At 51.5% G+C, this 70317-nt stretch overlaps 1 protein-coding gene across 5 annotated transcripts; it reads left to right on the top strand.

Annotated features, from left to right (window-relative positions):
• Nucleotides 1-29659: 29659 nt before the first annotated feature.
• FRMD6 (FERM domain containing 6) lies at nt 29660-69285 on the top strand. Of its 5 annotated transcripts, none has more exons than XM_031051974.2 (15): nt 29660-30022; nt 30255-30327; nt 56831-57013; nt 57772-57862; nt 58126-58268; nt 58925-59001; nt 59635-59821; nt 60801-60956; nt 61756-61821; nt 61918-61986; nt 62174-62348; nt 63061-63396; nt 63512-63637; nt 66184-66275; nt 66395-69285. In XM_031051974.2, exons 3-15 carry the CDS (start codon nt 56915-56917, stop codon nt 66677-66679), a joined length of 1902 nt encoding a protein of 633 aa, XP_030907834.1. In that variant the 5' UTR covers nt 29660-30022; nt 30255-30327; nt 56831-56914; the 3' UTR covers nt 66680-69285. The 5 variants fall into 5 exon arrangements, with proteins under 5 accessions (XP_030907834.1, XP_005152387.1, XP_012985320.1 ...); XM_005152330.3 differs by having other exon boundaries at nt 29662-30022; nt 58126-58205; XM_013129866.3 differs by lacking the exon at nt 29660-30022 and having other exon boundaries at nt 30099-30327.
• Nucleotides 69286-70317: the final 1032 nt, after the last annotated feature.

The following is a 70317-nucleotide window of genomic DNA, read 5'->3' as shown; positions in this document are numbered from 1 at the left end:
CGAGTTACTTGTTCTGCTTCGCTGAGAGCATAAGCAATATCAGAGGAGATGCGATTACTCACGGCTGCACTTCCAGTCAGTAGTGAGCTTAGAAACTATGCAAGCAGCACAGGCATGATCTGGAGTGTGGCTGCACGGTGAATTATTGATAAGGGAATAATAGCAATTGGAGATAATCGCTCTTGCAGAATATGGGGAGTAAATCTCTGCTGTACAGAGAAGTAGGTCTCCTGGTTAGAAGAACACTTCTCAGCCTGGGGAATAATGGCGGCAGGAGGTTTTTCTTGGATGAAGATCATAGAAAGAGGCCCTGGGAACTATGTGGAGCATTTTAGGGAAGGGACCTAGCTGTGAGAGAGGCTGTTTTACTCACAGACCTCACTCTTCATTTGGGAACTTCAATATACTTAGCTAAGAGCTGCAGGTCTTCCAGGAGAAGGAGGTAATTTGAACTTTGGAAACAAAACAAACAGGCACCCCCTTACCTGTCAGGGCAGGCAGAGAGGAATGGGTGCCCAAATTAAAACTGGATATATTGGAATTCCCTCGTCTGAGCTGGTGGGTCAGATGGCCCAGGGCTAGCCTGGTGTTATGCTCCCAGGAGCAACCATCAGCCATCCCAGAGACCTGGTGTGCCCAAAACCTGGTGCCTTGCATTGAGTGCTCTGCCACAGCAGATGGACAAAGAGCAGCAGATGTGTTTGGTGGCCCAGGCAGTGTCCCAACACTCCCACTTTGCTTCCAGCCCTGCTGCATAAAAGTGTGAAGGGGGAAACTGTCCACTGCCCTGTGCAGCCTCCAATGGCCAGGGACTTGTGATGGGGGATCACAGCACCCAAGTGTCTGCATCACTGCTGGGGCACATCTCGCCAGGAATTTCACTGAAATGAAACTCAGCTCTTCCTGGATGCATGGGAGAGGTGTCCACTGGCCCATTTTAGTGACCTTTTAAGATACAAGGAATACACATGTGGTGTCCATGCAGTTGGAACAGAGCTGCAATGCTGGTCCATCACCAGCTGGCCAGGGAAGCAGGAGGGCTGCAGTGCAAGCCTGGCTGGCAGGATACGGTTTTGCTGCCAACTCAACACAAGCACATCTGCTCGTTTCAGTCAGTTCTCCAAAACTGGGTGTCCTTATGCCCTGTAAAGGATGAGAGAAGTGCTTAGGAATCCACAGCTGGAGCTGCCATGTTTCAGGTACCCCATGGGCTGGAATGGGGCTTGTGGATGAGCAGACCAATCTGTCTGCAGGAAACACATGGGTAGGGCAAGGCTGGGCAAATAGTCTTGGCATAAGGACCATCTGCCAAAAACATGTGATTTGCACCATAGAATCATAGAATAGTTAGGGTTGGAAAGGACCTTAAGATCATCTAGTTCCAACCCCCCTGCCAGGGGCAGGGACACCTCACACTAAACCATATCACCCAAGGCTTCATCCAACCTCGCCTTAAACACTGCCGGGGATGGACCATTCACAACCTCCTGGGCAACCCATTCCAGCACCTCGCCACCCTAACAGTAAAGAATTTCTTCCTTATATCCAATCTAAACCTCTGCTGTTTAAGTTTCAACCTGTTACCCCTTGTCCTATCACTACAGTCCCTAATGAATAGTCCCTCACCAGCATCCCTGTAGTCCCCCTTCAGATACTGGAAGGCTGCTATGAGGTCTCCATGCAGCCTTCTCTTCTCCAGGCTGAACAGCCCCAACTTTCTCAGCCTATCCTCATACAGGAGGTGCTCCAGTCCCCTGATCATCCTCGTGGCCCTCCTCTGGACTTGTTCTAACAGTTCCATGTCCTTTTTATGTTGAGGACACCAGAACTGCACACAATACTCCAAGTGAGGTCTCATAAGAGCAGAGTAGAGGGGCAGGATCACCTCCTTTGACCTGCTGGTCATGCTTCTTTTGATGCAGCCCATAATACGGTTGGCTTTCTGGGCTGTAAGCACACACTGCAGCTGGCTCATGTTCATTTTCTCATCGACCAACACCCCCAAGTCCTGATGGTGTTTGGAGAAGCAGCCTAGCTTCACTGGTTAGCCATCTGGTTTTCATAGGCTGTTTCCAACCAAGTGGAGGGAGATTTTCCCCCTAACCCCAGGGTTTATGTTCTTCATGTTTGATATTGGAGAAGAAAACACAGGCTGTGATTTGGTGATGGTGCATTCATTTCCCCATTTCTGCACGGATCTCTAGCTCTCCCCATGGCAGACTACAGCTTGCCTGGTGGGCTTGTTCTGACCTCTAAGGGCAGCCAAGACTCAGCTGGAAGGGATGCAGGACTTCCCAGTGTCCCCATCATTTTAATTTCTTCAGCCTGAGAACAGGGAGGGTTACATTGGTCATGCTGTAGCTTCCAGCTCAGCTGCTCTGCTAGGAGTGAACCTGTTGCTAAGGTGCTGTGAACTGGTGCCTGGGGAAAACTGAGCAAGCAGGGGATGGCTGCCCCACCTGGGGAAGGGAAGAGATATCTGCTGGAATGATAGGACAAGGGGTAATGGTCTTAAACTAAAAGAGGACAGATTCAGAGAAGATATAAGGGGAAAAAAAATATGCTGAGGGTGGTGAAATACTGCACAGGCTGCCCAGAGAACAGGGTAGATACTGCATCCCTGGAAGTGTTCAAGGCCAGGTAGGACAGGGGTCTGTTGAAGATGTCCCTCATCATTGCAGAGGGGTTGGAACTAAATTACATTTAAAGGTCCTTTCCAACCCAGCCAATTTGATGATTCTAAGCTAACAAAGCGGCATGCCCGAGGTTTCACAAGGCACCTGTGACAGGGCTGAAAAGATAACTCAGATCTAACAGGCTTCGTGCTGGGAGTCATAACCAAAATACACTTCTCGCTTCTGCAGGCGGTGTTTTCTGCTTGGCTCTTCTCCCAGGGTAATCAAACAGCCCTGTGAGCTCCTCTGCTTGGTGAGCCTTTGCTCTCTGTGTTGGTGCCTGGGCTCCAGAGAGATGGGGTAGTTGCTTGTTGTATCTTGACATTGCACTCAATAGCTGGATTGGAAGATTGCAGCCCAATCGAAATGAGTGGAGTGGTTTGGGTGTTGTTTGGGTTTTTTTTAAGTCTTAAGCACTCTGCTACCCCATGGCAGACTGTTACTGCTTCTGAGCTTCTTGCTGCTGTCACCAGGAGCTGAGCGATCTCTGCAGACCCCCTGTGCCATTGCAACTACCCTAAAGGGTGTCAGGCACTGAGCTAGGTGGGCCACTGAACACTTCTAGTTAGTGTATGCTGAGTATTTGACCATAAATAAAATACAGCAATGATGTCCAAGTGTCCCAGCTGTGGTCTGTGCATCCCCAGACTCACTGGTACTCATTGCTGCCTTTACAAACATGATGGATGGGGAACAAGGTCTTGTATAAATGGATAGCCTGGAGAAAGGACAAAACATTCTGGCATGGAACAGCTGAAGACAGACTCGCTGGAGCCATTATTGACCCTCATATTGCTTTTAGCTGTGCTGGGCTTTCCCCATGCACATGCCAATGTATCCTCCTTTGCTGTATGCATGGCTGCTGTTGGTGTGTGCTCCCATCCCAGTGTCATGTGTGCAGTGTTGTCCCTCTCATGAAGTTTAACCATGCCAAGTGCAAGGTCCTACACCTGGGTCGGAGCAATCCCAGGCACAGCTACAGGTTGGGCAGAGAAGAGATTCAGAGCAGCCCTGCAGAGAAGGACTTGGGGGTGTTGGTTGATGAGAAAATGAACATGAGCCAGCTGCAGTGTGCACTCACAGCCCAGAAAGCAACCGTATTCTGGGCTGCATCAAAAAGAGTGTGACCAGCAGGTCAAAGGAGGTGATCCTGCCCCTCTGCTCTGCTCTCGTGAGACCTCACTTGGAGTATTGTGTGCAGCTCTGGTGTCCTCAACAGAAAAAGGACATGGAACTGTTAGAACAAGTCCAGAGGAGGCCACGAGGATGATCAGGGGACTGGAGCACCTCCCATATGAAGGCAGGCTGAGAAAGTTGGGGCTGTTCAGCGTGGAGAAGAGAAGGCTGCGTGGAGACCTCATAGCAGCCTTCCAGTATTTGAAGGGGGCCTACAGGGATACTGGTGAGGGACTATTCATTAGGGACTGTAGTGATAGGACAAGGGGTAACGGGTTGAAACTTAAACAGCAGAGATTTAGATTGGATATAAGGAAGAAATTCTTTACCGTTAGGGTGGCGAGGTGCTGGAATGGGTTGCCCAGGAGGTTGTGAATGGTCCATCCCCGGCAGTGTTTAAGGCCAGGTTGGATGAAGCCTTGGGTGATATGGTTTAGTGTGAGGTGTCCCTGCCCCTGGCAGGGGGGTTAGAACTAGATGATCTTAAGGTCCTTTCCAACCCTAACTATTCTATGATTCTATGATTCCCTAGCTATGTCCTGGGGAAGGACAGATGAGGATGGCCAGCCCTGAGAGCTGCTCCTGCAGTGGGGCAGGTTACAGTGGGGCTGAGCCAACATTCAGACCCTGACAATGAGTGCAGCAGAAGATTGCTGCAAAACCCATGTATATCCCCAGTTTCCCATTGTCTGCAGGCAGTCAGGACTTAAGTGAGCCATAGGAGATAATTTTCAAGCTTGGTCATATGCATAGGTAAGAAATCTGGGATTTGCGTGGATCAAATGAGTTTGCTTCCAGTATTCCTCCTGCAGACCTTCAATGTTAGAGACTCGTAGGGACCCTCCAAGCTCTGCTGTTAGCCCTGTGTTTTCTCATGTCTTTGGTCGGGTGTTGTTTGGGGCATCATCTCTTGCTGTGTGTGGCTGGAAGGGGGGGAGATGGAGAAGTTTCCCAGTCTTAGGGATAGTCATTCTGGGGGCTGTGGCTTGGCTGTGCCACTGTGGAGAGCCACATCTGGACCGTATTTCTGGGAAGCTATAGAGCTGAGCTCTGTGTTCTCACTCAATTACAGTGGGACACTTGTCAGCAATTTCTTGGTTTTATTTCCTGTGACTTTCCAAACTTGATTGCTTAAAAAAAAAATCCAAACATCAAATGAGGGAGGAGAGAAAATCCACAAAAACCCAACAAAAACTCCAAAGCACATGACACAAGTCCAAAGTGCACCAGGAAAGGACTTTTTTCTGGACAGGAATGACTGCACTTCTGCTGTAGCTGTGTGTGGGCAGGCACAGCAGGCTTCCTAGAGAGGTGATTGATGCCTCAAACCTAACATTGTGGAAGCAGCATTTGGACAAAGCCCTAATAATTTCCTGTAACTTTTGGTCAGCCCTAAAGTGAATGGTCATTCAGTTGGACTAGATGATGACAGTGGGTGCCTTCCAACCAAAGTACTCTATCCTATGCCTGCTGCAATTAAGAGATGCTCAGTGACATGTTTGTGGGGCACAGCCCAGGAGCATCTTCAGACCTTTCAGGGCCAAAGTGGCCATAGAGTGATGCAGAATCTGCTCCCCAATATTCTGGTCCCTGCCTGTGCAGCCCTGCATCACCCTCTGGTTATGGACACTGCGGATGGGAGAATCCTTTCACCAGACCTGTGCAACACAAAATCACTGTCCTCTTCCAGTAATCTCTGCCTAAAAGCACATAATTAATTCTGATACACTGAGATGAGAACTTTAAATTGATTTACTGGAGGGTGTAGAAGAAGGCTATTCAAGGGTTGCCAGGATCTGCAGTTTTCACCACCCTGATATGCATAGGAGCTTTTCAATAACTACATTTGTTATTAGCACTGTCAATAACATACGTTTGAGGCAGACTAGTGCTGAATTGCTCTTTTTTTTTCTAATTTATTTATTGGGTCAAAGAGATCACACTTGGAGATTTCCTTATTTTGGAAAGAAACTGTTGAACCAACTGAGCTTGTTCTCCTCTTACCTCTCACCTCATAAGGCTTTGTTTCATCACCTTCTCCAAAAAGAGACCTTGTACAGCATAGCATTAACAGACCTCATAAATGTTACAGAGCAATTGCTGTCAGTGTTGGACCTTAATTTTCCCCCAAATTCAACACTTGTTGATGCACTGTGTTGGAACAAGCACTGCAGAGTCATTGAATCTGGCTTTTGCCAGCGCATTATCTTTGTGTGTGGGCATTGGGTCAAACCCCATTTATCAATGCAATATCATGATCGCTTGGCTCCAAATGACAGAGAATCCCTCCTGGCCTGAAAACCTTGGCAGCAGGTTGGCACAGTGAGCAGCTGGGCAGCTTTCAGTCCTCCTCCTGCATTGAGGCTTGGCTCTGCTGCTGTCAGTCCTTCACTGGAAAGTTCTTGGCTGGTTGGTGGGGTTAGCCAAAACATCCACGTGCTCTGGTTTCTAGGGCTTTTTTCTAAGCATTTGGCACAAATGTGCATCCTGATGAAATCTCTCCAGTATCTTTTCTCTCTCTGTACAGAAATGAGCATCTTCAGTGCAGACCTGGATCGGTGATCCTCTTCCTCAGGAAGACTGGCAAGAGACCAAGGTGTTTCCCAGCCCCTCTGAGCAGGTACAAGGAATGTTTTTCTCTGTCTGGGAGGGAGGACAGCTGAGAGCAAACCTTGCTGGCAAGAAAAGTCCCATCTGCTGCTGTAACCAGATCATTAGGGAATCTTCCTTCGGGTGATGCAACTGAAGGCCATCTTAGGCTGGTCAAAGTCTGTGTCCTGCCAGCTGGTGGGATGGAGACAACTGCTGTTCTCCCTTTCTTATTGGGATAGCTGCAAATCAGCACATTCCAACCTTGTTCCCAAAGTTTTGTCTTCCTTAGAGCACCATCACCAACAGAGCTGTTTTTTTGTTTGAGGCTAACCATGTCATGCATCTGACAAAAAGCCTCTGTAAGTGACCATCTGCTCTCTGGCAACAAGAGATGTAGCAAACAGCTAAGAGACCCCCATGTTCACAGCCTGGCCATGGACAAGGTCAGTGGTATCAGGATCTCCCGAGCTGCAGAAGCTGCACCAGGAATCTCATGCTTGAAGACTACTGGTAGAGCAATCATTTGTGAGCCTGTCTATTCTATTTTTGACATTATGAACATTTTTGTTCTCCACAGTATCCTGCCCAGCAAATTCCAGTTCAGTGATGGGTCTGTCCTTCAGTCAGTTTTAAATCAGACACCTGATAACTGCTCCAGCTGCTTCTTAGTTCTTGCCCTGTGAGAAATCACAAATCACCTTCTCCACCCCTCCAGTGTCCCCTCGCTGGCCTCTGCTGGTGCTACTCAGGGTCTTTGAAGCATGCCCTGCCTTGGCCGTTTCCAAACCACATGTGGACTATTTCACCCTGAGCCCTGCTCCCAAGTTGTGGAGAGATATCTGCAACAGAAAATCCAGGCTCTCCTGCAATATTTATCACACAGGAAGGTTCAGCATCTGTTGCCTCCTCTGAAGCTCCCCAGGACCAGCATTCAGCTGCTTTTCCAGCTCACTTGTGTGACTTCAGAGCTGGTGCTCTGCTGAGCTCCAAAGCTGCCTGAACAGAGGGTGACATCAGCACCTCTGAGAGCTTCTCTGCATCCTGGGGCTGTCCCATGGTACAACATAGCATTGTGGTAGTGCAAAAAAGTGCTGATGGGGGTAGACTTCTGTACTGTGATTTATTATTCTTCATCTGACTCACAAAAATCCCCATCCAAACCCCTCACAAATTCTGGGGTTTGGAGCCTTCATTCTTGTCTCTTCTTTCCTGTTTGTGGTTTCTGCTCAAGACTAGCTTTTCGTTGCTCATATGGCTCTGGGGACCATAAGCTGTAGCAATCTCTGCTGTTACTTGGATGAAAACTTGCCTCACATCTCTCACTGGTGGGTCTGTCTGTCATTTCCCTCACACTCGAGGCAGTCAATACTTCTAACCTCCTTCTCACCTCATTAGAGATTGTGGCTTGTACTTCATCTCCCAGGTCAATTTGTCCTGTGTCATCTGCTCGCTCTTGCCAGGCAATTATTTTCTTCCCGGCTGAGGAGGAAGCACCTGATAGGAATCCTTTCCCATCTGGGTACCTGAAGACCTTCACCAGTAAACCCCAAAAAGTGCTGTCAGATGGAGCTTCTGGGCCCTTATTTAATCAGAAGGGTTTTCTGGGCTGCAATTGCTGTCACTAACCCCCACATCCACCCAAGTGGCCCATGGTACTGCTCCACAGGGCTGGAGCTTGATCTCAGAGGTGATCTCCCACCCTTGTGCATCCACCCAGCTCTGTAGCATCCCACAGGGCACCTGCACCCACCAGGGGGATGAGTGGGGTGCCCCATGGCTGGCTGAGGCTTTGACAGGGTACTCACAGCTTCCCATCCAATTGGTTGAGCACCCAAGGGTGTGTTCATTTTGGTGCTGACTGGGTGTGTCTCAGCTTTTGCCTTTTCTTGTTTGGTTATCTCAGATGTATCATTCAGACTCGGGGCTGCTCTGAATTGTAAATCCCTCTTTGAGTCCCTGATCCTGGCTTGTACATTGCTATAATTCATGGCCCTGAATGAGGGTTTCAAATAGAGCCTAGGAGGAGAGTCATGGCATGGGAAGAGCAGAGCAGCAAGCCTGTCTGGGAATGTAACACCCTGCTTTTAGCTGATAAACCATGGCCATGATTTGAGCTGTGTGTGATGCATCACCATCTCCCTCTACAGCTGGATGCAATTTAAGACAGCATTCTGCTTAAAAATGCAGTGCCAAGCAGGGGTCTCAGAGGCAGGAGGCACAGTCTGGCAGGGCAGTGTCCCATCTGCTGCAGCCAAAATAACCACTGCAGGCTCCTCACCAAAAAGTCTGGCACTGTCAGGCTTTGCGAGCAGTTTTCCAAGTCTGAGGATACTTAGATAGAAGGGACTGCTACCAGCCCTGGGGAAGCTGTCTTAGAAATGATGGATAAATGAAGGGGTAAGAGGAGATGGGTACTCCTCCATTCCCAGTTTGAGAGTGATGTGCACCGTGTGTGGGGTATGCTCTCCCGGGATACTCTCCTCACTGGCTGGGGAATGGATATCAGCAAGCACAACTCAGTGTCACCTCCAGGAGAGCGAAGGTGTGGGAGGAAACAGCTTTGAGCCTATAAATTTTCTTCCTGTTGGCAGTGCCACCTTGGGCTGGTGGGTAGCAGCAGCTGGAGAGCTGGGCTGTAAATCATTGCTGCACCATCAGTTTAGGCTGTCCCTCCTGTTCCAGGTCTGTCAGTGTTGTCAGAGTGGCGGCAGGTGATGTTGTTTCAGTTGTTAACCATCTGCATTGCCAGGATTGACAAGTGTATAGCTCAGAGGTAAAGGAAAGAGCTGAACAGTGACCAACTGCTCTGCTAACAGGGGAGGTTGCAGCTGTGGGAGGTGCTGGGGAGGACATGGCTTTGCTCTGAAGGAACCAAGTGAGATGGAGATGTGCCTTTGAAAAAAGAGGGGGAGAAAAGGACAATCCAGTCTTTGAGGAGATCCCGGAATAACACATTCTATCCTTTCGTCCTGTTCTCTTTGCCTCCTTGTACTCCCAGGCATGTGGGATGGGGAGGTCCCCTGGGCCTGAGCAGTCTTTGCTTTGAGAAAGAGGAGTTCATGGTAAGGGCAGGAGCCCAGCGAGGGGAGATCCCACTACAGACTCCAAGGGGATTCATTCAGCTGTCCTCTCTCTGCCTGTAAAACAGGCACAACAGGATGGTTTGGGTTTCCTGGTGTTTTGCAAGGATAAATTCTTTACACACAGTGAAGTTTTCAGTGACTTTACTAATATTTGTTGGTGCAGAGAGTTCATACTTGCTGCAGTGAACAGGGTGAGGAGCATCTCTGCCAGTGCTGGATCAGGTCCTGCATGTGGTCCTGGGGGTGGCTGGTGACCTTCTGAGCCTACAGACCTTGCCTGGGGACTCACAGCTCTTCCAGAATGCCACCTCTCCAAGGCTGCTAAATGCAGATGTGCTGGGCAGGAATGCAAAGGGGATTGGGAAAGCAGCCTCCCTGCAGGACAAAGGGGTTTGGCACTGACCAGGCTGTGCAGACCTGGGGGCGAGGAGGAGGCAGGCAACAGCAGACCCTGCATGCAGCCCACCCCTTCTCCAGGAGCAGCTCCCATGTTCCAAGCTGCTGCCCAGAAGGTTTGGGGCTGGGTGCCACTCGCCCTGCCAGACCCGGGGTTATCTGCAGGAAGGACTGGGGGTCATCCTAAGCCCATCTGATTTACCTGTATGGCCCAGGGAGGGAAGCAGGGCCAGGCCAGTCTGCAAGCAAGATGCAGCAAGTCTCACACCAGAGTCTTAAAAATCCTCTGATCTGTATCAGGGCAAGAATCCTGGAAGACAGCAGAGAAGGGCTGCTCCAGGCCAGGAGCAGTGAAAGCCTGTTGGTGCTGGGATGCTCTGCAGGAGCAAAGGTTGACCTGGGCTGGGAGGAGAGGAGATGTAAGATGGGGATGTGGGGGATTCCCATGCTGTTGTTCAGAAAAGCCCATAAGAGGCAGAGCTGAAATCCCATTTGAGGCTCTGCTTCAAGCCTTTTCTTTCCCCCTTTCCTCCCCCCCCCCAATTTTAACTGTTATGTATCTGCAGCATCAAATTCTTCCCTTGTCTCTTGTTTATGCCTCAGTTTGCAAGGCCCCAAGAGCACAAGGCAAGTCCCCACACTTTAGAGAGGCAGAGCCAGACTGGTGGGGCATGAAATGTACCACCCTTGGGTTCAGATGAAGGGGTCTCTGGCTCATCCTGGGATGGGGAGCTCTTGTAGCCCAGTGTGGGGCAGCGGTGAAGGGGATGTGTTTGTGTGTGGTGATGCCAGGCTGCTGTGTGTCCTCCCTAAATACATCAAGATCAATCCCCATGCCAGCTTGGCTCATCAATACTGCAGGGCTCTCTCTTCACCAGTCTCTTTGAAGGGATTCTTCTAACATGACATTGCTCCCCAGATGAGTGTGATGAGAGGTCAGGCCGGATCCTGCATGCTTTTTGTCTGTAAATAATCTGCCTGCAGCCATGCTTCTCCCTCCCTGTGGGTCTGGCAGATCTCTCTGTAGCTTCCCAGCTCCCGGACACCCATGGTGCATCCCTACCTCATGCTGTGTCAGCTGTTGTGGCTGGAAAAAAGCCATGCACTGAGAGCAGCAACAGTGTAATGGGGCCATGGGGCCAGTGGAGGCTCCAGACCACCTCCCCCGTAGATAAGTGCTCCATTTTGTAGTGAGTGGGATGCTCTCGGGGAAGGTGAGGATGAACTTTTCTGGTTTGGCCCAAGCCAGCTGTTGGAATCAATTCAGATTGGGATGACAGTGGATATTTGGACTTATGTTTTTGGAAACATTCTCTGCTGAGAAGCTTCCCCTTCCTCCATCTATTTCCATAGGGGACCCACCCATCCCGCTGCCAAACTGGAACTTGTCCCAAGCAGCCTGCTCACCCCATGCCAGCCCCACAGAACACCAGGCATGGGGAAGCAGATTTTGGGATGGGGTCCTATGGCAGCAAGGCCCCTGTGAGAGCTGGAGTTACTGGTGGTGTGCTGCACTTCAGCAGAGCTGGGTGTGGGCTCAAGGTGGGCCTGGGATGGTGGCCACAGGCCACAGCAAGTATCTGGTTCTATGACAACCTGGAGGGCTGGGGCTTGGTTTTGTTTGTTTTTCTCATCCTTGTTTAAAAACTCATTTACTGCAATAACAGCTCTGCTGAAGTTTGAAAGACAGGGTTCCGCTTTCTGAGTGACTGCTCCGTGCAAGAAGCAGACTCAATGGGTTAGGAAGAGGAGGGGACCCCATGTGATTTTATTTTATTATTTTATTTTATTTTATTTACTTTATTTTATATTCCCCCCCCCCCCCTTCAGCCTGTACCTGCTCGCTGCAGAGAGGCCAAAGCAGCCTGGCTGCAGAAAACCCTCCTGGCACCATCATTCAGTGGAAATGGCGATGTCTCTCCTGTACAATGCTTTGGGAAAAGACAGTATCCCACAGGGAGCTGATCACAGGTACTCCATGGCATGATGGGGAAGTGTGATCTGGCTTTGGTGCACGTGATGCAGTGAGCATTGGTGCACGGGAGCTGCAGAGAGCTGAGATCAAAGCTGCAGCCACGCCAAGCTTTCCTGGCCAGATGTGTTTTCTGATAAAGGAACTGGGCAATTATTGCTCCATGGCTCCACGGAGTGTGTGTATATCATTATTAAGCGATTAGCAAATCATTATTAAATGTGAAATCTAAGAAGGTGTAAGGAAGAAGTCACTCTAGCCCCAGCACCAAGGATGTTACACCTTGATGTGCAAGAGACTTAGGATTGTTCAGTCCACCTGAAGAGGGGCATCACAGACAGAAGGGCTGTTTGTGCTTCAGGGCACCCATTGCTTTTGGGTAAGACTATCTTTGCTAGTGTGCAAAATAGGCTGTGACGACTCACAGACCATCCTTATGTCCTTGACTACTGTTCCATTATTCCCAGCCCACTGGAGAAGCTGTGAGAAGGGTCTGGCACAGGAGCAGGTGACAACCCTCCGCAGTGGTGGCACTGCAGGGTGACAGCAAACCATGGCTGCCGCAGCCTTTGTCCAGGTTCTGTCCAATCCAATATACTAACCCCATAGTGAGGGTGTCAGTGGTAACCCCATCCTTCTTTCCTGTTTTTCTCCAAAACAGACTGCAATAGTAAGGTCAATAAACAAGCCACAATATCCTCGAGGAACTGTTGTACAGGCTGTGGAGTGGGGCATGTGCTTCAGTTTTCCCTCCTGGCTGTCCTCTTCACTTTGACCAGACTCTCTAAGGGTGCACAACCCACCAGTGGAGAATTAATTGGGCAAATAACAAATTGTTTTTGTTGCTTGGAGCAAATTATGGCTCAAGGAAAACTTTCCAGAAACTCCTTTCCCATAGGACTTCTGTAAGGGTGGTTGACGTGTGCCTGGGCTGTGTGCTGAGAGCTGGAGCATTATCTAAAGCATATTTTGGGGGTCCCTCCTATTGAAGATGGTTTTGAGGTCAGCCCTCCTGATGGGCTTATTGAAGTATGGACTGGGGCTCTTGTGACCCCTGGGGATGAGACCCAGTGGAGTGGATGTCCTCCGTGGAAGGGACCGCGGAGTGGGTCTGCAAGCCAAAGGACTCCCCCCACTCCAGCGCCGTGGGGCCGAGGAGCGCCGTCTGCGGGGCGGAGCGGCTGCGGGAAAGGAGCGGTGCCGCTGGCAGCAGGGCAGGGACAGGCAGAGCCGGCTGAGCCGCTTCCCACGCCCGCAGCCAGAGACGCCCTCCGCAGCGGCTGCGGGCCGGAGGCAGCGGTGAGGGGCTGTGGCGGCTTCCCTCTGGCTTCTTCCTCTGCGTTCACCCCGTGCTGAGGAGGCAGGGGTATGGGGCGGGCGTGTGGGTGTGTGTGTGTGTCTGGCTGCTCGCACACCCCCACGGCTGGCAGAGGATGCTGTGCTCTGTGGGTGTCTGCAGCTCCCCTCCAGCTCTTCTGCCAACGCTTTCTACTTCCCTCTCCCTCCTCCTTCCTCCTCACTCTCCTGTCTAATTTAAGGATAAAGAGAGGAAGCGCACAGACAGCCCTGTCTGCTGCTACCCACCTTCACAAAGACTTGGAGTCCTCCTTCCCTCTGTCTTTGTGCAGAGCCTGGCACATGGTCCCTGCTCCAAAGGAGGAGGGGGGGTCCCAGGACAAAGGGAGGTGGCACTGCCCATGAGATGGTATCTGCCAGGATGCTGGACTTAGTAGCATCATGGTCCTTTGGGCTGATCCAAAGGCAAAGGCATGATGGTGTCCACTCCAGCTTTTTTCTGACTTCACTCTGGCACTGCTCACTTTCAGTCCCTGCCATGGAGCTGCAGAGAAGGTGGCCAATGTCAGGCAATCACAGCTAACATGGTTCTTCCAGTGCCCCAAGCTCTCTTCCTCCACATGGACAAAATTAGCCCATTTTCTTGTAGAAGACAAAAAAAAAAAAAAAAAAAAAAAAAAGAGAGCAAAAAAAAGGGCAGAAGGCAAAGCAAACACCTCGGCCTTTGTTTGGGGAGACAGCGGCTGCAGCCTGCTCACATGGAATTTATTTTGTGCTCAGTAATTCAATCCATTCAGGCTCAGGATGTGGCCAGGGGAGTTGAGCCAAAAAATGCAAATTTAAAGCAACTAAATTTTATGCTGTGTATACAGTTAAGTTTGGGGTTGGCTGAGACAAGCAGTTTCCATGTTTTTTTGCAATTTCTGTTGTGGCAACGAACTCCTTTTGCAATGGAAGGGCTGGGAAGCGAGTGGTCCTCCTGTGAGCCCTGGTCAGAGAGAGGCAAGAGGGGAGCTAGGGCAGCCCGAATGGGGGACAAGGCTCCTCACAAGGTGGTTAATACTGGCCTGACTGTGTGACCCTCTCTGGGGACAGCATGCTTGGCAAGGGTGAGTACATCCCTGTGGTCTGGCTCAGAAAGGGCTTGATAGGGTTCATTCCCCCAACCTCTAAATGCCTCCAGTGCCATGCAGAGCTAATCCCAGTGCCAGGACACAGCTGCCGAGGTGTCCCTCTCCCTGCCATTAATGTTCAGCATCACTGTAAAGCGAGCTGGAAAAGCTGAGCAATGCTGAGCCATAGCCCAGCAGCTGGGCTGCAGATGTGCGGAGAAGTCCATGCCAGAATGCAGCATCAATGCATGTCCACATCCCCTCTGGCCCCATCTGCCCTCCACACACAGGGTACGATGCATCCTTGAACAGGGCTCATCCTTAACTTTTCAAAGCACCTTGCACCTCTGTGTCCCTCTGTGAGGCTGCAGAGCTGCTTTGTGATAAAAGCATGAGATCTAAACCAAACAAACCCCCAGTGCTCTTAGAAATAACACACATTCTTTTCCTCCTTGATCAGGGAATTATTTCAGCTTGCCAGCTTGCTGGGACCAGCTGTGCTCATCCTGTGGCCACACTTTTGGCAGCAAGAGCTTTGTGTGCTGACTGGTGGGTAAGAGACATACCCTTCCCCACAGCAGGGAGGATCACTCAGCACTGCACTGCCTGGAAGGTCATCAGGGCTTGGACAAAGCAAATATCTGCAAGGGTTTTCTTGTTAAATGGCATCAAGTGGCCCTTTTTGTTTGGCGGTCATTCCCATGAAATGCTGCTCTTTCAAGAAGCTAATCCCAGTGTCCCAACTGAGCCTAAAGCATGACCAGCACCTTGGCTGGGATTTATCCCCATTCCGATGGTGGGCTGGATGGGATTCCCCTCCAGTTACGCCCTGTGTCTTGTTTGTTACCGTAACCAGGGCCAATGTACAAAAAGTTATCAGTTCATCAGGCTAGCCACTTCTGCAACATGCCTGCCAGCACCCCACAGGCTTGAAAGCAGCTCTCCAAATGTTTCTCATAAGCTTTGTACTTTTGACTGCATTGTTCAGTTGAAATTAATCCTCCCAGCCCATCCTCACCCACTGACAATGGTTCATGAGAGCCATTCAGCACTGGATACATCATCTTACATGGCCAGTTCAAGAGCTTCCTGGTGGGGCTTTTATGAACTTAGCAATGCCATGGATTTCTATCCCATGAACTTCACCAGTACCCTCTTGAACTCCTGTAACCACTGGCATCTTCAGCATCCTGCGGTGGGGAGCTCAGCAAGTTACATACATACTGCTTGGGGAACCACCTTGTCCATCCCAATACCTGTCACTGGCATCGGGATGCTCCTCTAGGAAACAAGAGATCTGCAGATTTGCTTGGCCTCAAAAGATTCCCACTGTGTTGAAAGTGCCTGGTGTCACTTTGGAGGCTGTGGTTGGCCATATGTCATGAAACAATGTTAGGATGCTGGTGTGTCACTTCAGCCTCTGGTAAAACCTAGCCTGCCTCCTTCCCTCCCTGCTTTTCCACCTCAGAGGGCTGGCCCTCTGTACTGTCTTTCTCAGCCCCTTTGCTGGTCCCCATACCCTGATCACAAGAGTGTTTTGCATCCCCCTTTCTGCCCACAGGTTGGAGGTGGAGGGGAATATGCCCTGGACTCATCTGTGTGCCTGACCCATGCCTGCTTCCTCTTCCTCCTCCCCCATCACTTCCAGCAGAGATCTGAGATTAATGTCATCTTGAGAGATGCTTGGGTGTCCTGGTCCTGCAAGTGGTCAGTGCATGCCTGGAAGACCTACATCTATCCAACATCACCTCGAGGGTGCTTGTGTTCTTGCCAGGGAGGTATATGCCATGGCAGAGGTGACGCATGGGGTGTGTGAAGGCCTGCTTGAGATCACCATGTTTGGGACAGTATCTCCATTCATGTATATCTATGTGTGTGTCAGGGCTGTTTACACAAGGACAGCTTGTAGACCCACAGAGCTGCTGAATAACAGATTTCCAGAGGCTAGCCCATAAACTGTTAACAAATTAATTAGAAGAAGAAAAAGGAGTTGGTCCCATTAAGCTCACCATCTGTTTTAATTATCCACTAAAGCTCACAGAAAGCTTTGTACACACCGTAATTGCATAATTAAAATGAACTGTTGGGAGATAGATGGTACAGAGATGACTGGGGAGAGGAAAGAAGTTCTTGCTCTTACTCTGTTGTCACTCAGGAGCATCGTAATTAAGAGGGGGCAGCAGAACAACTCCTTCTGGAGCTGATCATAGTATTGCATAGGCCCCCTTGACTTCTCATAGCTTTCTGAGGATATTTGTGTAGTCTCCAGACTGAGCAGGAGCAACAGCATTGTTGAACCCTACTTTGCTGATAGCTGGGCTGAAAGCCCCATGTGCTGGTTGGATAGGTGATAATTTCTGCTCATTGAGAGCAAATTATGCTAATCCTCAATTTCCAGCCCAAATCGCCACCTGGATGCATCTCACCCATTTGCAAATACAACCCACTCTGTTGCTGCTTCTCTCCTGCCTTGTGCCCAGTAGAGCCAAGGGAGTTTTTTCAGCAGCTCCCAGAACAGAGTTGATGATTCATTCAAAAGGAGCATGTCCAAAGCCTGTCTGGTTGCTCCTGGGCATAGAGCACATTGACCTATTCTCATGGCAGGGGGGTTAAAGTCAAAATGTAGGTCTTAAAAAGATTTTAAAAACAGCAAAACAAATTTTGTGTGAGTAGCAGTGGGAATACTTCACATTTTCTGCTGTTTTGTTGGGTTTTTTTGTGGGTTTCTTTTAATGCTTGTGTTATTGAGCTGATATTCTCATGTCCCCTTATACCTTGTTTTCCCAGATCACTGCTTTTTCACATTCCCTGCAAACCTAATCTTTTGATTAACACTTCTTTTGTTTTATTTGCCATTAAACTTCTGATCTGCACTGAGAAAACACAATGAAGTCATAGCAAGTCCTGAAAACTGGAAAAAGTCCTTCTTGTCTGAAGCCCTCCTGGGGTAAGCCTCTGATAAGGAGGAGGTCCAATATTAAAGTGTTTGCGGACAAAATATGACACAATCTGCCCACACTGGATCAGGCTAGCAATGAGTTCATGACAAGCAACACACTGGAACGTAATTAGAGAAGAACTCTGCAGCCAGCCAGAATCTCCCAACATTCTAAATGTCAGCTCAGAAACACATGACTTGCTGGGAAGGTCTTTGAGAGCCAAGGTAAACTTTGGGGAATTGGGGTGATCTGCCAGCACGCCTTCAGAGCAGCGAGGTCCTGGTACCGGATGATCAGCTCGCTGCAGCAGCAGCTCTTTGCCATGGTTGTGAAGGATGATTTCTGCACACCCCATCTCCCGTGGGCTGGTATTTTGTTATAAAGCAATTTTCCTGGCAGAAAACGAGGGTTTCATCAAGACCGAGGTGTTTTGTGGGAACACGGCTGACCCTCCTCACACGGGTATGTTCTGACTTTTCCTGTAGGGACAAACTTTCCTCTCCATAACCAGATGGGTTATCTTTTTTAATCGGGTCTGGAAGAAAGACCCATTACAATGTCCAGCTCCTCTTTGGAAACGTGTTTCCTGGGAAATTTCAAAATGTTTTTGAAACAAGTTTGCAAACGTGAAGCACGCTCCAGGCAATCCTGGCAGGCAGCAGCTCTGAACACCCAACAGCAGAGCAACCAAAGGAGAGAGAAACCCCATCTGCAGCGTTCAGTCAAGCAAATGATGCTGAATTAAACGGGCTCCTACTAGAGGCCGACCCAAGCAAACCCTCCCTTGGAAGTGATGCTTTTCTGTCTTCACCCAGATTTTCCTTTCAGACAAAAGGCTGGCACTGGTTCCTCAGCTCTGCAAATAACCCTGGGGAATGGGAGATTAGAGTTGGGAAGCCTGTGGTTGTTTGAGGTTCCAAGACAGGATTTCAGTTAGGTTGAAAGGGTTGGGTGGATGTGGGTGACCGCTCATGCACAGATTTGAAGACCCAGCTGAGATTTACAGAAGTACACGATGGAGACAATGTTCTGTGAGCCAGCCCCAGAGCTGCTGCCTGCAGACACCCATTTCTGTTCCCACTTTCCCACCCTGGGATAGGAATCTGAGATTTAACAGCAGGAGTCTGAAAAGAAGTCCAAGCAGGTGCCATTGCCAGCCAGCACAACTGATTCAGCTGTGATCCTGAAGGCAAGAGCATCCTTTAACATACCCACTTGGGAGCACACAAGAGAACCAAAGACAGCAGCTTGTAACCCAAATTGTGCCAAAGGGAGTATTTTGACACTCACTGCATCACTGGCCCATGCAGCTCATCATTATGGGGTGCTGCTGGGACTGATAAAACAACCAGGCTCAGAAAGCACCAGAATGCTATGCTCGTGAGTGCCCCTTGCCCTGCTCCCAGTCCCAGGAGGTTGCAGTGGCTTTGGGGAGGCTGGACTGGTGCAGGGGCTTTACCTTCTCCCTCTCACACTGGCTGAGGTCCAGCTGCCTCTCGGTGTTTTATCAACATAAAACATTTTGCCTGTGAATTTCGGCTGAACAACACATCCTGTATTTTACCATCAGGCTCCAAGGCAGCTCAGCTGGGTGCCAGGAGACAGGTTATTAGGGGAGGCTGTAACAAGATCATTTCTTGCTGGAGTGATACACTGGATCATCAGTGCATAACAGCACCCACCCCTGCCCAGGATTTCCTTTATTTCTTGTCTGTAAAGAGATATAGAGAGCTCTATGGGCATTTTTAAGTCCTTCAAGTACAGATAGCATTGATACCTAGTGGAAGATGCAGGGATTTATATCTTCACAGGGTCAAGCAAAACAGGAAGAATTGAAGTAATGAAGTGGGGTCATAACAGAGCACAGTGACAACTGGGGAGTCAGAAATGCCCAGTCCTGCATGCAGTAACACACATTTCGAGATGGAGTCCTGAGCACCCAGAGAGCAGAAAAGCATGTAGTTGGCATTTTCTTGGAAATCCTACATGTGCGTCCCTGTCTGCCATGTCTGGACATTTGCATGGATTCATAGCGTGAACAGTAACCCTATTAGATGCCAGGTTTGGGGCCCCAGGGAAGTGCTCGGAAGGGGGTCAGAGACCATAACCATGGCAAGCACCAGGCTCTAGTGAGGGATGCTCACTGAAGCATCCAAACTGATGGATGCTGCAGATGAAACCCCCAAACCATCAGTTTAAACCCCAAACAGAAGACTCCAAATGATTTTGGAGCCACCCCGAATCCCAGTTATCTCCCCAGGCTGGGTTTATTTGCCCATGTGTCCCTTGGAAAACTCCCAGCCTGGCCTTGGGAAGGAAATCCCATGGATGTCTTAGCTCGGATGTGTTTTGGTATGCACCCAATACTATTGGAAATTGGTGTGCAGGTTTTGTCTTCTCTCCCTTCTCCTCTTAATTATATTCTAAAATAAATTGACTAATGTAAAAAAAAAAAATCCAGACAACTTTTTCATTGGAACATGCAGAAATCGGACTTTTCAGCTAGTCCAAAACTCTGAGACATTTTGAGTGTGCAGTTTGCCAAACCATGGCTCAGCTTTGACAGCTGTCGTAATGGGAAATCTGCTTGCAATTGCTCATGTCCTGGATCTCTCCCACCACTGATGAACTCCATGGTGGGCTTCCCCGGAGAGCAAAATGTGGCATTTCACCCTGCATTGACTGCTCATGGATCAGAATAGTAAAACATCTCCTGGGAAACATCTCCTCCTTCTGGAGAAGGTCTCACTGGGAAGGTCCATCAGCAGCCACCAGAATGCTATTGCTCCCCTGAGCGGTACATTTGTTTTTAATGTAATGACAATCCATTGGGGTCCTCCAGATGTGCATGCCTAACAGGCAGGCGGACTCCTGAAGTTCAGGACCCCTGCATTGGCAGAGGGGCCAAACCATCAGCCTTTGTACAGATCAGGTGAATCGGCTCTCTGCAATGAATGAAAACAGGAATATGTACTCCAATGGTATCCACAGCCAGGATGTGGAGGCAATAATGCAGGAAGAGGGATAAAACCAGACTAGTGCTCTGAGGGTTGTAGAGGCACTCAGGATTTCAGTGACTCTTGCAGGATTTATTAATTGTAGTGATGTTTTTCTATTCACATGAATGAGAAAAAGGATCTCAGAAAAGATGGAAGTAACAGGGCAGATGTGGATGCTTTTGGTGTTGGGACCAAACCAGAAAATGGGAACGGTGCTAGCACAGGGGTTCAGACCAACTGTGTTGTGGAGCTGTCAAAAAGATCAGATTTTTGAGGGCTATTTATTTCACTATTTTTAACAAAAGCTCTGAAAAACGCCTTGTCTGGACCCACCCAGTACTGCTCATGGGACCAGCACTGAGTTTCTGCTTCTGGCATCAGGCTCATTGTCCCTTTTGTGCAGCAGTTCTTCTTCCCACTGAGGTCAGCCACTGAACAGAAAACACCGGTTGTTTGGGAGCAGAGAGCTTTACATAGAAAAACATCCAAATGAAATGTTTTGACACTGTGAAACCTTCCCTCCCACCCTGATCTCGCTCGGTTCTCTGCATGGAGCAGCTCTGCTGTTCCCCAGCCCGCACCCACTGCAAACCAGCAGCTTACCCCTGTCCTCCTGCTCTGCTTGGGGCACAAGGCACCTTCTCATTGTGTATCCCTCTCACTGAGCATTTGTCATGCCCTGTTCCTGCCACCCAGGACTTTAGTGATGAGCACAGCCATGGAATGCCTTCCATCATGGAGATACTGTGTGTGTTCAGCCATGTGTCAGCTCACTGAGAAGCCCAATGAGTGTTTTGTTTGAAAGTGAAGTCAACACCTTGGTTTTCCTTCCCAAGCAGAAAGCAGGCAACTGTCATGCTTGGCAAGTGTTACAAAGGAAAACAAAGCTATAGGGCTGGAATTGCAATGGCTCAGGTAATGCTGCACAGAAATTGTCCATCCCCATGGAATTATACAGAGCAAACAATCTCCTCTTTCCTGGATGGAGGTGAGCGGTGAGGAGCATGGGCTGCCAGTGGGCTAACCGTGATGCTGGAGACATCCCACCAAGCCGTGTGCTCCTCATCCTCTGATTGGCAGTGTGCAGAGCCCCTCTCTGGACACCTCCTTGGTTTGGAGCCTGTTGCAGGTGCAGAGGGAGCTGGTTTCCCATCTTCACATTGCTCTGGAGTTGTTCTCCCTGGATTGCACTTGTAGGTCACTGCCCAGTCTGGCGCAATCCTCCTGAACTGGTCTTGCTCCTTTGTCTGCTGGACAGTCCCAGTTGATTGCAGGATTTCTCCTGGTGGAGTTGAGTGTAGCTGTTCCATTTCCATAAAAGACCTCCTGGCTTCCTCTCTCCAAATGCCAGCAAGCCATGGTCAGAACAAACTTGCAGTGCACTGGCAAGGGCAATCCTTTGTCCTCCCTTGATGCTCCCAAATCCAGGGAGGCTTTCTTGCCCCGCACCTGCTGCTTCACATCCCATATTCCTCTCTTCCATCCTTCTCCTTGTCCATTTTGTCCACATTGTCCACAAGAAAGCAAAGGGAGATGTCTCCTGGACACATTATCACCCTGCAGTGACTTGGACGTTCCAGGGCCATCAGCAGCCGAGATGGCTCAACTGCGATGTGTGGGAAAATGCCCATGGAAACAAGCATGCTGGCGGCTCTGAAGCCAGCACAGGTCACACCAAGAGCCAGAGGAGAGGCTGCAACATGAAAATTGGAGGCTGCCCTACACCTTCTGGGGTGCCCATGAGTCATGGCTCCTGGTGCAAACCCCACGTGGTGCAGGCTGCTGCTAGTGTGCTCCTGGCAGCACGAGGAAGTGAAAGAGATAAACACAGCATTAATGATGCTTTCCATGGAAATAGCAACTTTGATCCCAAACAGCAGCTCCAGCCTCCCACATAAAATCATAGAATCACAGATTGGTTTGGGTTGGAAGAGACCTTAAGGACCATCTGGTTCCAATCCCCCTGCCATGGGCAGGGACACCTTCCACTAGACCAGGTTGCTCAAACCATGGCATGGCCCAGCCCAGCCGTGTTTCCCAGGCCGCATGCTGCTTGGCATTTTTGTGGTCTTCTTTAGTTTGGTGTTTTGTTGTTGCTTGGTTTTGGTTTGCTTTTTTCTTTTTAGCTACTGCCTTTATCAGCCCATTTCAGTGTTGCAGCTGTCCCATGCTGAAGCCTTCTGTGCTGCCTCTGCTCCCCATCAGAGCTGGAACCACTGACCCTCTGTGAGAAGGATGGGTCCCTCTGTCCTATGTGCCTCTGCTCCATCACAAGCTGTCTGGCAGAGGCTGCTGGAGCTCTCAGGATGCTGGAACTCTTGTGAGTCTCTGCTGATCTCCTGAAGAAACACAAACAGGGAACTCATCCTTGTCCTAACCCTCCACATCCATCCTGTGGCATGTGCCACTTCCTGTAGTACATTTCTTCTTCAAAATACATGCCAAGATCTCCCAGGGAAACCTCTAAACCAAACAGAAAGTTGAGGGAAAAGCTACATTGGAATGATTTCCTTGATTGCATTTCCATAATCCTCCCATACCAGCTGCAACCCAAAGGAGGGGAGATGTAATAAATTGTTTAAGAAGTCATATTTCAAGTTAACAAACCTTTTCTGATGCTCCAGAACAGCCTGTGCTGGGCTGAGCTGGAGTCTTGGAAGAAAAGTGAAGGGTTGTTCTTGCTTGGTCTGAACTGGTTTGTTGAGTCATCCTCTTAGTTAATACCTGGCATCGGCACAGCGCACAGTCCTGCCGGCAGGAAAAACTCACTCAGGGAAAGTTCAAGCTGTTTGTGCTCCACTGAATGGGGGGAGCAGACAAAGACTTCTTGTTTGGCAGTCAGGGGACAGGAGTGAGGAAGAGGCAGGCAAAGGTTGGTGAGGTATGGTGGGAAGGGGCTGCTGTCCCAGGCGGGAGAAAAGGTGGATTTGGGATGCCTGCCTGTGCTGTGCTGTTTCCCAGCTGGGACACATTTTTGCAATGCTTGAGCTGTATCGGGAAGAGGCATTCCCCATGCCAGAGGGATGAGTGCCTTGAAGGAACAAGATGAGACAAAGCTCTGGTCTTGGTGGGATGGGAAGAGCAGGGGTTTGGTAGGGACATTGGGTCCCTGGAGAAGTGGTGCTGTAAGAGGGGAGAAGGTGGGATGGGAAGAGAGTGCCTGGTGCATTGGAAGTGGTCAGGCTATCCTGGGCAGCCAGGTTGATGGATGCTCCATTGGTAAAGTGACTCAGAGACAAGCAAAGGCTGGAGTGTGCCTGCAGAGCAGACGCAGAGCATCTCCCCTGGGACAATGCAGGGCCTTGTGTGCAAGGCTCCCACCATCCCTGCTTGCCTCAAGAGCCCCTTGCACCTGATCCAGCTGCTGTTCCCATGCAAGAAGAGGTGGTGGGAGAGGAGCAGTCAGTGAAGGACCCATTGTCCACAGTCACACAACACACATGAACACACTGATCCAAGCTCAGGCACCACAGGAGGTCTCAGCAGATTGGGATGTAATATGTATGGCAGAGCATCAGGCAAGCCAGCCTCTTCCTCCTCCTCCTCACCTCCACTCCTGTCACCAAAGTGTGGCAGTTATGTAAACGCCTCCTGCTCTGCTGGCTGACTTCTAGGGCCCAATTAGAAAGGCAAAACTGGTTTAATTAGGGATGTCTTCAAGCTTGCCATGGAGCAAGATGTTGGTGGGTCCCCAGGGAAGATTTATTAGCTCATACTGTGGAGTATCACAGAATCTATTAGCTAAATGTGATCCAATAAGCAAATAAATAATGTGCAAATCAGCTGCAGCACTGACAAGTTCCTGCATTTGCCCACTGCCATGGAAGTGCTCATGGCAGTGAAGTTGGGTAATTTCTCTTGCCTCAAAATCAAAGACATGTTCCTATATGAGGAGCAAATCTGCAAAAGTTCTGGAAGGAAGGTGAAGGGCTCTGTCAGCAGAGTGTCATGCCAGCAGTTCTCCTGATCACCCCGTGCTGCTGTCACACATGCTCCTGGATAAGGGCACAATGTTGACCAGTTCTTGTCCTTTGCTCCAACTCTTCCCCTTCAGCATTACTGTTGCCCATGGGATGAACTCTGACTGGGCAGGGACTAATATAACTTAGTCCATAAAATCATGCCACTGCATCTTATATTATCTTTACGTGTACATTGTCCCTCTCATCTCAATGTCACTGATCATCTGAGTCAAAGTCTACAATGACTTCTAGATCAGGTTGGAGACAGAGTGAATCATAGAAGTCATTTTGCATTGGCTTACTCCTTGCATATTACTAACCTTAAATCCTTATTCAGCTTTAAGCAAGATTTCCACATTTAAAGGGATGTTCCTTTTTTATCCCAGTATGCTTCCCTAGTAAGCCTTCCCCGGTTGCCTCTGTTGTGTAGCTGTGAGTGTGTACCCAAATTGTCTTCACAACAGATTTTGGATTTAACAGCTGATAGAAAAAGAAACAACAAAACAAAAACTGTTTTCTTGGAAAGTCAGTGCCAAGGCAATCCAGAGAGTGAATGATGTGGTGGGAAGGTAAAATGGCCATGAAGCCATCAGCGTTGCAAAGGGGCAGCCAGCTTTGATTGCTTGGCAGAAGCAGTGTGCCTGGTGCATCTTGGTGTGTCTGCTGCAGAGGGACAGGCAATAACAGGGATTTCCCCTGTGTTGAGATTAATTACAGCCTGAGCAGAGAGCCCTGCGTTTTGGAACGGGCATTGTCTTGGCAGAGAGGTTGTTATCCCTGAGGGAGGAAGGCTATGCTGGGAGGACGCGCAGTGATGTGCTGGGACTGTTATTCTACAATTAAGAAGTTAAGATTTTGCAAAGGACTATGTATGTGGAAGCTTGAAAATCCTGAGTTTAACTTGTATTCAGTGAGGGAAAACAATGTTTCCTTGCGAGCTCACAGGCCTTGAGGAGGAGACAGATAAATGAATGGTGTGGGTCAGAATAAGAGTTACATCTAACTTCAGAAAGATTTGGAAGACAGAAGGAATTCTGAAAAGCCTAGCAAAATAGAAGATAACTGTGTTCCTAAAGGAACTCAGTTCATTGTAATACTAAAAATCACACATCCTGAGAAGAGACACCCTTGCTCATGGAACATGGGTAGTGAAATATATATATACTGTGCCTTTAAATAGAGACAAGAGAATGTAAAGCCAGTGATTGTAGATACAAACTGTTACATGTACAGAAAACACTGTCCCCTGTTTGAAATGTATGAAAGTGGATTAGCTGGCTTTGTGGGGATACCACCTAGCACCCATCTCTGCGCAGACATGGCAAACAAGCATCTTGACTGTGTGTTGTCTCTCCAAACACCAGGTGAAGAACCGTAGTTTTGGGACAACAGGACCACCAGGTTTGACTTCCAGCTTTGGAACTGCTGTGGGGTTATGCTGGACTTGTCACTTAAGGCTCAACCAGTTGATATTATGTATAGGGCAAATGTTGCCCTACCAAACAACCCCTCTTTGCAGGGTTATTTATCTAAGCAGCCAGCTGGATGGATGAGAGATCTCCCATTTAATCCATTATTTTCTTTACATTTGTATTATTTCTAAGCTCCTTATAAAAGAAAACAAAACTCAAAGCGCTCCCTCTGGTTTGGGACAGTTTCTCCACGGTGATTTTACAGTGATCTCCGATTTCAGATGAAAACGCTGACTGGGGCTGGCTTGGTGCCCAGCAGAATGAAGCCCCCAGGAGCAAAACTCCACTTCATGGAGGCTTTTTAGTGGACAACTGTCTCCTGGGGTCTCCTCTGCAGTTTTTAATCCTTTAATGTGGGCTTTATTGATGCTCTGTAGAGCTTAGGTTTTAACGTCGTGTTGAGGACCATGCCCCTGCTTTTGTTAAGGCAATGTTACACCTGGTGCTGGCAGGTAGGATCACCGGTTGGCTTCTCCTTCCCTGACCACCAGACCTTATGTCCTTCTTGCTTATGCCCATTTTCTCTTTCCTTGTAGTCACTGCTGGCTCTGTGAAATGGTCCAGCTGTACAAAATCCCACTGAAAGGGGAAAACATTATCCGGCATCTCCCACCTGCAAGGCACTGGGTTTCTTGGGGCCTTTGGCATAGCTAAAGACAAGACTCCAACACTCTTTACAGCAAGGAGTGACATGAAGCAGGCTCCTCTGCTTAATTAAATGGGTGCTTTCCTGGGCTTTCTCTGAAGAGAAAACTGCAACCTGCCCCACTGCAACGCTCGGTCACCTACGGCGCAAGTCCCTGGCAGGCTGTGGTGGTGGTTGCAAGGATTTCCAGGGCTTCAGCTTCCTTCTGCCTTTTGGGACAGCCCTTCCTGAAAGGGTTGCCCGGGCTCTCCCTTGGCAATTTGGCAGTAAAATGAGTATAAGGAGCTCCTGACACATCTGTGTCCCCATCCTTGGCCTGGGTTCCTCTCCTGGTGTGCAAGAAGCTGGCAGTGAAGTGTGACCTGGTTGCAATGGAAGGTTTTGCTCTCTGATTTTTCGACAAGGGTCAGCACAAAGCAGGCACAATCCCCCTTGAGCTGTGGGACAGAAACCCATGCTGCAGCCACCAAAGCCTCTTGGGACCATGGCAGAGGACACCACCCTCAGTGAAGGAGTCAGGGAGAGAGATCAGCCAGCCCTGGGAGAAACTCTCTCCCTCTTGCCCCAGGGCGACTTAATTATAACCTCACTTTAGTAGCTATGTGGCTCTTTGATGTGGTGAGCGCCCAGACCTCATGCAGGTATCTCTGAGAGAGGTGTCTCTGCATCAGCCAGCCGTCTAGACTCCCTGTGTAGAGAGGACCAGCTGGGAGGGTGTGATTCAGCTGGGCTCGCAGCCCATGTCTGCATCCCACCCAAGGTGACTCTTAATAAAGTAAGTGGTAGTGAAATTGCAGCCCTGAACGGAAGCCACAGGGCTGCAAGACGCACCCAGGAACATGTCTGTGCCCCGGGCTCAGGGCAAGCTGCTCTGGGCAGGCAGGGCTGGCAGGTTGCTCAGCCTCCGATGGCTGCTCCTGCTCCATTAACTCTTCCACAGACTTCCAAATTTGCTGCATGTGCCATTTTCCCTATATCCCTTTGCATCATATGCAATGGTCAGTGATACCACCCCAGTGCTGGCCAAGGAGGCACTGGTCTCCCAGTTCCCCAGTCTGAACATGACCTTTGAGCTCTGCCAGCACTGCCTTTGTCATCTCTGCACCACCAGCCAGGGACAAGCCGTGCCTGGGTTCTGAACAATTTGGGGTGAAACCAAGACTTAATTGGAGCATGGGTGTCACCAGAATAGCTATTGGCAGGCAGTCAGGCTAATTAAAGTCCATTTAGGGGAAGGAGCTGCCTTTTCCATGGCAGGAGGCAGCAGCATCGTGCCTTCAAAGTCAGGGAAGAGGACGTGGACATGGTCACGGATATGGGGACACTGCTTGTTAGGCACCTTTTGGGAGACAAACCATTTTTTGTTCGATTAACTGGAAATGAAGGACCATTTCCTGCCTCACACTAGGGAAATGTGAGCTGATGGCATCACTGGTCTGTAAGGACATCAGCTGTACTGTCAGCAAAGCAGTGAGCAGAGCACTGCTGGCACCAGAGAGTGTACCCAACACAGGAACATGATAGCAAATACTAAACAAATGGATAAGCTCTGGCCTGGGTGAGCTCCCTGTAAGGACATACATTTTCTGTGCATGCTGCTGTGGCCCCAGGGCATTGCAGCCTTGCAAGGTCTCCCATGACCTGTGAGAGTGGTCCTGCACTTTCAGGTACCTCCTTTTCAGCCTTCCCAGTTCCCTAAACCCCTGGCTTTGAGCACCCCTGCTGGTGCCTGGCAGCCATGGTGTCCCTGGGCTGGGGATGTGCTGTGCAAATTCCCTGCCCATTTGGTTGCTGCTCCCCTGAAACAACCAACAGGCAGGATGGAGCACCCCAACAAGCACCTGGGTGGAGGGGGAGGGCTTGCAAACAGCACAGGGCTACCAAGGCTTAGCTGCTCTCTCGATATTCTACAGGCTCTCTGGATGAGTGTCCAGGAGCGTCTTCCAGACTGTGGTGATGTGGAGATCTGGTGTGTGGGTCAGCTGCAGACCTCACTGATACAAGCCTGGGTTTACTGGAGATAGGGTCCCTGGGGAGATCTTAGTATCCAGAAGATGAAGCTCAGTTTGGAGGGTCCAAAGACAAGGGAGGTGATCTTGCTCTGCTCTGTCTCACCATGCACCCAAACCCCCAGGCCTGTTCCTGGATATGAAAAATGCATCTGACTTAGGTCTCATGTTGATGGGGTCCTCGCCAGACTCTCAGACTGATGCAACAACCGCTGCATAGACACCACCATGCCAGGGGATGCTTTAGAGGTCCCCATTTCTCAGTGGAGCCTTCTGTAGGGTCTGTAGAGCCTTGTTTTCCTGGTGCTTTGCCAAGGTGCTGTGGTAGGAGGATGTAATACACAGGGGCTCTTCCACTCCGGCACTGTTTCTGCAACTATCTGGGGCCACTTGAGAAACTCCATGGATCCACAGGATGAAGTGATGTGGGACCGCAAGTTCTGCAAAACCAGGGAGAATAAGCAGAGGAAGGGTGGATAATTTGACCAGTGGCAAACAACATGCTTCCTAAATCCAGAAAAGTGGCAGACCAGGATCTCTCTACAGATAGCTCCTGCACTTGGCAGCACCTTCCCCACTTGCTTGGTGGTTTTCCCACTTTTGATCTTCAGAGACAAATAAAAACACCCAACAAACAAATGACACCATTCCCTCCCATCGGCAGCACAGCAGGGCCATGTCACTGCTCCCCTCCGGGTCCTGCACCCATGACCTCCAGGAACCAGCTGCGGCTGGAGGCAAAGACCAAGGCTGAGCAGCAATTTCTTTCCCCAGTCTTGGTATGCTTCATGTCTGATGTCCCTCAGCCACGCACCCTCTGCAGACCAGCCTTGCAGGTGAGACCAAACCAAAGCAAACTCTGGCTTTCCATGGTTGCCAGTCTCTTCCTGGGGAAGAGGCTCCGTTTTCCCCCCAGTGAGCCCTCAAAGGGTTGGCTTAACCCAGATCCTGATCTCTGTCTCCCACCACTCACCACTCCCCTGATAAAGAACCATGTGAAATTTATCTCGCCATCTTTCATTAAAATAAACCAATTAAGCAATGCGCAGGAACCTCTGATCTGGACCAGCTCGGTCAGCTGGCGTATCCGTGTTTCCAAAGCATCTTCTCGCTCTGCTAACCCTCACATCAAAGCAAGCCAGGGAGCAGCCCCATCCTTGGAGCACTTCGGCAAAGTGTGTCAAGAGATTTGGGAAACAGCTAATTTAATGCTGAGGAAATTAGTAACCAAATGAATTCTTAGCCAAATGGCTCCTCTTCTTGATCTTGGGAAAAGTGGTGTTTAAATTCTCTATCTCATGGTTTTAGACTCAGGAAATGTGATTACACATCTGTCATTATTTTACTCTTCTGTGTTGATGGCTCATATTAAACAAACCACATTCCTGCATTGCTTAGTAATCTCTGCTGTTCCCTTTCCTTGCCGAGGAGACAAGTCCCAGCTTGACATCAATATACCTGTTGATCAGAGCTCCACTGTTAACCAACCAGCAGAGCTGTGTAGACACCAGCTGCGGGGAGCATTCGCACCATCGGCCTCTTTTCTCCTGTTTGCTGCAACTTTGCACCCCTTTTCTTTCCTAACCATCGTTTGTCTGAAGAGCAGGAGGAGCTGAGCGAGATCCACACCCTGCTGAGATCCATGAGCTTCTCGGAAAGGTGGTCGAGCCTCCTCCTGTCTTCCACCGAGCAGGTAAGAACATGCACTTTGGGGTTGGACACCAGTCAAAAAGGGTAGGTCCCTCCAAGTGGAGCACAATTCCCAGGGATCCTGGTGCTTCACCAGCCCAGGAGGACGTGGAGAGCCCCACGATTCCACCAGCTCCCACGGATGGGCTCCCACCAGTCGTGCAGTTGGAGCCTGCCTTGAAGCATCCCACTCTGCAGGGACACTCAGCTTTTCTCTTGGTGGCTTTACCTTCCAGCTCTACTGAGATAACCCCAAGCTCACCATGGAGCTGCTGGAGGAGCCTGACTTGTAGATGTTCCCAGGACCAGGTAGGAACATGGGTGCCTATTTTAATGGCGTTGGGCTGCAGAACGGAAGGGAAGGGTGGTGCAGATGGTGCTGGAGGGGCCATCTTAGCTGGCCCCCGGCTGAGACATGGGACTGTGGTATTCACTGAGAAGTGTGTGTCCACATGTTACCTGTGGTCTATGAACAGATGTAGATACTTTCCTGCTGCTCGAAACTCAGCATAGGATCTTGGGGTGATTTCGGTGTTGCAAGCTTTGTCTTCCCCTGGTGAGGACACGGTTGGCCAAGCGTTGGCAGCCATGCTCCTTGGGAATGTGATTTCCTTTATCATAGCATTTTGGCACAAGAGCTGTGCAAGGAATAGTGGAGATCCCCAGAGATGCTTGTGGAGGACAGTACTGTCATGGGAAGATGCCAAGCTCCCAATGTGCTGTTGTTCGGCTGGATACACTCAGTTTTCCCTTGGTTTTGTTTGCATGTTGCCTGCACCAAGCTCCAAATTTCTCCTGTCCTAGCAGCTGCAGAGGGGAAAGGACTGGAGTGTAGGGAATGTGTTCCCCAGTCACAAGCCCACTGTGTTTCAGGGAGGACTGATTTCTGTGAGAGAAGCAAGGCTGGTCCAGCACTTCCCAAGGTGCTTCAGAGATGAATCCATTTGGCTTAAAATACCTCCTTTTGTTCTCTTCCATGTGAGATCCCAGAGCGTTTTTCACAATCAACCCCTACAGGACAACCAGAGAAGGTCCTGGTAAAGGGGGACTGGAACAAAATGGTGATGGGAGTGGGAGGGAAAGGCTTGGCGTGGGCAGTGAGACTATTCCTTGCTGTGGAGCCTGGGCAGAAGGCTTGGGGCCACTGGGGGATTGCCATTCCTGGGTTGCTATCCCTGGCAAACCTCTGCTCCCCCTGCTGCACCCCAGGAGGAAGCCTGTTCCCTTGGCACACAGCACTGAGGGTTCACTCTTAATCACCCACCCACCCAAGGGTGCTTTGGGGAGCGGGTGCAGCGCTCTGCCTTAAGGTGGGATCATTGGCAGGTCCTGGTGCCGGTTTCTGCAAACATGCATGTGCCATAGTAAACTGCCTGTAGCTTTGGGCTTTTTTGATATATATGGTAGCTGTGCCTTAAGTGGTTTTGACAGGCATCCCCTCTGGATTGCCCAGACCATCGTGACATGGAGAGCTGATGCTCAGACTTCCTTCTGGCCATGGGCATCAGCAGACTGGGTGTCTTGCTGATCATGCCATTGCTGTTTAAATCCTGCCTTGAAAGTCCAAAGTCAGATGTCAGTGGGGGATTTTCTCAACTACCCCATAGGGACTCTGTTTCCCTTGGCAGGGGGCTTGCCTGGACATGGTGCTGGGGCCAGGGCAAAGGATGGGGCACCCATGGCTATCCAGTGGTGGCAATGAGGGATGCCCACCATGCATACCTGTCCCACTCTCTGCTTCTGGCTGCCCAAGAGCTAATGCCACAACATGCTGCGTCCAGAGCAGGATGAGGTCTTCCTTGGGACATTTAGAGATAGTCTGCATGAGGGAGGTGTTATTTCTTCTACACTGGTTTCACCCAGGGCCCTCATGGATCCTCCTGCAGAGACCTGCTCACTCACTGGGGAGGCAGCAACATGGTTCTGGGTGCATCATGTCACCCAGTCTGGGGAGAGGGCCTTAGGAGCAGGGCTTGCTGCTGATTTTGGTTCTTTGAAAGCATCTGCAAGGTATGAGGTTGGCACCAAAGCCATCAAGCTCCTGCAGACTCAGAGAAACACCCAGACCGGGTGCTCTCAGCAGGCAGAGCAGCTTGGGAGGGATGCCTGTAGGATGGCTCTTTTTAAACAATTAAGAGCTTCTTCAGCTCACTTCCTTCCATGCCCTCACAGAGGAAATCAGCTTAATTAGCAGCCTTAGTGAATAATTAATTTTCTTGGATTTTTTTGATAACTCCTTTAAAGCAAGAGGAGGGCCTGAGCAGCTCCGGTGAGGCACAAGCTGCTGCCATGCATCACCAGCACTGCCAGGGCTCTGCCCTTTACCTGCAGACCCTGAGACCATTTTGCTCCATATGGGTGGTGCAAATGACCCAAAATTTGATGTGAGAAGGGACCAGTAGCATGAAGGTGTTTTCCAAGAGGTTTTCCATCCCCAGCATCCCATGGAGATAAACACAGCGTATTTCATGCCATAGCAAAGCACGGACATGTGTCCCTAAATCCTACCTCCCCTCTTGATTAGCCAACTTACAAGAAGGGTATGAGGCTCCCTACCCATAAAAATCAGGTGTATTTCAGCTTTGTCTCTCTGCTGTTCATAACAGGAGGGTCTGCTGTTGTTTAGACCTGAGCAGGCAGACTTTAATTACTACTTCTCTGCTGAGAAGGATGTAAATATGGACTCGGGGAAGCAGCGAGGGTTATTAAAGCAAAAAGGCTGTAATTGCTGTGCCCCTCCCTCTCCATCAGATTTTCCTCTCTCTCCAGTTTGGAGAGGACCTGCTCATCCAGTCGTGCTGTCTCTGGCCATGGGTTGCAGGCTCTCCCCAGGGAGCCCGTTGGCAGGGAGGGGATGTATCCAGCTAGCACCCACCCGAGTTAGGGCTTCATCAGCCCCAGCCCACAGCAAGGAGGGAATTGCCTTTATCCAAGCAGGAGAATGCTGTATGATCCCCATGTTTTGGCATGGTCACCCGGAGATGTTTGCAGTTTGAGGAGCAGGGCAAGCATTTTAGGTGGGTTTTCCCTGAGGAGATCCTTTTGCAGTTGAAGAAACTCCCAGTCTAGCTGCAAACAGCCTCTCCTGGATGCAAACAGACTTGTGGTTTGTTTTTTTTAACTCATATCTTTGATTTCATTTAATAATGGATGAATTATCAGAAATATGTGCTGGCAGGGAGCCTGGGTTTTGTCAAGAGGCAAAAGACTTTAGTAATGCATTAGCTGAAAATATTTAATTAAAAAAACAGAGACAGAAAAAGAATAAAAAAGAGAAGAAAGCAAGTCTGTGCTAAAGCCTCCGGGGGTGGGAAAAATAACAACTCAACTGCAGGAACTTCTTTTTCTCTCTCTTTTTCTCCATGCCTATGCAGAGAGCAGGACTCCTCTCACCTAACTCAGACATCTCAAACAGCACAGCGTCAGCTAAGCACAGTCCCCAGTGGGTTGGAGTGTGAAAAATGGGAGCTGTGTTCCCCCTGGAGAGGCCCCACACCTCTAAAACCTCAGTCACAGCCCTTTGGGAATGGGGGTGCAGAGAGGTGACAAGCCCCAGCCTTGGGTGATGCTCTCAACAGCATCTACGAGAGCTGTGCCCGTCTCCTTGCCACACATCCAAACTGTGCATCCCTGTCAAGCCCTTGTCCCCCTGGGAGCAGGGAATGGGTGGTGAAGGTACCTTTGCCCCATGGCCAGGGCCCGTGGGGTGAAGCAATCACACCCAGTCACTGAGCAGGAACGATGTGAAGCCGGGGTGCACAAGAGCAGAGGGGAAGGCAGCACCTCCTCTTGGCATGCACCAACACGCCGGGCAGCATGGCTGGCGGCGCCAGCACTGCCTCCCTGCTGGGGTCCCTGCTCAGTGAAGCAGGCAGGTTTCAATCTGACTCCTCAAAGCCATGCCTTTGGTTACCCCACTGATTCTGGACCTACTTGCCAGCTTCAGGGTTAGTGTTTGGAATCCCCACACTGGAGGTAATGTCTTCTCCCACCCTGCTCTTGGACAGTTTTAAGGTGAAAATAGGGAGAGAGGGAATTGCATCCCAAAGGCCTGGCCCCACCCAAGCTGCTTGCTCCTACTGGCAAATCTGGCTTTGTTCCCCTTGAGAAAGCTGCTTCCTTCCTGCAGCGGAAGCATCTCCTGCATGAGGCAGGACCCCGTGGGGTTGCTCGGGCCCCAGCAGGTCTGGGTTTGGTGCCTGCAGCCTGGCCGCATGGCTTGGGCAGGAGATGTGCCTGCTCCAGATTTCAACCCACTCTTCATGACTGAGTCAGAGTGAGTCAGCCCTCTGGATTGCTCTCCTGCTGCCCCTGAGCCAGCCCAGCACATTTATTAGTTAATTAGTTTTTATTTCCTCCTTCTCTATTTCCTTCCCTTTGCAGCCAGCCCTCTCCCCAGTCTTGCCTGCCCCTCTATCAAAGCAAAGAGGCAAAGCTCTCCCTGTGCTCTGGGGACCTCCACCACATACGAACCCCCTGTACTCCACCCCCGAAAGCGTCACCCTTGGGCTTGGCTTCCAACAGAGGGTCCAGGAGGTCAGACCTTGGTCTTGTGCCGATGTGGTGGATGGCAGGAGGGACCCACACTGCTTCCTGCATCTCTGCCAGCTTCCCCCAGTCAAGACCCACTTTTATCTCTTCAAAGGACCCCAGTAATGTCAGGGTTTGTTTTCTGGCCCTTCTCAGCACACCCATTTTGCTTGTGCTAAGGAGCCAGTGTGCCCCATGACACAGGACGGGTACAGGCTGTTATTTTGGTGTCCCGACAAGTTATTAGCGGAAAGGGATGGACGTGTATCAAAGATTGCAGGGAAGAAGAGGAATGCTCAGTGGCTTCACAAACAGCTTGTCTCCAGGGCTGGTTTTGCTTCATTCCCATGCCATTCTCTGATTCCAAGAGGTTTTGTGCCTGCAGAAGTGGCTAAGCAGGGCTGTCACCCATGGGCTGGATCCTGCAGAGAGGGCAGGTGCCTGGCTGAGCCCTGCACATCAGCCAACCTCATGCTCCCTGCAAAAACCTGGGCTTTAGCTAAAAAACAGGGATGGCTAAAAAATAACAGCAGTCTCACTGTGGCTGCTGGAGGACAGAGTCTGTACTGCACAGGGAAGTGGATGGGTGTAGGGATGGGGATGGAAATAGGAATGGGGATAGGGAAAGGGAGCACCCTCCTGTCTGCAGTCCTGCCTGCTCTCTGGCTCATCCAGCTCAGCTAATAAGCAGGTTAGCTGTGCCTCGCTTCCCCGCCTGGGTGGGGAGAAGTTTTCCAGCACTGAGGGTTTGCAACTGAAGAATAAGAAAGCAGATGGAAACAAGCAGGTAATTTTTATCCCCATGAACTAAGCAATGTCATTTCACTTGCAGAATGCATGAACTTTCTGTCTGTTTCACTTCACCCTTCATTCTTCATAGAACCATAGAATCACAGAATGGTTTGGATAGAAAGGGACCTTAAAGATCACCCAGTTCTAACCCCCTGCCCATGGGCAGGGACACGTTCCACTAGACCAGGTTGCTCTGAGCCCTCTCCAACCTGGCCTTGAACACTGCCAGGGATGGGGCATCCTCATCTTGTTTCACACAAGAGGAAAGGAGAAACCTGCAGGAGCTGGGCAGTTTTAATGGGGCATGTTAAGTCTGAAAGGTAATCAGGTACATCTCTATACCATCTCTGCTGGGGAAAAAAAATGTCTCATTTTCATTGGCTTTGCTGATTGAAGTTTAATTATCTTGAATGCAAAGGATTTATCAAGGGAACACAGATTATTATTTTCTAATAAATTCATGTGTAGCAAAGTGTTCATCGAGGTGTCCTCTGAGGAGGGTCTGCTCAGTGTAAGGCAAAGCATTTCAGCAGAGGCAGGGAAAAAACCACCTTTCATTTTCTCCTAAATAGCTTTCCCCCACTGTGAAAAATCTCCCCGAGCACTTAACAGCATCATGCAGCCAATTTTACAAGTGACTTACTTACATTTTCCTCAACTCCAGGCTTGCAAACCTGGGAATTGCCCAGACTGGGGGAAAAAAATGGGGCCTTTCTTGGTTTTCCATGTTCTTCTTATAAGTTCATATGCCAGGAGATCTGATTGCAAAACCAGTCCCAGAGTCAGGGAGACAAATTGCAGGCATGCCTCTTCTGTTTTTGGGGGGTGGTGGTTTACTGTCTTTATCTTGCTTATCTTTCTGAAAGATGCCGCTTTAAGCCCTGAGCAAGACTTGCTGGGTAGCCAGCATCATTAGCAGGGCTGATGCAAATTATCTGCTGCCCCAAAATTAAAGGGAAAGGCAATTTGGGAACTCAACTGTGGACATTAAAACAGTAGCATGTGCTATGAAAGAGAACCTCAGTTTTGCATCCCAGTGTATTAGAGGAGCTAAATGGCTCAGCATTGCTGAGCAGAGGTCATTACTGCCATGGCTTTTAGTTAAAGAAAGCCCATGGGACATCAGTGCCATGGCTGGTCCTGCTGGGACAGAGCTTTGAAGATGGAGGGGAAAGAACGACTCCACACAGTGCTCCTCATTAATGGCCCTGGGAATAGACAACAAAAATGATGCTTCCCAAAACCCCACGTGCAGCATTTCCAAAGACCATAGAATCACAGAATCATGGAATAGTTAGGGTTGGAAAGGAGCTTAAAATCATCAAGTTCCACCCCTCCCTGCCATGGGCACGGACACCTCACACTAAACCATGTCACCCAAGGCTCTGTCCAACCTGGCCTTGAACACTGCCAGAAATGGAGAATTCAAAACTTCCCTGGGCAACCCATTCCAGCACCTCACTGCCCTTACAGTAAAGAACTTCTTCCTTATATCCATGCTGGATCTAAGATGCTGGAAAACCTTCAGTCAGTTGACCCTGTACTGGTTGTCCAACTTCTCCCCAGCCTCTTGCAGACAGGCACAGGTATGAGATGCTCAGGGCAGCCAGACCTTGCTGCTAACCCCAACTTGGTGAACGTGGGCTATGGATATGGCTCACCTGCAGCACCAGCCATGTGGCACAGCACCAATAGGATGAGGGGCAGCCTGCCCTGAGGAACCAGACGCTCCCAAGAGCAGATAAAAGGGATGGCTCTGGCTGCCTGCCTGTGGAAAGTCCCAGCTTGCTCCTCCTCGATGCTCAATCTTCTCACCTCGAGCTGTTTGCAGTCTTCTCCCCAGTTAATATAACCAGAGCTAAGATGCCTGGATGCTGTCTGCAAGCTCTTCTTCAATTTTTAATCTAAGCTGCTGCACCTATTGGTATTTGAGGCTATTTTTAACGCTCTTTCCTACTCCACTGTGCCCCTGAAGCATTATGAGCAGTGATGAGGCCACGTCTTGGCCACCTGCATGGGCAGACAGACAAGTTCAGGTGGCCCTTCATCTGCTGGGCAGTGACAGCAGCAGCAGCATCCCTGCCAGCAGGCTTGGCCCTGCCTCACAGCCATCACCTGCTCTGGTGACTTATAGTGGGTGCTGCAGGGAGGATTACCTGCTTTTGTATCCCCAAACACCCACTTCTCTATCTCACAGAAAAAAAAATAAAAATCCAGAACAACACGGTACAGATGAACACAAACAATTTACAAATCGATCTGCAGAACATTCATGATCCATTTGCATAATGAAAGATATTATTAATTGCCAATTAGTTGTCAAATGGGACTAATGGCACCTGGCACAGATAGAGCAAATGCAGCTCTGCCTGCAACTGTCACTGTCCTCTGCAACTGCACAAACACCCAGTGCTGGGTAATTAATTACACATCTCCTCCACACTCACCCCACCCAGCTGGGTCCGGCACTGCTGCAGGAAGCTTCCCACACTGCCAGGATGGGTCAGCAGGGATGGGATGCTGCTGGTTCCACAGATGCTCCTGTCCTGGTGTCAGTGGGATGGCTGGGGATGGATGCACCTCTCCATGGTGTGTGGTGAGTGAGCTGGTGTGGGTCAGGAAGAGCAGCACAAGCCTGGGTGCTGGAAGGAGAGCTTTGAGTCATTGCTGCAGAGGGTAATTGGGGTGTCTGATGGACAGGGGCAGAAGGAGGTACCATATCGGCTTAGGCTGGGTGTGAAGCTCAATGCAAAGGAGGGCAGGCCTAGTGTTTTTCATGCAACAGCTTAAGATCCAGCCCTGCCATAAACACAGAGAGAGGAATGTGATAAAGCATCCGATCCTGCTCTGCAGGTAGGGTTGTTTGCTGAGCTCAGTGATGGAGAAATGCAAAAGGCTGATTCTGCCTTGGAGACTGGCCTGATTATACCTGGAAAAATAGGGACTTACACTTGGAAAAATGTATTGCAAGCATTATTTTCTCTGCCTCGTTTGCCTGATCACTGGCTGGGCAGGTGTACATCTGCAGCAGCAACCCATACCCCTGAAGAGCTAAGAAAGCCTCAGCCAAGGGACAGTTTGCATCTCAGTCATGCTGTAAAAAGGGGAAAATCCCCATCCCAGAGCAACTGTCTTGTCCCACCCCCTGCACCAGTACCAGCATGACAAGGCTCTTCTCAAAACCTGAATTCTGGCATGGGTGTTGTGATGGAGGTAATTGAGCCCTGCTGGGGGGCTTTTGTTTTGTGGGTGATGAGCTGGAGTGTGTGGTGTCAAGCCCTGGGGACTCCTGGGCTTGCCAGAGCACTGCGGTGCTGGTGCCCCATTCTCATAGGCCAAATCTTTCCCTTCTTCAAGGTTAGTTATGGAAAAGGGGTGAGGAGGGCAGAGCTGTGGAGAAGAGCTGTGCATGGGACAGCCATCCTTCAGCCCCGGGCTGTGTCGAGGGAGAAGAGTCCATACCCGCAAGGATGTTCAAGGGGAGCTGGACCCTGCTGGATCCTGCTGTGGGGAATCAGTGGCTTTCCCATTAAGCTAGCAAAGGGTAACCTAAACCACAGACCAAAAGGGTTGCAGTTTCACATAATGTGGCTGCAAGCTGCTCTCTGGGCTCTGGGATGCTTGGGTGCATGCAGGCTCCCAGGCCAGCTCCAGCCCTTCACACCAGCACTGCTGCCTGGTATTTGGGGGCATGGGAGTGCAGAGCCACCCACTGACAGCCTGATCCAGGGCTTGCAGACAGCCTGCTGCCACTCCAGCTCTGTGGATGCAAATGCCAGGTCAGCATAGAGTTCCCATTATTAATTAGGCTACAGAGCAATGCAGCATCATCTCTACCACAGGTCACATAAGGCATTGCTCAGCCAGCCACGAGTGTATGCTGAAGGATCTGCATAAATCAGGGGAGTGGGGTGCACTGCCTTGCCAAATGTGATGTCAGGAGGGGTGTGAAGCAGGGGGAGGTGGCATGGGGGGATCAACTGGCCTGGATGGCTGAGCCTGGGGGCAACCCCTTCTCCTGCAAAGCACCAAAATAAGTGAACCCCATGAGAGCAAGGGGTCTGAGAGCTGCGTTTGCACAAGGGGGAGTGCAAAAAGGTTCAAAGTGGGTGCTCTGCACCAGAGAAAAGTGTGTCTGGAGATGAAGGAGGCAGGAGCTTTGGAGAAGGATAAGGTGTTGGGGGCAGCCAGCATGTGGGTTATACTGGGTGGGATAATGCAACAGGATCCCAGTCCCTCTGCTCTGCACTGGAGAAGACAGCACCGAGGTTATAGAGGGCAAGTACAGGGAGAGCTGACCCCAGCGATTTAGCTCCAGCCACCAGCCACCCCTGCCCCAGCATATCCGGGTTATCCCACACTGGCTGGCCATGCTCTAATCTTAACTTTCCCCTCCTGCTCACAGCTCTGAAAGCCAAAAAGAGCAATAATGCATTAATCCTAAATACAAGTGCTGACAAAGGAATTGGAGCCAACAACAGTACTGAAAGCAAGGTTTCAGTGAGGGTGACAGTTACCATTTCCCAGCTTTTTCCTGGGATGCCTGCAGCATCCTTCACCCCTTTGCCTTTGTTTGCCTAGGGCCTTGGGCAGCAAAATGTTGGCACAGGGCAGTGCTGTGCAAACAGAGCAGGGGCAGGGCTGAGCAAGAAACACCTGGGATTTATCCCCCATTGCCCATCATCGGCTTCCAGGCACTTGTTATTTTTAGCATTCCCTTAAAAAAAGAAACTCCGTTGGAAATAAGTGCCCTGGGGTACAGAGGCTTTGTGCATGCTGGCACAGTGGCAACCACTGTAATCCCCATCCATACCTTTAGTGGCACGGATAGATGAGAGTCAAGGCAGTGCATTTCATGCCACTGTGTTAATGGGTGTCAGGGCTCTACTCTAAACCTGTATTTCCCAGGGCTTTATATCTGGATCATAAAAATTCAGAGGAGAGAGTAAAGCAAAGAACCAAATCACACAAAAGGAGGCAGTAGCCACAGCTGCTTTGGCTTTACTGTGCTCATATACCTCATAGACAGCTTGGGTTGGCAAAGTGGAGAGCGCCCGGGCAGTGACATGGTGCCAGCTCCTGCTGCTGCTGTGGGGTGTTTGTGGTGGGAACACAGCTGCCTGCAGCACCCCCAAAACCATCAGAGGGGGGTTATGGTGTCATGAAAGCGCATGCACATGGGAGAGTGGGTCAGGGGTTTGCTGACTGGGGCATGCCCTAGTAATGCCCTGCCTAGTGGCATGGATGCTGTGGTGCAGATATCCCCTCCACCGGGCACACAGGCAAGGGCTGCAGTACCTGCTATGGGGATGGGACCCAAAAGAAGAGCTAGAGGAGCTGCCAGGGTGGTGAGAGGCTGTGGCGATTTTGGGGTGGCCCTGCTGGGTCCCCAAAGCCATGGTTCCTCCCTCCTGCCCTGCTCCAGCTCCCAGACGCAGCCATGGGGAAGGGTGAGCCAGCTCTTTCCCTCCAGTTTGCTTTAATGAAACCAGAGCTGGGCTCCTGCCAAGCACCCCGGCTTCCTCCAGCCCAGGGGCAGCCAGCCATTGGGGCAGGGAGGAAGGTAGAGGGGCTCTCAGGGGTGTGAAAAGCAAGCAGACACCCTCCTGGTAGTGTAGGGCCCTGAGCTGTGGTCAGTGCTGGGTCTGCTTCTTCATCTGTGGGATGCCAGGGCACCCACAGCACCCAGCGGTGGGTAGCCTGGATACTGTGTTCACTCCATGGCCTCCCATCCATATCAGCTGGAGAAAGTCAGGATGGAAACCATACGGTCTTCCCTGAGCAGGCTGGTCCCTGGCCCATCCCCAAGCCTGACCCAGCCTCAGTGTCCCCTTGACCCAGCCGGGTATCCCGCACATCCCAGACACGAGGGGAGACGACGTTGCTTCAGGGCTGGATTTTCCAGCAAGTTTCAATCCGGCGGTGCTCTGCCTGAGCCCTGCCTGTCTGCCCTGCCTGCCCACCCCTTGCTGGGGGGGCTCCACTGCCTTCCCGAGGGGTACGTGCTCTTCAGAGCAGGATAACCGCACTGGGTGGAAAGCTGGGGCTGATCATCTTGGCGCGGGGCCGTGCCTGCGCCTGACTCACCATTTAAACATGTTCTTTTCTCTGTGCAATTAACTGGGAGTTGCATGTGCGAGCTGGCAGGGGAAACCCACAACCAGCAGGAGACTGCACAGCTGCCGCTTCCCGTTGAAATGGCATGTCTAGGGAATGTTTCCATTGAAAATCGCCCTTAAAACCAAAACAAAACGGTATGTTTCCCTGCTGCAGAGCAACGGAGCGACGGCGGCGCTGGAAGCGCTGCTCTGATCTCAGGCACCATCCGCCTTTGCGCCGGGTGATGGTTGGGCGGCAGCATCACACTTATAAATTTAGCAGATGGTAATGAAAGGAGGGAGGCTGCCATCCTCCAGCCATGCCCCTCGCCTCTGCCAAGCTGGTGAGCCCCCCCTTGCACCTCAAAGCAGCCCTTTGTGCTGGAGGGATACCCAAAGCTGGGGGCTTAGAGAACCTGTGAGAGCTCGGCTGGAGGTGGCAGGGATCTCAGGATGCTGGCACATGCTGTCTGCGTTATCAGGGGAGATGGCAGCTGTAGGGAAATGCTGAGTTCACTGGGCTTTATATACATGTGTGCATACGTATAGGTGTATATACATGTCTAGCACCTACACTCCCTGCAAAAGGAGCAACCCCACATACTGCCTTGGCAAATACACTGAAATAATGCCCCACAGTTTTGCAACCCCTCAAATGCGTTTGCTCACTTGTCATATGTTTAGGTTTACAGCCTCCAGTATTAATTCACAGCTAAGTAAATAAAAAGATTAATGAAGTGCTTGCTGCAACAACAACAGATATTTGCAATTGGTGCCTAAGGGTTTCAAGCCTTTCCTGGGTGCGGGACAGGCATGGTGCTCCCCTCCAACCACCCCTATGGGTGCCAGAGCAGTTGGTGGTGACACCTCTCTGGTGGGATGTTCTGGGGAACTGGTGCGAGGTGCAGTTCAGCCAAAGCCCACGGCTGTTTCTGAGGTTGTTCCTGGCACTGGTTCACCGTGCAGGCACAAAAATGGGGTGGTTTTGTCCCTAGGGGATGATGGAGCAGAGGGGGATCTCCTTGGGGTGCAGGTGGAATGGAGCAAGAGAAGTAGGAAGGAGAGACAGAGGGTGGAGGGGGCAGAAGAAAAGGAGCTGGCTGTAGGGAAGAGATGGGGGAATGTGAGGACCCCAGCAGAGTGGCTGTGGAGCTTGGCTGCAGCAGACTGGGTCCTGTGTGCCATTAATTAAGTACAAGGGGATTTACAAACTATTTGTGGAGCCCATTAGACAAATATTAGCTTGCACAGTCCATTTCTTCAAAATAAAAATAAATGATTAGGCATTTAAAAGATGCTATGGCTGCTTAAAAAAAAAACAAACCAGAGCGATCGCAGAAATCCTGCTCTATACCACCAACACTGTTGGAACCCTTTGTGCAAGGCACCTGGTACAGACCAGTCCCAGCACCCCAGCACCTCGCAGCTGATGGTGTTCACAGGGTGGGTTTAGGCTGTGACAGCCATTGTGTCAGTGGCCCTGATGGGGAATGGTTCCCAGCCCTGGCTCTAGCAGCCACTGCCTCAAAGGGGGCTTTCAGCCAACTCCCTAATGCAGAGCCCTGCCAAAGCTGTTTCCACCAGCCCTGTAACCCCTTGGGTGTAAGAGCAGGGTTAAGTGGATGTCCCTATTTGCCCTGGGGTCCTTGAGCATGGTGGGAGGAAAGATGCTCGGGATGAACTCGTTGAGCTGGCAAGATGCGAGGGGGCTTTGCTTTGCCCCTGTCTCATGCCCACTGGCACCGCATTTGTTCCCAGCCCCTCTCCCCTTTGGCATCCGTCTGTCCCCCCTGCCTAACAGAGCACTGACCTTGGCTGGGGCTGCTGGGAAGCCCCAACAGCACAAACAGCAATTCACGGTGGGAGTAAATCATTGATAGATGGGTGATGGATAACACTGAGCCACGGCCAAGCTCCTCACTGCCTTGGACTCCCCAGGGTGCTTTGTCCCTAGGGCTGGCGGGGGGGCATGTGTGGCCTGGGCTGGCTTTCCCTTGTTGCAGTTCTGTGTATTTATGAAGCATGAGGCCAGAGTCCCCTTTCCCTAGGCAAAGAGGTGCCTGCTTGCACCCCCCAGCTGCCTACCCTCCCTGGGAATACAAACAGCATCATCCCCTTGCAAAGCATGACTGAAACTTCTTGCAACAGACAGCAGCAGGTTGTTTTAAACCATGGTGCACAAAGAAAAGCGTCTTCCCAGTGTGCTGGGGAAGCCCCAGGGCACAGCAGTGGGGATGGAGGTGATGCTGAGCCCTTGCTGCTGCATGCAGTGGGACCTTTCATGTCCTCCTGCACTTGAGCTGTGGTTTAAATGTATTTATGGCGAGAATCTAATCTGTTTTAGGGCACAAGGGTGCAAGTGGAGTTGCCCCAGCAGAGGAAGCACGTTGGAGGATCTCCAGTTCCTCCAGTGTGAATGGGAGGCTGGTCCATGACCTGTAGTACACAATTCATTCCTTATGTTGTCGCAGTTTGCACAGGGACAAAGCAAATCCATGCCTGCTTCACAGTGGCTCCTTATTCCAGCTTTATCCCAGAGCAATGCTTCCCCCTTTCCTCTGCTCCTGGATTAGTTTTGCAACACAACATGTGGCTTCCTAACTCCATTCCCAGAGTTCGCCCTGGGGGGAGGTTAGCTGGCTTCTGCAGCCTTGTAATCAAAACCCACTGGCCAGGGGCTGCGATGGAAAGCACGTGAGTGCCAGCGGGTGCAAAGCGAGGAGCTGCATCTCTGAGCTGCTGGGGTGGGATGCACCTCCTGCACCCCCTGCCTGCGCAGCACCCACTGCACCCCAGGGTGCACTGATGGGTGCCGTGGGCCTCTGCAGGCTTTCACCACCCAAACCGCACGAATTGCAATTATTTTTCAGCAGATAAATTCAGAGACCACTTTTCCTCCCACCCCAACACACAGGTGTGGATTCTCTGATGTCTCGTAGCATTAATGCTCCTAGTGAACCTCCTGGGGGTGCCCTTGATGGGGTTTCTCTCTTGTTTTGGGGAGACAAGAGTAGTTCTGCCCCTGAGACGTCTGCCCCGCTGTTGGATGTGACTGAAGTGAGCTGAGTGGCTCTGTAGCTCGCAGAGGGAAGCCGGCGAGCACACAGACAGGCTAAAAATACTCCCCTGCTCCTATGATCTTTCCTGCCCGTCTGCCCCTCCCCGCTGGCCGCTGCCTTTCCTGCTTTATAACACATTTCCATGGGCTTTTCAGCAGCTCAGGCAGGCTGAGGGCAAACCCTGGGACTAACCCCCTGGCCCAGAGCCCCAGAAAAGGGAACAAGAGGGCATAGGCTTTTCTACCGGGGCTGTAGAGATGCCAAGTGCATGCTGTGTTTTGTTGTGCAATGGGTTGTGGTAGGGGGCTGCAGCGGGGGGCTGCAGCAAAGCCAGCGCCTGCCCATCTCGCCCCAGGTTTATCAGTAACTCGGTGATAAAAGCCAGTCTGGGGTACCAGGTCAGGCAAGGAGCTGTGGGTCCAGCGGGGAAGGCGATCCTGCCTTTTCAGCCATCCCGAGGAATCTCACAGGCTCTAATCGCATCCGGCTGCTGCGACTTGATCTTAAAGAGGATCCTGGGTTGTGGGCAGCTGTAAATACCGGTGGGTAGATTAGCAGAATATACTGTATCAGCACTACCAGCCGAGTGGCAAGCAGGGAGGCATCCTGCTGGGATGCATGCTTAGAGTTTCTTGATGTTTCCAATACTTACGTACTCAGCCTGGATTTTCTCTCTTTCCACCTCCATTTAACTTAGATCCCATGAAACCCCTTTTTATTTTCATCATTGCTGACTTCCCAGGCACGGAGAGAGGGCAGCAGGGTAAATACGGAAATTTGGAGTTCCAGTTAAATATACTAATACCTCCCCCCAGCCAAAATCAGACAGCAGCACCCTCTCTGTGAGCATCCCCCGAGTCCCCGGGAGCCAGGGATGGTTCTGCATTGCTGGCATTCCTGCTCCAGCTCTGATGGCTGTGTGCCACTGCCAGCCACCCAGCACGCTCAAAGGGACATCCTGCTCCTGGCCACCACCCAGGTACTAAGCTGGGGTGTTCCCAGGCCACCCCCCGGAAACTCCCCCTTTCCCTGGGGCAGCTGGGGATGCTTAGCACCATCCAGGTCTGGCTTCTGCACACTGGTTACCAGCTTTCCCAGCTCACTGGCTGTTCAGCTGAGATGGAGTGTGATGGAGAGAGTTGGGGCTGTCAGAAGGTCTCTGCCCAGTGGGGTACACCAAGGCAAAGAGCAGTGGGGCAGCACTGGGGAAAAAAACCTGAGGAATGCTCCTGATGTGTGCCCAGCCATTTAATCATAAACCCAATTAAAGCAGAGGCTTGATTATTTCTCTGTGAAGTGGGTATTGCTGGTGAAAAATCCAATGGCATTATCCTAAAAGGCTCAGAAAATGCTGAAGGAAGCACCCTCTCCCCAGCACACAGCTCGGGTCCCTCCATCCTGGGTGTTCCCATGCCAGCGTTGATGCATCTGCCCCAGCCTGGATGGCAAGAGAGAGAGATCTTCCTTGGAAATCCCCTGTGAAATGCCAGAAATGGAGCAAGGTCCAGCTCCTCGCTAGAGTTTATAGCAACGTGCTGGCTGTTGTGACTCTACCATGGGCTTTTCTTATTTGTTTTCTTTCCCTTATGGGCTCAGAAACCATCCACAGCCCAAGCACAACCCATTCACAGTAGCTGAGATTTGTTCTCCTATCTAGTCCAGGGAAGAACTTCTAAGTCTCAGCTACAGCTGGAGCCTGGCATGGTCAAACAACGACACCTTTGTCCCCAAATGCACCCAACAGGGCTCACTGGCTGCCCTACAAAAACCCAATCATCACATGCTGAGGTTCCCATGCTGCTGGTCCAGGTTATATTTTCCTAGCTGAACATCCTAAAAATCACCCTGGTGGATGCCAAGCAATGCAGCAGAACTCCATGGTCTGTACAGCAACTGGGGGGTCAGAAACAGTCCCTGTAGGAGCGTCAGCCCTTGGGAAAGGGAGCTGGGCGCTGAAACATAACTGGATGTAGCTGTTACTTTGTTGCTTTGTTTATAATTTTTATCCCATTAGCAAAATCATAGGGAAACTATGGATAAGAGAGCTGACACGTTTGTGCGACCATCCCTGCCAATAACAATGCTGTTACTGAAATGCTGGAATGGAGGATACTCGCTGGTGATAACACAGGATCACAGTGAACAGCTGCTATTTCCTGTCCTTTTAATATAAATACATCTAGTATGAGAAAAATCTGTGTATATTATGTGAATGGTATTTTCAGTCATAACCACAACACCTTCTTTTTTGATGTTAATTTTTTGAGATACTCCTAGCAATGCAATTAGCTCAGTTAAAGCTTGTCCAAAAAAAGATTAAAAAGAAAAAGTTCCATTTATTACATTTTCCATCTGTGTCTCTGTTTCTTGGGACTTTGAGCAAGATTAATTCCAGAATTGTTAAAGAGAAATGTCACTGGAGTCTTTGGGCTTTTCCTTTCACAAAGAGGAGAGGCAGACCGGACACTGGCTTATGTCCATCTTTCCGAGCTCTCCCCACATCGGAGCCTGGGGCAACTCATGCTGAGCACGTTTTTTCCCGAAGACTCTCCTCTGGCCATGAGAGCATCTCCTGTCGATATGAGACACAGCATTTCTCTTCAGCTATATAACAGCATTAGCATACATGCCATCCACGCACATGTTTATATATTGCCTTGCTGGTATTCAAGAGCTCTTCCTGATGCTTTATTTAGCCTCTGCGGCAAGGCTGTGTTACTGTATCGCTGTATTAGACGAGGCGGGGGGGGTGCAAACGATGGGGCAGGGGCTGTGCAGGACATGCTCAGCAGGGCTGACTCATCCTCCCCAGCAACACACAAAGTGGTGGGGCCATGTCCTGCTTGTGCTCTCCTCAACCCCTAAAGTGTTTTATGAACTGGACTAAAGGAACCGAACGGCAACTCTGCCATGTGCCTGGCCCCTGCCTGGATATCCCCCACTGCGTTATCTGCAGGAGGGATGTGTCCGGAGTAATTTTATGGGGAATAATTAGACTTTTCTGGCTGGGTGGTGATTTCTGCTCGGCCCATGTTCTCAGCTGCGGTCACATTGAACATGGGTGGCTTTGAAGCTGAGGACACAGTACAACACAAGTAGGAGTGAGCTGCTGGGTGGGAATGCTCCCTGACTTTCACATGGCATGAATAAGAGTGCAAGAGTGAGCCCAAAGACGAGAGTTTTTCAGCCCTGGCTCTGCCGAAAGCCAGGCTGTTTTTTTCCATGAGGAGAGCAGTGTGTTGGATTCCCACTGCCGGTACCGCGCACTCGCATAATGTAATTACCCAGCACGATCTGTTGAGCTGCAAACAGATTTCAGAAATAAGTGTCAGGGTATTCGCAGCAGAGCTGCTCTTTATTTAGGTCTGGGAACAAGCGGCTGTTCTCTCCTGGAGCCTCATAGAGACTGCGGGGGCAGAGGCGGCCTCGCAGGTCATCCTCAAAAATGCCTATAGACGCTTAAAAGTGAGGAATAAATAACTACTCCAAAAACAATCTCACCAGATGGCACTTCTGAAGAAGGAGTGGCTCAGAGATGCTTTGCTGCTAATTTATGGTGTTGGTGGTGCTGCTATTCCTGTGCTGGGTCACCTATGGAGGGACCTGTGTGTGCGCTAGCTCTGTTACATGTGTCGAGCAAGCACTGGCCCTCACACGAATGTGTCCAACTCACTTTTAATCCAGCTGCCAGACGGTTAGCAGGGGCCTTAATGGGAACAGGCTTTGGCCCTAATTCTGCTCCTGCCTCCACCCAACTCCAAAGTACTAGCTTAATATGCCAGTGGCACAGCCAGGGATGGGGATACTGGGCTCTGTGCAGAGGGTACTCGGGCCCCCCTCTCCAGAGATGCTCGGGTCCCCAGTGGGAACATGGGAGTCCCTTTCTGGGAGATACCCAGGTTGCCTCAGGAAGATGCTCAGCTCCTCTCTCCGGGTATGTCTGGGTGGGTAAGTTCTCTGGGGAGCCTTGGGTCCCCCCTTGGAAATGCTCAGGTCCTCCACGGCCGGTGCTCTCCCCAGGGGATGCTCTGGTCTCTTCCGAGCAGTGCTCCCCAACGGGAACGCGTGTCCCCCGGGACGGGAGGTGGGGTGCGTGTGCCTGACTACCGCCGCCCCCTCCAGGGCAAGCGCTCGGCTCCCCTCCCGGGGATAGGTGTTGGGCTCGCTGCGGGGCTCTGTGTCCCCTCGCCGGGGCCGCCCGGTTTCCCCTCGCTGTCCCGGGGACCGCGCTGAGGCGGGAGGCGGTGCCGGTGCGCTCGGGGCGGTGCGGCCCGGGAAGGGGCGGGGGCGGCTGCGGGCTGGGCTGTACGGCTCCGCTAGGCTTGGCTCGGCGCGGCTCGGCTCGGTTCGGCTCGGTTCGGTTCGGCTCGGCAGGCAGCGCGGTCCCCGGAGCCGCAGGTAGGTGCGTGCCCGGCGTCCCGCACAGCGCTCTCGGCCCCGCTTAGCCCGGCCCGGCTCGGTTAACTCGGCCCGGCTCGGCTCGGCGGGGCTACCGCGTCCCTGCGCTGCCCCCCCTGTGCTGCCGCGGGTGGGCCCAGCGTGGGGTGTCGTGGGGCCGGCGCGGCTGCTTGTTGCGCTTGGGGGATGAGTTGGAGCCAGAGAAGTGCGAGAGGCTCCGGCTGCAGGAATGCGAGTCATTTCCTCCGCCCGCCGCCCGCGGGGAGCTGAAGGCGAACGCACAGCGGCCGGGCTGCCCCGCGACCCCCGCCTGCCGCTGTCTCTCCACGGCCCCGGCTCCGCCGGACCCTCGCCCGCGGTCTCTGCGTGCCCCGGGGTCGCGCTCATCCACGGGTCCCATCGTCTGCGGGACGCCTCACCCCAGGGACCCCTTGCACGTGGTTCACACTCACCCAAGCGTCCTGTCACCCATGGGATGTCTTGCCCCTGAGTTGTGCTTACCCATGGGTCTCCTTGCATCTGAGACCCTCTTGCATCTGGGACCCCCTCATCCACAGATCTCCTTGTCCCTGGGATTCTTTGTTTATGGGTCACAGTTGCCCAAGCATCTTGTCACCCATGGGACCCCTCACCCCTTGGTCATACTCACCCATGGATCCCCTTGTTGACACTTGCCCGTGTGTCCCTTCATCCACAGGCCCCCTGACCTATGTGTCACACTCACCAGTAGGTCCCCTTGCCCATGGGTTACATTCACCCATGGTTGCCTTGCCCATGGGTCCTTTTGCCTCTGGATAACACTTGCCCACAAATCATACTCACCCACAGATCCCCTCGCTCCTGGGATTTCCTCACTTGCCCATGGGTCCCCTTGTCTGCAGGGCTCTCCATCCCTGGGTCACACTCACCCACACATCCCCTTGCCTGTGGTACCCCTTGCCCATGGGTCACACTCACCCATAGGCCACACTTGCCAGCGGGTTCCCTCACATGTGGGTCCTCTTTCTATGTGAGACCTCTTTTCTGTGGGTCCTCTTGCCCATAGGACCCCTCACCCATGGGTTCTGTCATCTGTTGGTCCCCTCACCCATGGATCCTCTCACCCATGGATCCTCCTGTTTCTGAGTCACAGTCACGTGTGAGACTCTGTTGTCTGTGGGGCCCACTCACCAATGGGTCAGTCATGGGGGTGCTGTGGCTCAGGGTGCAAGCCAATACCTGATAGTGGCACTAATGGTCTTCTCCGAGTGTCCCACTGGGGATGAGAGTCCCTGCCAGGTTATGGAAGTGGAGGATAAACCCACACAGCTCTTAAACTGGGCTTTAAGTGCCATCGTGCCCTTGTGGCAGCAAGGAAATCGGGGCTGAGGTTTCCCAGGACCGCGCGTGGTGTTCCCATGTCCTTTGACTTGCACGTGGGAGTAAGGCAGTGCCCGGCCCTGCATGCCCGCTGCCCCCACCACCTTTGCTGTCATTGCAATTCTGAATCAGCTTTTTCCTGCTCATGGCTGATACATTTCTGGTCATGAGGATGTTTTTATCTCTAAGCCAAACTCTGCTTTTCCAGTGATGCTTCGACATGGCACTGATGGAGCTGGGCGTGTGGAGCTTTGCCACTCTGCCTAATTCCCAGGCTGGTTTGTGTCGGTGTTTTTCCATGGAGCTTGCTTGCACTCTCCAGTTCTTGGATGGAATGGGTATTAATTCGAACTCTCTTTCTTGAAAGCGATGTTGTTTCGTTTAAAACTCCCAGTCCCGAAGGCATGTTGGGGTTTGGTTATAGGTACTGGCTTTTTACTATCGTTTTGTAGAGGCATTTCTTTTTTAAAACTGGGTTTATTCAGGCTCTTTAAACCCTGAGTCTGTAAGCAATTATTCCATTACATGAAAGTCAGGACGCTGAAAAAGATTAATTCAGACCAGATGTAAAAATAAATGTGAATTTCAAATTAAGATGATGTCAGCTCCCTCCTGCTAAAAAAAAAAAGAGGCAGCCTTTGGACTCCAGATGGAGTATACAAATGATGGTGGTGGTTAAAATATCTGCCTGCTTCTTAATTGAGTTTTATGCTTTTTTTTTGGCCTTGTCTGAAAAAGCAGGCTTAGGATATTGCTCAAACAACAACAAAAAACCTTTTTCCCCCTTGCTGCTGGGGGAAAGGGAAGTTTATGGAGGCTCCGGCATGGCTGCGAGGCTCTCCCAGCCAGAGAACCAGAGAGTGACACTGCCGGGGGAGGACAAATCCCCCTCTGCCCGCTCCAGGGTTAAAAGAGAAAGTAGCTTGGTTTTGGTTTGGTTTTGTGGGATCTGGAGCTGGAGGCGAGGACGCTGCAGGGCTCTGGATGGTCCAGGAGCGGTTATGTGCCTTTTGGCATAAAACTGAGCTGGTTTTTGGGCTCTTAGCTCGGTGCAGAGCGCTTTGCATCCTGTTTCTTAACCCCTCTCTGTGTGCACAAAGCATTGCATGTTCCCCAGAGCGGGGATGGGTTTGAGCACTGAGCCCATGTATGGGAACAGGCCTGGGAGTAGGGCATCAGGGAAGGGGCTACCCAAAAGTGCCTTCCCCTGGGGAAGGAAAGCCCAGGGCCAGAGCATCTTGGGTGGGGGTTATTAAACAGGGAGGTCCATGGTTTGGAAACTCAGGGATGCAGGATGGTGACCCTGGCTCTTAAGCTGATTGGTGGTCCCAGGGTCCTGCAGCCAAGGCTGAGGGCCAGATTGCCAAGGATTTATGGATGCTGCTTGTAGTGTGGGTTGCAACTTGCTCAAGGAGAGGGGAGCAAGGGCAATACTTCACATACATCCTTCAGAGGGATGCCTGCAGTCCCAGGCCTGGCACCTGAGCTCTGGGAGGTTTGGGTTTGTTACTGGTGCTGCTTGGGGACAATTCATAAAGTCCTCAGGAGCGTGGTGGGGACAGGATCTGGACCTAGATGGGGGAGAAACAGTCCCTCCCCAACCCAGTCTTGATGCCATGGATGCTCTCAGCAGACAATACTGTAGTACTGAAGGCTAGGGCAAAGTCTGCCGGAAGGAAATGAAATGGAAGGGGCTGGTTCCGTAGCAGAAGAGTGAAGGGGAAGAGCAGGCGCCGTCCCTCCCTCACTGGAGCCTGTGCCAGGCGAAATCCATTTCTGTATGCATCCTTGCTGAGGCTGGGCGGCTTTATTTATATTTTAGCGCACCAAAGTAAGGGAACGAAGAGGCCTGTGACGGCTGTGCTGTAGGTTACAGGCAGATGGAAAAGCAGCACTTCCAGGCCGGATCCTGCTCAGTGCACGGCAGAAGGATGGGCTGGGGGAGCGGTTTCCCGAGCTGCTGTGGCTCGGCCCATGTTTCCCCATGTGCTGATGTGATGTCCCATGGGGCTTGTCCCCAGTGCTGGCTGTGATTGCAGCTGCAGCACAAACAGGAGAGGACAGAGGGGCCATTATCCCAGTTTGGGAATGATGCACTTGGCTTGGCCTTTTGTGGCTGTCCCTCGGGTGTCCCCAGCACCCACTCATCCTGTTGCTGTGGTCCCATTGCAGCAGCCGAAGGGGAGGAAGAGGAGGAGGGGGAAGAGAAGGAATGTTGCAGAGGTGGAGACAGGCAAGCTCCTGGGGGAACGCTCCTTGCAGAGGGTTTTTGGATACCTCCAGCACTTGGGGGCATCTGCTGGGGCTGGCCCCCGGCTGCCCAGGCTGAGTTTCCAGCATCCAAATAGCTTTTGTGGTGGATGAAGTAATGTAATATTTATAACCGAGTCCTTTTTCCCAGTGAAGGTCTCTTTCATCTGCCTCTCTTCATTAGGAGGAAACTGTTGAGTTCATGAAGAATTGGAGACAATTTTAATTACGGGGCAACCGCAAGCAGGAATTAATCTAGCTTTTGGGTTAGTAGAAGCTGCATTAAGTGATGGCCTTAAAACTTGTAATAACAGCTCATGCATACCTGCGCCCTGTGATGTGGGGTAAACCCGACTCTAAGCACTTAGAAACAAGAAATTCCTGCCCTGTGAATTCATCTTCCCGTCTTGCTCTGCACTTAGGGCAGCCTCTTGCTGCAGGATGGCCTGCGTCTACGTGTGGGTCCCACACGGAATCCCTTCTCTCAGCCCTATTGTAACTTGGGGGGGCTGGAACAAAAACCTAGTAATGGGTTAGAGACCCCATGGTGCAGAATTTTTTATTTATTCCAATTAATTTTAATTTATTATTTTATTTATGTTGGCAAGGGAGGTGAATTTGGGTAACAGAGAAAAGGGCTGGACCTGCTTGAGGCTGGGGGTTGTGTGCCTGGGTTGAGTGGTTGGCACTGTGGTCTGGTGGGTACCACGGGGGTACAAGCCTGACCCAAATCCATAGGCTCAGGGACTCAGATGCTTATTTTAGATGTGGTTAAATATGTGGATGGGGGAAGATATGCTGCACATGCAAACCAGCCTGGCTTCGCATGCACAGAAGCTGCGTACTTGTTCTTCGGAAGAAAACCCCACCTCAGCTGACAAGTTCAAGCGATGTTAAATCCCCAACCCTGGAACTGCATCCAAATTTATATTTCCTATGAGGGAGGCTGGCACGCTGCTCCAGCACCTTCGTCTGGACTGGGCCCAGCCTCTGCCTGCCCTCAGCCGTGTTTGCAGGACCCGTGCTGAATAAATCCCCCGCCGAGTCAGCAGTGACAGCCCGAGCTGCTTTTCCAGGCCCGCAGGTTTATTGCATGATGTTTTCTTTACAGCAGATCTTTGTGACGGGGTTTGTCCCATAGCAAAAGTACAAGGGAGGGAGATGTTATTCCAGCAGGCTGGGCTGAAAACCATGGTGGATGGAGGAATTTTCTCTGCGTCGTCCTAGAGTTACAAAGCACATAAGGCATTTGCAGTGCCTTCCTATGGAATCTTGATGCTGTTTTCCCAGTAGCAGGGAAAATGCAGCTGGAAGACCTGGATCTCTGGGCACTGCGGAGGCTGATCTGTGCCCAAGTTCTCACTCTGAGTGTTTTCTCCAGACAACTTTGCTCTCTGGATGGAAAACCCTTTGCAAAGCTGCCAGGGGTGGAGGTTCTCACTCTGGCTGTGGTGGGACCTGTGGCACCACCCCAGCGTGGCATTCCAGCGGTGCTCTCCCTGCAATCCAGGGTCTTTCCAGCTCGGAGCCGGATATGTGTGTGCTTTTTGGCGGTGCTTGCGCTGGAGCGACTTGCTGAGGGCAGCGGCACGGGGTCCAGGGAATCAAAGTTGACATTGTAGGAATGAGCAGCAGATGCTCGGAAAGAATTTGCCGGCGTCTGGCTGAGGCTGCTGGAGGCACATCGCCCTGCAAGGGGCTTTGTGTGCCCACTTGCTAAATCTGCCACAGCTCCAGCTCACAGAGGGCCGGCAGAGCCCCAGGGGATGCTCTCGGAGCTGAGGGGGTCTCACAAAGCCACTGTGCTCCCCTGTGATACCCTATGTGGTCATCGTCTCATGGGGTGTTCTCATTCAGCAGCATTTTCTATGCAAATAACAAAATGATATGGTTCTTTCCCTCATGTGTTTCACTTGCTTTTGGAGGTAGGGTCCTGCAGAGCTGCTGCTGAGGGAATGTTTTCTTTGGCTCTGGCAGTGCTACCCCACCAAGCTGCACCATGCCCATGCTCTGCTGATGCCAGCTCGTGTGTTTTAATCCCCAGTGCTCAGGGACCAATTCATGCTGCAGGAGGAGGAGTAAATATATTGATTGGCATGGGGATGAACAGCCCAGGAGGTGCCAAGAGCAGTGTGGAAGCTCTCCCAAGGGATGCACAACCTGCACAGTGGGGCCTGATGCCCAGCTTCTGCCTGACTTTTAAAGGCAGTTTGGAGGCAGCGAGGTGATGAGCTGTGACACTGGTGTTCTTGGCAGTGTCCTAAAGACTTGGTTCTATTTCAACGTACTCTTAAGAAGATGTTTTCCTCAGGGATCCTGCTATGAGCAGAGCTTGGTGCAGAACTGGTGGTGGAGGAGGCACCCATTCCCAAACGGCTGCTCATTCCTGTTGCAGGGATGCTGCGAGGCCCCAGGTGTGCAGGGCTGATGCTGTGGTGCTGGCAGCAGAGAACAGCCTCCTGGTGATGGATTTACCAGTAAATCCGGGTGGGCTGTGCTTCTGGCTGTAGTCCTGAGCCCATGGGGCTGGTGGGAAGATGCTGTCCTGCATCCATTGGGGCTGCAAGAGACCTCTGGGTGGGAGGAGGGTGCTGGAGGATGCTCTGGGGCATGGCTGCTTTGAGCCCTCCCTGCCATGGCCCATGCAGGTTGCTTCACGCCCAGCCCCGTGTCAGTGCACAAGAGGTGCTGGGCGCCTGGCTGGGGCCAGGATGTTTGCCAAATACCTTCAGCCCCGTTTTGTTCACCACTGTGATTTTTAATGAACCTTGAAAGCAACCCATCTGCTGTGCTGTTTGCTTCCAGTTGGGATCAGTCGTGCCTGGGCACAGCCACAATAAATGGATGCAACGCACAAATGCTATGCACGGACGCAGTATGTTGCCACAATGCATAGATGCAATGCACAGCTGCAAGGCACAGCCACAATGCATGAATGCAGTGCATGGCCATGATGCATGATCACAATGCACAGATGTAGTGCATGGCCATGATGCATTGCTACATGCATGCAGTGCGTGGCTATAATGCATGGATATAGTGCAGAGATGGAATACATGGCCATAGTGCAGGGATGCAAAACACATCCATGATGCATGATGCACTGCACAGCAACAATGTGTAGATGCAGTGCATAGATGCAACACGTGGCCCTGATGCATGTCTGTGGTGCGTGGATGCAGTGCAGAGCCATCATGCATGGATGCAATGCACAGATGCAATACATGACCACAAAGTGCAGATGCAATGCACAGCTCTGAGGCATGGCCACTGCATGGATTCAGTGCTGGGCCATCATGCACAGATGCAGTGCACAGATGGCCATGACACATGGGTGCAATGCACGGCTATTCTGCATAGCTGCACAAGGCCTCTGTGGTGCAAACCCAGAGTGGTGCAGCAGGAGAGCATCACCTCTGGATTTCCCAACATCTGCAAAACCCCAGTAACTACCAAACAAAAAGTCACCTCAGGGCACGTTTTTCCCTGCTGTACAAATGTGCAAGTTAAACTGTTTTGGAAGCCAAAGGCATTTTCACTTAGACCAAAGCAAATATTTGGTGGAGAGGGAGACACTATACTGTCCTTGGTGCCAGCATAAATCTATGGGTTAGGAAAAGGGTGAACTAGTTTAGAGTTTAAAAATCCTTGCTCATGGTGTCATGTGTTTGTGTCCCTGGGAACAGTCATGGCGTAAAAAGTGCTTAAGGAATATTTGCCCTTGAAAATAAGAATTGGCTGAGGTTAGTGCTAGGGCAGATTCACCCCCTCAGCCCTGGTACACATTTTGGCAAACACTGGGAAATGGCACAAGACAGTGACTCCCATCTTCAAATCACCATTAGTTCTTCGGTTGTTGGATTTAACCCCTGCAAAGAGCTGGAGCTGGGGAGAATGATGCTGGAGGGGACACAGGGTCCTGCTGTGAGACCCGCCAGGGGCCCCTTGCCTTTCTGCTGCTGGCAGCAAAATCTCCCACGTCGCTGCGCTGCTCCTCTCCGGCAGAGCCGGGTTTGTTCCCAGCAGATAGACTTCTGGTTTTTATAATTATGCCAGGAAAGCCTTCTCTGAGGTTTTCCTGAATTTGAGCCGGGAGAATAAAACTGCTGGGTCAGGTTTTTTGGGGTCAGCTGGGATCCTGCACTGCCCTAACCATGGCACCAGGGTTGGGACACAAGGTGTCTGTGGTGGGGTGCATGCAGAGGTTTTGGGGGATACCCTGATTCCAGAGGGTCATGATGATGGGTGGGAAGGGTGCCTGTCTTGGGATGTGGGAAGCTGGGTGGGTGCCATGCACAGGGCTCAGGCCGCCCATCTCGCCTGCAGGGATGGCGCCCGCAGGAACCAAGGCCACCCGGGCCTGCTGGTGAGGTGCCCGCCGCCTGCCCCGAGCCCCGAGCCCGGACCACGATGAACAAACTGACCTTCCACAACAACAGAGTCATGCAGGACCGCCGCAGCGTTTGCATCTTCCTTCCCAACGACGACTCCCTCAACATCATCATCAATGTAAGGCAGCACAAGGACCAGGGTAACCCTGAGCACTGATGTTTTCATCATACCTGGGGACGTGCAGTGGGGTGCATTTGCAAGCTCTGGTTTTGCTTCTGGTTTCAATTTGGAGCCTGCCTGCTCTTGCCCTGCCAGAGAAATGCACACGCGTTATTCCCCCTGAAAGCTGTGTCTGTGTTTTACGCTCTGCTGCTTCTTCTCGACTCGATGTGCTGCTGACAGGGCTGTGATTTTGGGCGGGTGACCTGATGCATGCCATCCCACTGGGAGGCATGGTGTGGAGCGGGCAGTCTCTCCTCCCTCAATCCTCACCCCACACATCCACTGTGGATGGCAGTTCAGCCTCTCATACCCCAGTGAAGAAACAGGAGGGGTTTCACTCTCATTTGGATGTAATATGAAATATGAAATTCCCAGGTTTAATTTTTTTTTAATTCAACACCATCAATATTCTGTTTTCTGCCCCAAAGCCATCTACCTGGTGCCAGGCTGGTTGCAGTGAGGTCTCCACCACCCGCTGCTGTTCTCAGGCTGCCCCATGCATCTGTCCTGTGCATCCCATCACTGGGAGAGCTCTGGTCCTGCAACCCAGCATGGGATCCTGCTTTGGGGGACTTCCATGTTGGCCCCATGGGAAAAACGAGCCGCACAGCCCAACCCGTCACTCCCCTGCTCCTGCTTGAGGATGCTGTGGTGGGTTTGGTGCCTGCCTGGCTCAGCCACAGACGCAGGAGGGACTGTGTGGGTTTTTGCAGGTGAAGATTTTGTGCCACGAATTGCTGGTGCAGGTGTGTGACCTCCTGAGACTGAAGGACTGTCACCTGTTCGGGCTCAGCGTCATCCAGAGTAAGTCAAGGGCTTGTGCCATGGGTTTGGTGCCCGTGGCCAGTCCAGCCCAATGCCATCACGGCTCATCATGGCATGATGCCCCCGGGTAAGGGGTGCGTGTTTGTCCAAATGTGGATGCAAATTTAGCCAACCCTTTGGTGGCTTCTCATTAAGTGACAGGGAGGTTATGGACTCCCCGCATCACCCACTGATGGGCCAGGGCGGGGCTTGGGATGCAGGGAGCACAGTGGGGATGCTGATGCCAGCTCTGTCCCACTCAGACAATGAGCACGTGTACATGGACCTGGCCCAGAAACTCTACAAGTACTGCCCTAAGGAATGGAAGAAGGAGGCCAGCAAGGTCAGCGGTGAGGTCTTGCATGGAGAGCTGACGGCAGTAAGGCCACCTCTGTCCCCGTCGCAGGTCACTTCCAGGAGATGGGAATGCAGCCGAGGGGTGGGAGGGGGCACTTGGCTGTTAGCCTGCACGGGGTGGGGGGACGGGCATGCAAAGTGAGTGAAACCCAGATGATGCTTGATGGTTGTCACTGCAAGTGCCACCATGTGCCCCTGCTGGGGACGTGTCCTTCACGCTCCCCACCTTGGAGCTGCGAGCTTTTCCTCCCTTACTTCCTTACACTTCAGCAGAAATTCTAAGCTGTCCCTTCTTCTGGTTTCTAAAATCAAGTGTTTGGGGGTTTCCCCCCAAAGCACCTTTTAATTATTTCAAGGCAATGTGCTGATTGGGTTGGTGTGAAGGCTCCTGTGCTGGCACTGAGAATAGGGCTCGGGCTGGGAGGGGTGGAAGAGGGCCAGCAGCCCCCCTGGGGGTCTCAAACCCAGCCTCCTGCTTCTTTAAATCCAAATCCCCTTTGTGCTTCAGCACACTGGGAGACAGAAAAGGGTTTAAACTCTAATTAAGGGAAAACGTATGAGTGGTGTTAGTGAGTGAACTCCTCCTTGTGGCTTTTTGGGGCAAAGGGGTGGCCATGACGGACCTGGCCCTGGGCGAGCAGAGGCAAGGGGTAGGGCCGTGATGCTGGGGTCTGCACAGGAGCCCTGAAAATCTTCTCCTTCCAGGGGATCGACCAGTTTGGTCCTCCAATGATCATCCACTTCCGAGTGCAGTACTATGTGGAAAACGGCAGGCTGATCAGGTAGGGTGCACCCACCTGTCCCACTGTGGTGGGCACCCCCCAGGGCTTGGTGGGGAGAGCTGCTGGGGGGGGGGGCACCCAGAGGTACCCCTGGCTCAGAGCCTCAGGATGCCACGGGGTGCTGCTGGCATCCCAAAAGCTGGAGCTGTTTGTGGCAGGGTCCTGAGCGGCTGCTCCTGCCACATGGGGACACTGCTCCCAGCCAGGCATGGTGGAGCCTTTTGAGCAGCTGGGGACACCGTACTTAGGGCATAGCCTGGTTTTAATTCACACATGTGCCTGTGGCTACGTGGGAGCTTCAGGTCCTGTTTTGGGGAAAAAACTATTTTCAGGGTCTTGGGCACTTGGGGACACAGTTGGCACCTGCAGCCCTGTGGGGATGCTTTTGGAGGGGTTATTCATCTGCAGGAGGCACTGGCTGGAAATCTGAGCACAGCAAAGTAGCTGTGATTTTGCACCACCTAATGGGATCTGGCTTTAATGAAAGGGGGAAAGGGAGCAACCAGCCCTGCTCCCTCTGTAAGACCTTCCCACCGGGAGGAAGGTGCCAGAGTTGTCTCTCACCTCCTGGTCTTGGTCATGAGTGGGTGTCTTACTGGTTCCCCTCTCCTCCATTATCTGCTGTCCCCACAGTGACCGGACTGCACGCTACTACTACTACTGGCACCTGCGGAAGCAAGTGCTGCACTCGCAGTGTGTGCTGCGTGAGGAAGCCTATTTCCTCCTCACTGCCTTTGCCCTCCAAGCCGACCTGGGTGACTTCAAGCGCAACAAGCACTGTGGGAAGTACTTCGAGCCCGAAGCTTATTTCCCTGCCTGGGTAAGTGAGCTGTAATGGGGTCCCCACTCTGAGCGCATGTGAATCCCCATGAGGCTGCTGATGCTGGGCTGCTCAGAGGCTTCCCAGGCAGCCAGCGTTCCTGCTGCCTCCCTGTCTGTGGCTTAGTCCCAGTTATTAATAACCTGTGACAACTGCGTGGCTGCAAATAGCTGTGGGCAGGGAGGGTTGGGGTTGGTGTGGTGGCTTGGGTGGCTCATTCCACTGCTGGGGATTTCCCTGTGCACTGCAGGGATGCTCACAAGGGCTTCCCTGTGTGCTATGTGCCACCATGGCATCATCCCACCACCACCAGGTACAGCCCTTTAGGAGCTGGTGTCCTCCAGTGCAGCAGCCACAGTGTAGGCAGCTCTTGGGCTAGTCCTGGAGGGAAACTGAAGCAGAGCACAGGGTGACAGGCAGCCTCACATTACCTCCGACCATCAGGCAGAGCTGGCTGCTGCGGCAATGCCATTCCAATGATTTTGCACAGGAGAGGAGTAGAGAGTGTTCCTGTTCTGTATGGCACACTAATGGCAGACAGCTCCCATCTGGGACCCCACAGCAAGGACACTGTGCCAGCCTCTGCAGGGTACCCAAAAACAAGCCTGTTTATTACCAGACAGGTCAATACTAGTTAGAGAGGAGTGGTGAAGAGCTTCACAGCTGTGTGGGATATGCCCTGGGACCCCAAACAGCTGAGCCTCCTCTGTGGTTCCCTACAGCCAGGGCATGGGTGTCACCAGTGGTGTGAGCTCCACGGGCCAGGCACACGGGGAAATACGCATTTCCCAGTGGAACTCGGGTTGACAAGATGTTGTTGGCTGCTGTATCTGTTTTATTTTTGCTTGCAGGTCTCTATAATGAAGCATATTGCTCCAGTTTCCCTTTTCCCTTGAAATCACCACTGTTCAGGAGTGCCAGGGCTGGCATCCAGCCCCAAGCAGCTCCCCTGGACAAGCTTCTCTTCTCCTCCAAACAGGTGGTTGCAAAGAGGGGCAAGGACTATATCCTGAAGCACGTCCCAAACATGCACAAAGATCAGTTTGCTCTGACAGCCTCCGAAGCACACCTCAAGTACATCAAGGAGGCTGTCCGGCTGGAGGATGTGGCTGTGCACTACTACAGGTTGTACAAGGTGAGCCCTGGCCATGAGCTCAGGCTGGGGATTGGATTCAGGGCTCCCTTTTACTGAAAGGAGGAACTGCCAAGCAACTTCTAAGGTATTTTGGGAAGAGCTGCATTTTTAATGGGACTCGCTGGCTGGAGCAGGGCAGTCTCAAGGGCAGTGCTTTGCTCCCAGAGGCAGGGAGATGCAGCTTTATATCATCCTGCTATTTTCTACCAGTTATGGAGAGGCGAGAGGTGGCCAGGGTGTGGGGAAGTAGCTCTGGGGCTTCTGGGATCTTATTTTTTGGTATCCTCTCCTTAAAAAATATGTGCTGGAGTTTTCTCCTGGGAGCAGGGCGATTTGTTTGCTGGGTGCTCGGAGCTAATGCTTCGCAAACCATTCTATAGCATCCTTAAGTTAAAGAGAAGAACCCTCCAGGAGAGCACAGTGTATGGTGTAGGAGCACATCAGGCTCAAGCATAAAAGTGCCCCAGCTCTGTTTCTGAAGGACCTTCCAAGTTTTCTGAGGTTAAACTGCTTTTCCAGAGCCTTAAGATGGTGTGGCAGCTGCTTAGGGGTTGGGACTGGGAACTTGTGAGAGGATGTGACCAGGCAGTGTGTGTGCATCATTAATTAAACAGTTGGACTTGATGATCTTAACGGTATTTTCTGACCTAAATGGTTCTATGATTAATGTGGCACCTACCACATATGGCTGTTGCTGCTGGATGGGAGGTGGGGGGATTACAGGAGGATACCTTGGTTGGAGAGTGGGGAGCAGATTTCTACACTTCATGCTGCAAATGATGTATTTTTCCTCCTTTAGGACAAAAGGGAGGTTGAGGCCTCCCTGACACTAGGGCTGACGACACGGGGCATCCAAATCTTCCAGGTAGGCAGCTGAGGGAGGGCAATGGCACGGCCCCCTTCCTGCATAGGCAGCCCCTGCCAGCATCCTCAGCTGGGCCCACCTCTTCTCTCGTTGCAGAACTTGGATGAAGAAAAGCAGCTTCTCTATGACTTCCCCTGGACAAATGTGGGAAAACTGGTGTTTGTGGTGAGTGCCACCATCCTCAGGCAGAATACCTCTGCCCGTGTCGCTCCTGGGCTCTGATTTGGGCACGGGCTGTTGTTACACAAGACCTCAAGCAGTATGATTGCAGTGTGGGTGAAGGGGTTTGATAGGTGGGCTGCAGCAGGAGTATCTTCCTCTCTGGGGCTGAAGTCCTCCCTCTCCCACACAGGGCAAGAAGTTTGAGATCCTGCCGGACGGGCTGCCCTCGGCCAGGAAGCTCATCTACTACACGGGCTGCCCGCTGCGCTCCCGCCACCTCCTGCAGCTGCTCAGCAGCAGCCACCGGCTCTACATGAACCTGCAGCCCGTGCTGCGCCAGGTCCGCAGGCTGGAGGAGAATGAGGGTAGGTGCCCTGGGGCGTGAATCCCACCAGCACCGGGCTCCTGCCTGTATGAGGTCCTTGTGCCAGCCCCATGGCCAGGAACAGGTCAGGGGGTGGCTGTCCCCACATCCCCCTCAACTGTCCATCAGCACGTCCTGGCCCTGACCAACCTCTCCCGGATGGCGGGATGCCCAAAGACCCTCAGGCACAGCTGTGGTCCCTGATGGCCCAGTTTCGTCCAATGCCTCAATGTGGTGCTTCCCAGTGCCCCATGTCTCATCTCCAAGCTCAGAAAGCCCTTGAGCAAGCATAAGATCTTCTTCCTCCTTTTTCCATCCCTCATCTTCTTCTTCCCCTCTTCCTCTTCTTCTTTCTTCTCCTTGTCCTCATCTTGCTTCTCCTTGTTCTCCTCATCTTCTTCGTCCTCCTTCTCATCTTCATCCTCATTTTCCTCTTTTTCCTCCAACTCCTCCTTATTTTTTTCTCCTCTTCTTCTTCCTCTTCCTCCTTCTCCTCTTCTTCCTCTTTCTCCTCCTCCTACTTTGAAGCAATAGCACAGCACAGAGCACAGCAAGTTTGAGGCTCCCCACCAATCCCTACCATCCCCAGGTGCCACCAGGACAGGGCTGGCCACTCTGCTGGGCTTGGGTGTCAGTGCACTTGGGGACCAGGATGCTCCACGGGGTTGTGGTGCAGGCTGCCACATGCTGACAGCGTGTCACTGGCCTCGCAGAGAAGAAGCAGTACCGCGAGTCGTACATCAGCGACACCCTTGACCTGGACATGGACCAGCTGGAGAAGCGCTCGCGGGCCAGCGGCAGCAGTGCCGGCAGCGTGCGGCACAAGCGCCTGTCCCGGCACTCCACTGCCAGCCACAGCAGCTCCCACACCTCGGGCATCGAGACCGACCCCAAGCCCAGGGAGATGGGGCCTGAGGATAGCTTCTCGGGAGCTGGTACCCACCGCAAGCTGAAGACCTGCAGCTCCATGACCAGCCATGGCAGCTCCCACACCTCTGGGGTGGAGAGTGGTGGGAAGGACCGGTTGGAGGAGGACTCCCAGGATGATGGTGAGACACCAGCTGAGTGTGGGCTTTCTAGCTTGGGTCTTATGAGGTAACTGGGGTTGGATGGTGCTTGGGAGGTGCATATCAGTGACTTGTCCCATCTCATCCTTGCCTGCAGAAATCGAGATGCTGGTGGATGACCCCCGGGAGCTGGAGCAAGCTAGTGAGATGGAGGTGAGCCCTGACATGTGCGTCTACATCACGGAGGACATGCTGCTGTCACGCAAGTTCAATGGACACTCAGGTGAGGCGATGCCAGCTTTGATTGCCAATTCTGCAATGCAAGTCACACCTTCGGCACTCAGCAGAGGAAATCAGCCTGAGCCATCCTTTTGGGACACCAGGAAAAGCCATTTGCCCTGTGGGTTGAATGCAAGATGGGTTAATCTTGGTGAAACTACAAAGAAAAGGGGTTTCCTGGGAAAGGTGCAGGTTTGACTCGGAGCAGGACTGATGCTCTGTGCTGCTGCCCCATGGCACAGGGGTGTGTGCCCAGGCAATATGGGTTATTTGGAGATGGCAGGAGCTGTCCACAGGTGATGGACATAATTTCATTGATGTTCTCAACTGCTGACCCCCACTCTCTTTCTTTATGGCAACTCCTCACTTGTTCCCATGAGCATGAGCACTGTCATAGAATCATAGAATAGTTAGGGTTGGAAAAGACCTTAAGATCATCTAGTTCCAAGCCCCCTGTCATGGGCAGGGAGACCTCACACTAAACCATATCACCCAAGGCTTCATCCAACCTGGCCTTGAACACTGCCAGGGATGGAACATTCACAACCTCCCTGGGCAACCCATTCCAGTGCCTCACCAACCTCACAGTAAAGAATTTCTTCCTTATATCCAATCTAAACCTCCCCTGTTTAAATTTCAACCCATTACCCCTTGTCCTGTCACTACAGTCCCTAATGAAGAGTCCCTCCCCAGCATCCCTGTAGGCCCCCTTCAGATACTGGAAGGCTGCTATGAGGTCTCCATGCAGCCTTCTCTTCTCCAGGCTGAACAGCCCCAACTTTCTCAGTCTGTCTTCATATGGGAGGTGCTCCAGTCCCCTGATCATCCTCATGGCCCTCCTCTGGACTTGTTCTAACAGTTCCATGTCCTTTTTATGTTGGGGACACCAGAACTGCACACAATACTCCAAGTGAGGTCTCACGAGAGCAGAGCAGAGGGGCAGGATCACCTCCTTCGACCTGCTGGTCACGCTTCCTCTTGATGCAGCCCAAGATACAGTTGGCTTTCTGGGCTGTGAGCGCACACTGCAGCTGGCTCATGTTCATTTTCTCATTGACAAACACCCCCAAGTCCTTCTCCACAAGGCTGCTCTGAATCTCTTCCCTGCCCAACCTGTAGCTGTGCCTGGGATTGCTCCGACCCAGGTGTAGGACCTTGCACTTGGCATGGTTAAACTTCATGAGGTTGGCATCAACCCACCTCACAAGTGTGTCAAGGTCCCTCTGGATGGCATTCCTTCCCTCCAGCATATCAACAGAACCACACAGCTTGGTGTCATCACCAAACTTGCTGAGGGTGCACTCAATCCCACTGTCGATGTCAGTGACAAAGATGTTGAACAAGACCGGTCCCAACACCAATCCCTGAGGGCACCACTCGTTACTGGTCTCCAGCTGGACATTGAGCCATAGACCACAGCTCTTTGAATGCGACCATCCAGCCAGTTCTTTATCCACCAAGTGGTCCACCTATCAAATTGATGTCTCTCCAATTTAGATACAAGGATGTCATGTGGGACAGTGTCGAACGCTTTGCACAAGTCCAGGTAGATGACATCAACTGCTCTATCCCTGTCCATCACTTTTGTAGCCCCGTCATAGAAGGCCACCAAATTGGTCAGGCAGATTTCCCCTTAGTGAAGCCATGCTGGCTGTCACCAAGCACCTTGTTGTTTTTCATGTGCCCTAGCATGCCTTCCAGGAGAATCTGCTCCAAGATTTTGCCAGGCACAGAGGTGAGACTGACTGCTCTGTAATTCCCTGGGTCATCCATTTTCCCCTTCTTGAAAATGGGGGTTATATTTCCCTTTTTCCAGTCATCAGGAACTTCACCTGACTGCCATGATTTTTCAGATATGATGGTCAGTGGCTTTGCAACTTCATTTGCCAGCTCCTTCAGGACCCGCGGATGGATTTTATCAGGTCCCATGGACTTGTGCAAGTTCAGGTTCTTAAGATGGTCTTGAACCAGATCCTCTCCTACAGTGGGCCTGAGATCTTCATTCTCACAGTCCCTGCGTCTGCCTTCCAAGACTTGGGTGGTGTGGTCAGAGCCTTTGCCAGTGAAGACTGAGGCAAAGAAGCCATTCAGAACCTCAGCCTTCTCCAAATCCTGCATAGCCAGCTCTCCCGAAAGCTTCCGGAGGGTGCCTACGTTGTCCCTAGTCTGTCTTTTATTTGCTACATACCTATAAAATCCCTTCCTGTTATCTTTAACATCCCTGCATCATCACAAGTGTGAGCCTGGTTTCTCCAGAGCTGTGCTCAGAGAGTTGCCTGCATTTCCAGTTCTGTGCTGGGGGCTACTGGGAGGTCTCATGGGGTGCCAAACTCCCTGGGGACAGCTTTGTATGCCATTTTCCTGCAAATCTGGGATACTTTGTAGGTAACATTGGTTGCAAGTAGAGCTGTTGGGGTGAAGGCTTCCTGTGAAGCTGAGGGTGCTTTTACCACAAAGCAAGGGCCAGCCTGCAGGGACAGCAGGCATGGATTCCAAGAGAGCTGAGAAGCTTTGAAATAACCTTCACATCCTCCTATCTCCTCTGTGCAGGGCTTATTGTGAAAGAGATCAGCTCCTCCACCTCCAGCTCCTCAGAGACAGTGGTGAAGCTGCGGGGACAGAGCACTGACTCCTTACCCCAGGTACGTGGTGCTGATGAGGCTTAGGAGAGACCTGAAGCCCTGCTGGCACTAGGGTCTTGGGTTTCCCTGACCCCCTTGGGTCCCCATGTGGTTCTGAGCCTCCTCTCTACTTTGCTCAGACAACGTGCAGGAAACCGAAGACATCAACGGACCGGCACAGCTTGAGCCTGGATGACATTCGGCTCTACCAGAAAGACTTCTTACAACTGGCCAACCTCTGCCAGGACACAGCCCAGAGCTACACCTTCGGCTGTGCCCATGGGCTGGAGGAGGAAGGGCTCTACTGCAATGGCTGCTTGGCCCAGCAATGCATCAACATCCAGGAGACCTTCCCTGTCAAAAGAACCAGCAAATACTTCTCACTGGATCTCACCCATGATGAAGTCCCTGAGTTTGTTGTCTGAGCACCACAGGAGGCAGGACCAGCTGCCTTCCCCTGAGGGGGAGGCTGGGGCTCCCTGCCCTGCATCGGGGCTGTCAGTGTTGCCTTTCCCCCACCCCATCCCTCTCCCTTTAAACCGAGGCTGTGGAAACTCGGGGAATACCCCAGCAGTGTGCGGGATGGAGTCCCCGGCACGGCAGAGTGCCACCAGCAGTCCCCCAGCATCCTTTCTCCTCCGGATGAGTTTGTGCCAAACACAAGTTGTTTTATTTCAACTGGGAGAAACACGACTTGTTTGAGCTCACAGAAGCTAGCCTGTGTTTTCTCACTGCGTTGTGGCAAGGTGTCCTTTTCGCCTCCTTGCCCTCACCCTCAGTGCTGCTGGTGGCTCTGGCAGTGGCTTGGTGGCAGCGGATGCTGGAGAGAAAGTGCCGGACTGTTGTGTTCAAGTCAAGCCAAAGAAATGTAAATACCCAGAAGGCCAGTATAGGGAGGGACAATTAAGCAATAACCAGCCAGGGACTGATGAACCGTAGAGGAAGGCATGGCCAGCAGCATCAACCAGAGCATCAGCCCAGTTCTTCCAAAACCACGTGCTGGATGTGAGGCCAGAGCAGTCCCAGCAGGGCAGCTGGGAGCTCTCAAAGCCATTTGCAGCTTCGTTTTTGTTCTTTTTTCTGAGAAAAAAAAACCCAAAACCCAAAAACACCCACCCAAGAAAACCAAAAGCAAAGGAGGATGGAAAAGAACAGGTCACCTGTATGGATATTGCAATAATGCATCCCAGACTTTGAATATATAGAGATTACATATATAAATATATCAAGGTATGTATGTTTATATATGTCTGGATCTTATAGACCCATTTTCATTTTACTTCTGCCCTAAAATACCTTTTATAAAAGGATCTGCCTCTCTTCTTTAATGAACCATATAAATAATCATATTTTTTTCTAAGCACTAAGTGAGAAAATAGACTTTCGTCTTGAGAAGAATATGTATGCAACCGCATTGTAATTGTGGCTCTTTCTGGTGCAGTCTCTGTTGTATTTTACCAATGCTTTTCATGCATCTTTAAGTTTCTTACAGTTCAAATAGTTCTGCTAAAGAATGATGGTGATGTGCTAGAAAAACCCAAGGCGACTTCCAAGTGTGTCCCAGGGAAGCCAGCCTGCCCAGATGTAATATTTGCCATCGGTACCAGAGGGTGAAGCGCATTACAGCAGCTAATACTCACAGCACAATGCCTTTTTAGTCGATATTTTTAATTAGAGTTTAGTGATTGACAGCCAAAGTTTTGCCATATTTTGATATACCACCATTTTTTAACTGGAAACTTTTCTTAAAAGAAAAAAATACTATTTTATAAATAAGCACAACCTTATTTTTTATAAAAAATGTTGGGGGAGAGAGCCAAGAAGGGAGACCTGATACCAAAAGAAACGGAGCGTGGCTGTTGGCACAGTGCAAAACCCCTCAGTGTTACTGTGATGCGGGAGCTGGTAGGGGAGAGCTTCAGGCACTGCTGTGGCCCTACGCTATGGGACCGTGGCACGAGCACAGTGTATCCTGATCCCACTGCTTGATCTCACCCAGCACAAGGGATAGTATTGGAAATAATAGACAGCCAAATGCTGGCAGAGCAAGCAGGAAGATGGTGGCCCCGAAAGCTGGTTTTTATCCCCCCTAAAGCTGCCCAGGGCAGCTGGAGGGATGCTGCATAGGGGGCTCAGGCCTGTGTGCTTCATTCTAGATTTGGGGGGACCCCAGAAAACACCTGAAAAGCCTCATTTGTGGGTACCACATCTCAGAGTGGGATGCTTGCATTTAGTAGCAGCAGCCCCACTCCAGACCCTTGTCCACAGCCGGGTTTGTGGTTGCAGAGGGGTGTGTGTCTGCCATGCATGGGCTGGGATGGTCAGGAAAATACCCTGAAATCATCCCCAGCCTCTTCTTTTCCCCTCTACCAGCCCCTGTGAGGCAGTGGGGCTGCAGCATTGAGCTGGGGCGTCCTGCTAGCACCCCTCTGCCAGCAAGTCTGGGGTGCCCTCCATGGGACATTCACCCACTGCTCTGCAGAAACATGTAGCTGGAGGGTAAATTGTGTAAAGAAATGCCCGATGATGTTCAGAAAGCATTGGGGGTGGGGGGGAAGCAGCTAAATCGGCGCTTCTCCATTTTTCTCCTGCCCCGTTATCTCATAGCTGAACCTGGAAGAAAGCAGGGTTTGGGGTGCTAAGGAGGGTAGCAATGGAGCTCACCCCTGGGCAAATGGGAGTGGGGCTGTGCCAGGGTGCAATGTGGGGGACACAGAGGTGCCATTTATTTTGCAGGTGGCCAGGGTGTCTGCAGGGTCCTGGTGGTAATGGGGTGGCAGTGCCTAACTGCCCTTAGTGCCACTGCCCCTGCAGTAATGAGCTATCTGTCTGCACGAATGAAATAGTCCTTTCTGTGAAAGGATCTTCCCATCAGGGCGATGGGAGAGCCAGTGACTGTGTTGCAAAAGGGAAACACAGGGAAAGCTATACAAAAACCCCGCAGTTGAAATCATTTTGTACCAATGAAGTTTGTTGTGTGCCTTTTGCGGTACGGCTGGAAACGACAATAAAGTGACAGTTGTTTGCATTACTTTGACTGTTGGTGATTTAAAATGCTGCCAGGCTGACGTGAGTGATTAAACAATAGCTGAGTTTAACGAATGTGGTAGTTTTATTGTGCTCTCCAGCATCACCTGGCTCTGGAGAACAGGTAAAGGCAGCAACCTCTGGTGCGGGAATTGATGGGCTGATCCTTTCCATCCTGGTTTTTGGTGATTTCTAGGAAAGGGAGGACCAGTCCCAGCCTGTTTCCAGCTCCCCCAGCCCTGGTCCTCCCCAGCCCAGCCTGCCAGGCCTTGGCTCCCCACCCCAGGCAGTGGGAGAGATGGTAGTCACCAGTGTGATGAGGAAGGTGGTCCTCTGCCTACTGTGCTCCTCTCTTTAATCACCATTTTTCCCTCCTCCTCTGCTTGGAGCAGGCTCTGCTTAGAGGGGATGGGATGGGTGTTTGGGAGCAGCACCCAGGTGAGTTTCCACAAGGGAGGAAGCTTCACCATGGTAAAGATGTGACCCTGACCAGGATCCTGCCCAAGAGCCCAGGATGGCATCCAGCCTCAGGCCGAGCACGAGGATGCTGTCGGAGCTTCCACCTTCTCTTGAGGCACCTGGTGGGGATTTCCCAAGCCCCAAGCTCTGTGAGTGCCCGGACAGGGAAGACTTCATTTTCTCTTTCCTGAGTTGATGGTTTTGGGTGAAGTGTGTGGATTCTCCAGTGTCTGACAGAGGGTTTGCGCTGCAGCCTTCCCCCTCCAACATGCAGGGCCACCTTCCCATCTCCCATGCCACCAGTGCTAATTAAACTTCTCACAACATAATTAGCCAGGTCTTTTCTTCTTCATGTTGCCAGCTTTGCTGATCCTGGCACCTACTTCCTCCAGCCAAGGAAAGCTGTTATGTAAGGTACTAATAGAATCATAGAATAGTTACGGCTGGAAAGGACCTTTCCATATCCTCTTTCCCAATTTTCTGAGCATCTCTTTATCCTCAGTGTATTGATCCCCTCACACCCAACCCAGTCCTAATTCCTGAGATGCAAGTGGTAGGAAAGATAAAGGCAGTCTGA

The sequence above is a fragment of the Melopsittacus undulatus genome, chromosome 4 (assembly GCF_012275295.1).
Source record: "Melopsittacus undulatus isolate bMelUnd1 chromosome 4, bMelUnd1.mat.Z, whole genome shotgun sequence".
NCBI classification, from domain to species: Eukaryota; Metazoa; Chordata; class Aves; order Psittaciformes; family Psittaculidae; genus Melopsittacus; species Melopsittacus undulatus.
This window is presented reverse-complemented; position numbering and strand designations above follow the sequence as displayed.

What these genes read in the sequence shown, in the direction of transcription:
- FRMD6 (XM_031051974.2), top strand. Translation starts at nt 56,915, where the DNA reads ATGAACAAACTGACCTTCCACAACAACAGAGTCATGCAGGACCGCCGC. An exon ending in AAGCTTATTTCCCTGCCTGG is followed by an intron (nt 59,822 to 60,800) that starts GTAAGTGAGCTG and finishes TCCTCCAAACAG; the next exon opens with GTGGTTGCAAAGAGGGGCAA. An exon ending in GCACTGACTCCTTACCCCAG is followed by an intron (nt 66,276 to 66,394) that starts GTACGTGGTGCT and finishes TACTTTGCTCAG; the next exon opens with ACAACGTGCAGGAAACCGAA.